Source organism: Zootoca vivipara, chromosome Z, assembly GCF_963506605.1.
Source record: "Zootoca vivipara chromosome Z, rZooViv1.1, whole genome shotgun sequence".
NCBI lineage: Eukaryota > Metazoa > Chordata > Lepidosauria > Squamata > Lacertidae > Zootoca > Zootoca vivipara.
This window is the reverse complement of record NC_083294.1, coordinates 26,759,515-26,831,603: the sequence shown is the minus strand read 5'-3', so window position 1 is coordinate 26,831,603 and position 72,089 is coordinate 26,759,515. Positions and strand designations below refer to the sequence as shown.

Below are 72,089 nucleotides of genomic sequence, written 5' to 3'. Positions count from 1 at the left end.
GGTTGAGGGGAGTGTTTGAAAAAGGGTTAGAGGCTGCCAGCTCTGCAGGCAAGGGGTGACATAACTGGGCTCCTGAGCCCCACAGGAGTGCCACAGAAAGAATGTCTTTGGTCAAGGGAGCCATTGTATAAGATCTGAATGAATGGGCGATGTTGTAGTTTTTGCAAATTTTTTCTATACATCCTTTAATATTCATTCATATCTTATACAATTTGTTTTTACTTCCATCAACCACGTCTAAAGATTTTCAGTCTTCCAAACTTATTATTGTACCACCTAATTCACTATTACTTTTAATAAACAATAACCAATTTTTATATTCCTAAAATTTCTCTATAATATTTCATATATTTCTCATTACAAAACTTCTTGCAAATCTACTAGCATAATTTGTTGTTTACAATTGTTTTCAAATAGTTCTCAAATTTAGTCCAGTCCTTCAAGAACCTCTGGTCCCACCGGTTTCAAATTTTCCCTGTCATCTTGCCCAATTCTGCGTAGTCCATTAACTTCGTCTGCCATTCTTCTATCGTCGGTAACATTCTGCAGCATCATTGTGGTGTATCCTGCAACAGAGTGCCCAGTGCAATTGCACCATTCACGCTACCCTAAAAAGCAGGCAGCAACAAAGGGACATGCAGTATGGCTGGTTCCTCTGTTTGAAACCTAATCCTGCTGCTCCTAAGAGAGGAGCAAAGACTTATATTGAGATGTTAAAGCTCTGAGCCCTCTCTCCACTGTAGACACAGGTTGTATATATTCGTAAACAAACCATACATCCCAAAGTCACCATATATCTGCCGTGCCCAGGAACATGAACTTTGGGTAAGCACCAAGACCCTGGAATCTCACACTACTCAGAGACTGAAGAGGCATTTTACAGTATCAATATAAGAGGCCTATGGGAACACTCAGTAATAAAGGGGGTATTGGGTCCCCACGAATTAACTTCATTGGAGACCCAAGATCCCAGCAAGGATTCCTGCCCTTGCTGCAAACAAAACTGAGCTGGAAGCATAAGGCAGGTTCTTATTATCGGTTGTTTTAACCAAGTGTTCCTCTGTGTCCTAGCTAGAAGCATTTAAAATGTATGAGTATCTGTACAGTGGTACGTCGGTTTATGAACACAATTGGTTCCAGAAGTCTGTTCATAAACTGAAGCGTTCATAAACTGAAGCGAACTTTCCCATTGAAAGTAATGGAAAGTGGATTAATCCGTTCCAGACAGTCCGCGGAGTAACCGTTCATAAACTCCAGCGAACTTTTCCATTGAAAGTAATGGAAAGTGGATTAATCCGTTCCAGACGGGTCCGCGAAGTACTTAAACTGAAGCGTTCATAAACTGAAACATGGGTGTAATTGGTTCCGGAAGTCTGTTCATAAACTGAAGCGTTCATAAACTGAAGCGACCTTTCCCATTAAAAGTAATGGAAAGTGAATTAATCCGTTCCAGATGGGTCCACGGCGTTCATAAACCGAAAATTCATAAACCGAGGTGTTCATAAACCGAGGTTCCACTGTATCAGAATGTGAGTGCTCCCTCGTATTTTGCACTTCTTTTCCAGTAAAAAATGAGCAGCCTCAATTAGTTTCATTTCTGCCCCTGTACATTGCAATTACTGGTGTTATTTCCCACACAACAGATTCAAGGAACCTGTTTTTTCTCAACTATTTTCTGCAATGTGGGGAGGTTAACAAAGTTCATTGTTGGACACATGGTTGATGCTTTCAGCTAACCTACACAGGGATTCCAGAATTGTTTTAAGGGAGGGTGATGCAGGCCAATATTAAATTACGCAGGGTGGGGGCTTTGTCCTCTGCTCACTCCACATGTCCACTCCCCCACGTCCCCACACTAACTCCCTAGAGCAGTGTTTCTCAACCAGTGTGCCTCCAGATGTTTTGGGACTACAACTCCCATCATCCCTAGCTAGCAAGACCAGTGGTCAGGAATGATGGGAGTTGTAGTCCCAAAACATCTGGAGGCACACTGGTTGAGAAACACTGCCCTAGAGGTCCTCCTTCCTATCCCTCACAACTACTAACCTCACTTTTCACCCCTCTAACTCTATTTTTAAGCCGCTTGCTTCTTCTTATTTATTCTGCAGCCCTGTTTTGCACCCATTTTCACCTTCATCCCCATGTCCATGCTTTCCCCTCCCTTTTTTGAACTGCACTTGCACACAAACCACCTTTCATTGTAACCTGCTGTATCTTTCTCTTCTTGCCCATTGCAGCTATGCAACCATTTCACTTTCCATCCAATTATAGTCACCCTACCCTCCCATTTTGCAGTGCCATTTTTACCTCCACTTTCACCTTCAACCCATTTCCACAAGTACCCTTCTCCCCTTATTTTGGTAATCCACTTTTGCAACTCTCATTTTCACTTTCACCCCTTCCCCCCACCTTTCTCCTGCTTTCATTTTTTGCACACATCACCTCATTTCTATGCCACTTGCTCTCGTATTCTGCAGCCCACCTTTGAACACACACTATGTTATCACCCTTTCCCCTCCCTCTCCCCTCCTTTTTTCAACTTTCTTTGTGCACAGACCACCTCCATGCTGTCTCCTATTTTGCAGTCCCCTGTGTGTGTGTGTGTGTGTGTGCGCGCACACACACACACACACACACACACTACGATGATGTATGTTGTTGCATTTTTAGGATGAATATAATCTTAAGAGCAGAGCTGTCAATTGGCTTGTTCAGTTAGAAAAGGTTAATTTCAGTTAATGGATGCTGTACATATAAGGGTCTTTGCTTGTTAATTAAATATTTGTTCTAAATTACTACATTCAGTGTGGAACTTCATATTGAAGAGACCACATGGTACCAGGAGTGAAATGCATAATGTGAAATATAATGTGGAAGCTGTGCTATTTTTCTAGAAAAAGAGGTGCCAGAACTCACCATGAACACCACCCTTGTTCTCTGAGAATGGCAATGGCCCCCAACTGAGAGGTGTCGGAACTGAGTTCCAGCAAGTTCCAGCTGAAAAAAGCCCTATGTGGATGGCACCATGAAATATTTGAGGACTCCACATCCTTTACTACTCTCACATGAGGCAGCTGAGGAACAGAAGAGGGAGAGGTTCTGTGTTGTACCCATCCATCTCTGCTATTTCCCCTTGTTAAACCTTTTAAAAAACAACAACAAACCTGAGTGTCTCTCAATCCCTCCTTTATTCAAACATCTACCATTGTTTAAATTAAAACAACCACTTTTGCCCTCTCAGTGGGGAAGCTGTCACACCCAGAGGGAGATCCTCCCCGCCCCCCCCCGGGCCCCTTCAAGGCCTTTCCTACCCCCTCAAGTTATTTCCTACAGACATGAGTTCCCTCCTTTTTGTTCCTGTCCCACACACTTTAGTACCTTGGGAAACAACCAATGAAAGAAGCACAATGACAGACTAGTGTAAGCATTGCACAAAGAGAGAAAAATCTAGTGTATTTCCGTAAGAGATAGTTCATGACTAGTACAGAATAGTAGGGAAAAGAACTAGAATCTCACTGTTCAGGGCTCAACTTCAGCTGCACCCTCACCCATGTCTCCCTCTTTTCATATCCCTCCATACATTATTTCTCAACTCACCTTGGCTTTCCCATGTACAGATAAGATATGCTCCATGTTTGCTGAATTGTATCTTTTCCTCAATTAGCTTTGACTACAGCAGTAGGGCTGTTGTTTGATCTTCTCAGGAGGGTGCTTAGTTCTCCCTATGTTCTCTCCAAATGGGGGCTGTAGCTACCTCTGCCCTCCCATTCCAGGGTCTCTTAGCTTATGTGTTGCATGTGAACCAAATTAGACATGAGGATGGTTGACATGTGTTTCTTGTTATGTGCCTTCCCTGGTGAGTACTTGACTAGCAAAAGCAATCAGGGCTAACACCAAACCCCCTCAGTTCCATGTGCAGTTGTTTTATGTGGTGGATCACGGGAACTACAGTTTGCACCATGTTACAGTGTAGTGAAGTAGTCTTACTGTGGACTGGAATCACCCACCTAGGCCATGCCCTGTCCATCCATGGTCTATCTAGACAGCAATGCCATAAAGAGCTTCCTGTTTGACCAAATCAACATTGGTCTTTCTGGCCCTGGAGGGTTTCTTGGCTTTCATTCATTGGCTCACATTGGATCATCTCTGGCAACCTTGTGTGGTTCAAGACCAACAATGGAAGAGATGTACTGGTCCATCTCGCCCCCCTCCCCCGTACCTTACCTGTTCTCACTTGATTTCTCCATCCATGTTACTCCATTCCCAGCTTGCTTCTGGTGTGTAGAAGGGAGCCAGCTTTGGGGAAGGAAAGCCATCCACACCTGTCCCCTTAAAGGCAAGCTTACCTAATTCACACTTTCTGAAACAATATGTAAACTGAAACAGAGCCTTCCCTCAAAATTCACACTTCTCCAAATTTTGCCATCTGGTTCTCCATTCAAGTGATATGTAACAAAAGGCCTTTATTGTGCCAAAGTGTACATAAACATGGATATGTGGGGGAGGGAATAAAAATTCAAAAAGTTATTGCATTGGGTGAAAATGCTTTGCAAAATTATACATATTAGGCAAAGTTGCATACATAGGAAATTCACACTAAAATACTGATGAATATTCATGAATACTCTTTGGGGGGGGGTGCAATCTGATGAAGGAATATGGAGAACTGAACTCAAACTGAGAGAAACCCAAACCAACAGATTCAATTTTCTCTTGCCTTCCCCCTTTGAATATTCCAACTTTTGGGTGTTTTGGCTCGGGAACACTACCAGCCCTACCTGGAGATGCCAGTGATTGAACCTTTCGCATGTGAAGCAGATGTTCTACCACTGAACTCAGTATGGCTCTTCCTTGTATCTGATAGAAAAACAGTTACACATATTAGCTTTTCTTTTGTTCAATCTGAATGTTGCATCTGTACAGTGGTACCTCGACTTACGAACGACTCGACAACTGAATTTTTCGACTTACGAATGGGGCAAATGGCCACACGCTTACAAATTTCTCGACATCTGAACGGAAACCGGCAGTTTTAGATAAAGTTTTTTCGACTTACAATTTTTTAGATGGGGTTGCTTCGACTTACAAATTTTTCCGTTTCCAATGCATTCCTATGGGAAATCGCGTTTCCAATGGCGCTTTTCGACTTATGACTTATGATTAAATCCGTAAGTCGAGGCACCACTGTATTATGTACTTAGGACATAATATATTGGCAACATATAAATGTGCAAATTTGCATGAGCACATTGCCCAGAACTGTGTACCACATACCACTAGATGGCAGTAGCTTTGTTAAGGCAGCAACAATATTATTGGTCTGTGCAGTAAACTATACCTCCTCCCAGACCTTGGGCCACATTTTGGAGAAGAGCAAACAGAGCAAACAGGGAAATTGACTGCATTTTATACACTGTATTACCATACCTGCCAAGTTGCCGTCAGAGAAATAAGGGACCAGGCCGGAAATAGCATGCTGGAAGTAGCGCTGCCGCCATTTTGGAACTGGGCGGAGCATGCTCAGAAGTGACTTTTGATGCTGCTTTGCCCAGTTCCAAAATGGCCACCGCGCCAGAAGTCGCACTGCAGCCATTTTGGAACTGGGCAGAGCAGCATCAAAAGTTGCTTCTGAGCATGCTCCGCCCAGGTCCAAAATGGCCGCCACGCCAGAATAAACCTGGGGAAAACAAAAAAAATCTGTTTTTTCAGCTAGGAACAGCTGGGAAAACGGGGATTTCCCGGGGAAAATGGGAGACGGCAGCTATGTGTATTACAAGAATGGGAAAGGCAATGTGCGGAATGCATTTTAGTGCTATCACAGACACACCCTGGATAGTTTATCTCTCCAGCACCACCTACTTCCCAAAAACTACACTGAGAGTGATGTTCTAGGACAGGAGTGAGGATCCTCAGGGCTGGAAGCCAAGTGTGGCCCCCCCCAAGCCTTTCAATCTGGCCTTTGGGAGTCTTCCCAGGCTCCCCCTTCAAATCCCCTTAATGACCCTGCTTTGCACTTTCCTTGAACATTTACCCTAGTTGGAATGAGTCCTTGAACTCTGATAATGCTTCTTCCTTGCTGCATTGGAAGGTACAGAGGAGTTTACAAGGATGTTTAGAAATTAGCTTTCTTACTGACAACCAGCCCAGGAGGTGGCACTACCTATAAGCTTCCACCTCCTTAGTCTTGGTGTGGCCCTACAACTCAGCAGGGAGGAGGAGGATGGGGAGAAAACTATTGCAAGTTGGCTCTGCTTATCTTTGACTCTGGCTTCAGCTACTATCGGGCTCCCTGTCTTCTGCCCTACCAGTCTCAATGGGCACCAGCCACCACTGCTAGTGTGCAAAGGTAAAATTCACATATTTGCTGTGCCCGCTTTTGCTCTGGCCCTGCCCAACCCTAGCATGTGGCTCTCAGATGGTTGCTCAGTAAAAAAATACAATCCCTTGGGCTGGGGGGGGGGAGTTCCCTTCCCCCTGCTCTAGGACTCCAGGATGCTGCTCTTGTGCATCTGGTTACACTGATTACAGGTAGGTAGCCGTGTTGGTCTGAGTCGAAGCAAAATAAAAAAATTCCTTCAGTAGCACCTTAAAGACCAACTAAGTTTTTATTTTGGTATGAGCTTTCATGTGCTCTGAAGAAAGTATCTGAAGAAGTGTGCATGCACACGAAAGCTCATACCAAAATAAAAACTTAGTTGGTCTTTAAGGTGCTACTGAAGGAATTTTTTTATTTTGGTTACACTGAGACAGCGATGAAATTAAATGCAGCCTAGAAAAGTTTCCATCCCCTTTTGTGAAGAGGATGGAAACTTTTCAAGACTGCACTGCATTTAAAAGGGGGTGCTTTTTATGCCTCATTCTCTGGATATTTTATTATTTCTTTAGAATCACAGTGGCTGTGTGGTTGAGCTTGCCTGAGCTGTGAGTGGGGTAGGTTTTTTTCTCATTTCATTAATCTCCGCAGTCTGCTGCCTCCCCAGCTGCCCACACTTCCTGATCCCGAAAAGGTCCCATTAAGGAAAAGATTGCTTCATGGCATAATTCTTTGGGTTTCAGTTGAAAAGTGGCAAATGGAATGACTGGCTACCTGAGATTGGTGCGCTGATTTTCTTTTAAGAGAGAGGTGATTAAAAAAACAAAACAAAAACAATATTTTTAAAAGACCAAGCTTCTTTGGGGGAAGCCATGTGCTTTAAATACACTTTAAGTGTGTGGTGTGGATGTGACCTCTGTCATTTTATGAGTCTTGATCTTCTGAAATATCATTTATCCCTAAAGGCATATGTAGTAACCATGGTTTGTAAAACATTCCTTAAATCAAGAGTTTTCACAATCCCTTCTCCTTGGTCAATATTAGCAGTCTTGTTGGGAGACTGACTATTGTACAAACCTCTGGCACTGTTCAAAAAAACCATTGTTCTGGTTAGAGTATGTAATGTAGATAATCAGACTTTTTAAAAAAAGTGTGTAGGCGGAAAAACAACTGTACCCTGTCAACCATCAACCGTTAAAAATAACTGACAGGATGCACCTGAATGTAAAAGGAGTATGCCCACGCCTTCTGAGAGGAAAGAAAGAAAAGTAACAGAAGGGGAAGGGGAAGCCCTGTGCAACGCATTATGGATTCATAATGCATGTGGACTTCCTCACATATTGTTTGTATGTGGGTGGGGAGGTGGGTGGACAGATGGACAGAAAGATACAAGACAGCCTAACTGACAGTCAGATAGATAGATAGATAGATAGATAGATAGACAGACAGACAGACAGACGGAGGCATGATAGAGGTAATTAATTTTACATTGTGTGGAGAAAGGGGATAGAGAAAAGTATCTCTCTCTTAACACTGGAACTTAGGGACATCCAGTGAAGATGAATCTTGGAAGCCTGAGGACAGACAAAAGGAAGTACTTCTTCACACAGTGCATAGCTAAGCTATGGAATTTGTTCCCACAAGAGGCAGTGATTGCTACCAACTTGGACGGCTACCAACAAATTCATGGCACATGAGGCTACCAGCAGCTACTAATCACAACTACTGTACTAAGTACTTCCTCCACTGTCAGAGGCAGTACGCCTCTGAATACCAGTTGCTGAGAATCACAAGCTGGAAGGTTCTGCTTGCAAGTTTGCCATAGGCATCTGGTTGGCCAGTATGAGAACAGGATGCTGGACCAGAGGCACCATTAGCCTGATCCAGCACATTTTCCTTATGATTGGACTTCTTCAGGTGCCCTCATAGAATAAAAAAGTGATGAGGGAGGTGGAATCAAAATGTTTTGCTATATCATACCCTCCAACATATCCCAGAGGTAAACGGGGACTCATGTCTTTCAGGGCCACGATCTCATGTGAGATCTGTGTGACTTTCACAGTTGTTACTTGGTCTCAATTTATTATAAAAAGGTATTTATTGTATACGCTGTCCTCAAGGCAGCATACCAAGTTATTCAAAATCAAAACACAATCAAATTAGGGAAGGCAGGGCTCTCACACGTCTCCCAGTTGTGTTGAGTTTCAGCAAGTGAAGCCTCTGTTTCAGCAAGTGAAGGATATATTGGCTGTTGTGGGCATAGGTGCCAACTATAGGGGGCCCTGGGGACCCAGGCACCTAATTTTTTTTTGTGGGTGCTCAGCACCCACAGTGCGGGCTCTGATGTGACTACCAGGCAAAAACGTTCCTTTTTAACCAGGCCTTTGGTTGATTTGACTGACATCCTTTGTCCTTTTAAAATGTGGAGGATTTTGGGGGGAGAGGGGTGTTACTGGGTTGTTGTTTTTATTTTGATTATATATATTGTAGTTTTTATGTTTATATTTTCTGTGAACAACCCTGAGACCTCCGGGTATAGGGCAGTACAGTGGTACCTCTGGTTGCGAACGGGATCCATTCTGGAGGCCCATTCACAGCGTGAAAAGCCCACAACCTGAAGTGCTGTATGTGCGCAGGTGCTTTTGCGCTTTTGTGCATGTGCGAAGTGTGATTTAGCGCTACTGGGCATGCACCCTTTCCGGTACTTCCAGGTCACCGCGGGACGCAACCTGAAAAAACGTATCATGACGCAAACGTAACATGAGGTGTGACTGTATATAAATTCAACAACCAAACAAACAAAAACATAAAAGGGATATGACATGGGCAGGGAATGAGGCAGAAATAGCAATCCATGTCCTTCCTCCCCATCATAGCAATCCTTGGGGTGTTGAGAGGATGGCGAAATAAGGCTTATGTTTTTGTTGAATGGTGAGAGAACACAGTGCTCTTGCCTTTTTTCTTTAAAACTATTGTTTTATTCATGTACGTACATATTTATGTACACATTTATGCAGATATAATAAAAGAATCTACAAATAAAATGCATATAGTTCAAAGGGAACATTCCCAATGGAAATCAGTAGGATTTGCTTCTGAGGAAAGGGGCATATCCTTGGCTGGCATACTTTTTTTAACTAGGTGTCTACCTTATTTCTTTGTTTATATTCCAAATGTCACAGTATTATAGGATCATAGAATTGGATATTTTGCCCAATGTGGGGCTCAAACCCACAACCCTGAAATTAAGAGTCTCATGCTTTGCTTTATTAGCTGAGCTAGTCTCACACACAGAACTGCAGAAGCTGCTGTATAGGGGTTAGCAGGTGATGGGCTGCAGCCCAGTGGTGGAGCCTCAGCTTTGCATACAGAAAACCCCATGATAAATCCCTGAGCTCTCCGGGTAGGAATAAGAGAGAACTCTGCCTGTTATCCTGGAAAGCTGCTGCGAGTCATCGTTGATGATACTGAGCTAGTGTTCTATCTTGCTTTATCAGAGAAAGCATCATAGCTGAGTAGCAGAACGTATGTTCAGTCACTGGCATCTCCAGGTTTGAGTGTGAATACAGATTCCTGCTTGAGACAGCGGGCTGAATGAACCTGCGGTTTGAGTCACTATAAAGACAGCTTTGTCTTTAGACAGTTCTTGTGTTCTTTGATTGACAAAAACCCTACTTGGCTGTTTTTCCTTATACCATCTACATATATAAAAATGGAAAAAGGACGTGTGGGTGTGTTTCCACTTTTCACCAAAACCGCTTGACCGATTGAGGTGAAATTTTGACACAACATCACATGTGAATGTCCGAAGGATATAGGAAAGTTTGCTAAGACAGATGTCACACCTTCGCCACGTAAAACCCCCAAAAAACCCTGTTCCAGGATGCACCACTCAGCCCAAAGTGCATGCTGGGAAAAGAACCAGGTTACAAACCAGCGCCCTCTAGCGGCGGCTACACTGGTGTTACACCTATAAAAACCTTCCCTCTCAACTGCACCTTGGCTCCCGTTTACATACTAGGCTGAAGCCTTTACAGACTAGGCCAAATGGAGGTACTGACTCACCTGGTTGGGGTTGGGGGGATGGGATGGGATAGGTCAGGATATGATGGGACCAGGCACAGGGGTGAGCCAGGGGTGGGGGGAGAAGGGGGTGTGATACGTCATGGGTTGGGACAGAGAGGGGGGAATCACAGGGATAAGCTGGGGGTGGGGGAGGAGGGGGCAGGATACGTCATGGTTCGTCACAGGGTGGGGGAAATCACAGGGATGAGCCACAGCAACATGTGGCAGGGCCATCTAGTTAACAATAAGTTAAGTGAGGCAGAGTGTCCCCATCATCATAGCCCCACTCACGCTTTTCACATACTGGGGACATGCCTGTAGAAATTATGCTGTCAAGTTTTGTAAGATGTAAGCTTCAAATTCTATTGTGTGAGCTGGAAAATCCCTCCCCTTACCTGGCCAGTCCCCTGGCGATACCTCCCCAGGCAGGATTGGACGCTTGGCTGGGGTAGGCGGAGACCCCAGGTATCCTGCCTGGGAAGGTAGTGCCAGCTCCAAACTACCATGGAGTCACCTTATGGGATCAGGGGGCTGCACACGACCACGCAAAGGTCGCCCCCCCATTTGATGTGGTGAGTGGTCATTGAGGCACCACCGGGTGTTGAAATTGTGCACTCCTAAGAATTTTGAGCCCAGGGCAACCATCCCTCTGTCCTCCCCATGCTATGTCACTGCATGGTGTGGAATCCTGACTGCACAAGATGATACTAAGCGAGATGGACGAGTCATATACAGCTGTATACAGCTTCTGACTATGACTCCTTGAATGATTAGAAGTCCAACTTATTTCATTCCTTAACAGAAGAAGCACTTTCTCTGCTCATCAGACGACTCCTGATGGCCAAGCTGCTGTGTCTTGACACCTGACCCTTGAATTCTGATGTTGTGAAGAAATAGAGGACTGGATCTAAGCAACAGTTAAGACTTGCAAGGCTTAAGCAGAAAGGGTGCAGGTGCAGGATAAACCAGCGTGTGGCACAGTCTCTGATAACGTCCTCTTTCACCATCATAAAGAAGAAAAACACAATGTGATATGGTGTGAAACACACGAAGAAGACAATGGCACACATAGCAACCATCCGTAGTGCCTTCTGCTTCTCGATAGTGTTTTGCAGAGGGATATGGCATTCTTGGAGGGAGGCTTTTGTCTTCCAAGTGCAGTAGACAATGGTGACGAGAGGGGTCAAAAACCCAACAATTTCAGCCACCAGCATCAACAAGACTGAGCTGGCCTGGCTGCCTATTTTCTTGACACCAAGGTCGGTAAAGCAAGTATCATTGCTGTTCGAACTTCTCATCAATGGAAACGGCAAGCAAGCAGCTCCAACAAAGATCCACACAGCAACACATATGGCCATGTCGTACCTCCGTTTCCACCCTTTGGCCCTGAATGGATGGAGAAGGAAGAGGTACCTTTGAACGCTGATGCACGTAAGGAAGCAAATGCTGGCATACATGTTAAGATACTTCAGATAGAAGCAGAGCTGGCAGAGGAAGGTTCCAAATGGCCACTTGTAGTTGATGTAATAATATATCCGCAGAGGCAAGGAAAGGACTTGAATGAGGTCAGCAGTGGCCAAATTAACCATGAAGATGATGTTTTTGTTTTCCTTGCTGATGAAGCGGCATAAAATCCACAGGGCCATGCTGTTGGTCAGGAGGCCTGGGATGAAGACGATGGTGTATGTCACTGCATAAAGGGAATGCTGGAACTCTTTTCTGGGTTCTGTGCAATTGTCTGTTGCACTAATGCTCTGCAGCAGCAGCACAGCTGCACTCCCATTAGAGGCAAAGTGAGATGAAAGGGGTACTTCTTTGGAAATATTTACCCTGTTTAAAAACAAAACAAAACAAGAAGCAAAAACAAGTAGTGTAAGATTTCCTGTTTTCATTATTGCGAAAAGACATGGTTATTGTCTTTGCTTTACTTTACAATGCTTTAAAAAGCATTGGCCCCAGACTTGGTCATACTGACCAGGGAAAGTTTGACCACAGTAGACCATGCATTGGTTTATTTAAGATTGAATTACTGCAATGAACTTTATGTGGGGATTCCCTTGTACTTGACTCAGAAGCTGCAGTTAGTGCAGAATTCTGCAGCAAAATGGCTGGCAGTACATGTGCCCCCTCCCTTGCAGATTCACACAGAAAGGACCAATGAAAGTCTGTTTTTAATGGTGGGGTAACCTGAGAATATATTGGTAAAATGGGAGGGGCGTCCCTAGATATTGCTGCAATTTTACTCACCCCTATATATTGCTGCAAATCCTATCTGCACTGTAAACAAAAACACAGCTGATTCCTGATCTGTTTCCAAAATAACTCTTGCACATAACCAATTCTCAGCTATTGTCTCCTACAATTGCTCAACTCATTCCCTCTTAGTCACTTTCATCACTTTTCCTTTGAATCCTCACCTAGTGGTGTGTTCACATGTTTTCATTAAGTCACTCAGAAATTCAGTAAAACACACACAACAACAACTGATTTCCAGCTTCAATTTTACATGAAAATGTCTCTGGAGAAAATAAAGCTTAATGAAGTTTACAAAAGGACTCTGGGTTTTCTCCATCCTTAGAGAATTAAATCAGTGCTTCTAATGTAATTTGGGTTGGCGCAGAAGATCAATAGCCCATGTAGGTTGCTGGCAAAGTAGTTGTGTCAGTGGCTGACACAGGATTGGCCCTACCATTTAGGCAGAATGAAGAAGCTGCCTCGGGTGGCAGGTGCAGGTGGCAGGTGCAGGGGTGGGGATGGAGCTGTGTGTGCCTTGTGGCAGGCACTGCACCCCCAAAGTTAGCCTCATGTCCCCAGGTGTGGTGTGGAGGGTGCTGTCTAAGTGCCAGTGCTGAAGGAAGATTCACTTGCCGGTCTGGTCAGCTTCAGCACATGGAATTGTGTACATTTGGCAGCATGTCTTGGGCTGACGCTGCTGACCCTTGTTTCTTTCTGGGCATTCAGCCTGTTCACCTATGAAATGAAGTGAGGTAGGAGGGGCTTTCTTTAGCACAGATATGAACTGTAGCTGGCCTGTGGGCCAGATCCTTACCTTCACTAGCCTGCACAGGCCAAGTTCAACAGATGGGCCGGTTCGCCCTCCTGTCTATCACCTGATGTCATAATAGCATGCATCAGCTGCCTACAGGTGGGCAATCAGCTGGTTGTTAGGGCTTGGGAAAGAGTCACATATGACACTGTGCCAACCTTAATGGTCAACTGCTTGCTGCTTGCAAAGAGCATTGCACATAGCTTTTGCAACCACTAACAACCAGCTGGTCGTTATTAGGACTTGCAAAATGCTCTGTGTAGGGCTTTGCACAGAATTATGCAGGTGCTGATGTTTGGCTGATTGCAAAACATCTGCAGCCCAACCACATCTTCACTTGCTTCATATCTGATTCCATATATGATGTCAGGTATAGGGAAGTTTGGTGTGGCTTTTAAAAAATGACCAGCCAAGCCAAACAAGGAGCCCTAGAGGGGCTAATTAAGGCTGCAGGTTCCCTACTGTTGTTTTAACTGAAAAGGAGCAGATGGAAGAAGTACATTGATCCCCATGCTCACTAACAACTCATCTCCACACAGTTCATTGTTCTAGGACCTAGAATTTAGGTACTTTCCCCCCAGTCCTCATTCAATTCCAGTAGGTTGAGAAGGGAGTTGAGAAGGGAGAGGAGTGCTTGGAGCAACGCTCTATAGTAGGATGTGTTGAGGGGCAGAGGAGGATTTCCCACTTCCTACCTATGCATTCCTTTTTCTATTATCCATACCCCTTCCCTCCACTTTAAATGTCAGAAGGATGGGCATATCAACGATGACTTTAGCACAGGTGTTGTTGGGGACCACAAATTCCACCATCTCTGACCATGGGTCATGCTTGTCTAAGCTGATGGGAGTTGAAGTCCAACAATATCTGCAGGAGCACAGGGTGGTTGCTCCTGCCTTATCACATGCCTTCAGATAAGTATGCATGTTTAAACTGAGTGCCCACAGAGTGGAGAAAATGTATAGGTTTAGGAACATTAACAAGTGGCCACAGCACCTGTTTTTCTCTGCGCCTCTCTCTGCTAAGAAAACCATAAGCTGTTCCATGGTTTTTGGATTTATTAGGCAGCCTTCCTGTAAATTGTCAAACAGACTCTCTGCACTGTGGACCAACTTTGTTTGTACAGGTTGTTTTTTAAGAGCTTCCTCAGTCTGTGGCTTCCTTTCTCCAGTAAGTGGGTGTAGGTCTTAAAACAGTAAACACAGCACTTGTAGTTACAGGTAGGTAGCCGTGTTGATCTGCAGTAGTCGAAACAAAATTTTAAAAAATCCTTCCAGTAGCACCTTAGGGACCAACTAAGTTTGTCATTGCCTACGAAAGCTCATACCAATGACAAACAGCACTAGTAGCTTTTTCTGTACACTGGCAGAAATAGGTCATATCTGGACCATGTGCCTTGAAGAATAGGGTCTCCTGCCTGTCTCTTCCGCTTTGGGTTTTCCACAAGAATTAGGCTTTAACTGGATTCCAACAATGACAGCACTTATTTCTAAGTGTTCTTAGAAATAAGACCTTTTAGCTCAGTTGAATTTACTCTCTAGTAGTAGCTAAAACACATTTATGAAACCTAATTTTTTGGGGGGGGGAGTTTTTTGGGGTGGGAGAGAGAGAGATTGTGGTGCACATGTGGTTGCGGTGTGCATACTGTTGTGGCATCTGCATGGTGCCCACAATAGTTCCCCCTGGTGGCAAAAATGCCAGTGGGCCAGAAAAATGTATGTCAGTTTGTGTGGAGGTGTTGTTTTGTTGTTGTGTGGTGGTACAGTGGTACCTTGGGTTAAGAACGTAATTCGTTCTGGAGCTTCGTTTTTAACCTGAAACTGTTCTTAACCTGAGGTACCACTTTAGCTAATGGGGCCTCCTGCTGCTGCCGTCCCGCCGGAGCACAATTTCTGTTCTCATCCTGAAGCAAAGTTCTTAACCCGAGGTACTATTTCTGGGTTAGCAGGGTCTGTAACCTGAAGTGTCTGTAACCTGAAGCATCTGTAACCCAAGGTACCACTGTATTGTTGTTTTGTTTTTTTAAAAATCCACTTCCTTTCCATTGACCCCAGTTTATTGAAAATTCTGCAGATCTTATGCATGCTTACTTGGAAGTAATTTCATTGAAATCTGGGGACTTTACTTCAGCGTAGGCACAGGAGAGAATTTCCATTCAGTTTGCATATTTGAATTTATCAAATTATCACGTTATGAAACAACATGAGAACTGAAACACAACCATCCTTTGAAAATTACACTTATATACACTTCACAATGCAGTTCTCTAACCAACAAAAGCTATTGTTTTTCAAATGCTTGTGTCAAGAGAAAGTGGGCATTCAAATGCATATGTTAGTGAAAATAATATACAAAAATGTATTCTGTAAGGGAGCACTGCTTGCAAAAATATGTTCATTAGTCAAAGCTGCAGACAAATATGAATTTATTAGGAAAAATTCACACTAAATTGCTGCTGAATTTTCATGAGATTTTAAATGAAAATTCATAACCTGATACAGAAATATGGAGAATGGTATTTAAGAAAACAAGAAATGGGAAGAATTGAAATAATAATAATAATAATAATAATAATAATAATAATAATAATTCCAGCATCACAGCGTCACCCAGAGACACCCACAAATATGAGTTATCCCTCTCTCTATTTCTTCCTTCCCTCCCTCTTCCATCCTTAATAAAATACGGGGGGCAGATAAGCCCCACATAGAAAGCCCATCAACATGGGGGGATGACTTTCAAATACGGTATTTACCAGTAATTTTTTTTGGGGGGGAGGCACCTAGGCCTCTAGGAGTTGGCTGCTATACCTAGGAGTAGGACAATTCAAGAAAGCAGAATGATGCATATGCTATGGTAATATATCAATAGAATCATAGAATTGTTGTCGGAAGGGACCACAAGGGTCATCTAGTCCAACCCCCTGCAATGCAGGAATTTTTTCCTAAGGTGGGGCTTGAACCCACCACATGGTTGAAATATTATGCTGATATGCAGCAACGCCTCGGAGCCGTCATGGCTGCGGCTGTGCCTTGCCTTGCCCTTGCCCCCCCTGTCACCCCCTCTCGCCTGCCCGACCCTCCCGTCCTCTCCAGCCAAGCAGGGTAGCCACCAACGCTGCCAGCCCCAGAAGCACAAGGTGGCCGCTGCCACTGCCGCCGCCACGATATCATCAGGCCCGCTGGCCCTGTAGCCCCGCCCACATTCCCACTTCGTGGCCCCGTCCCTCCCGTGCCTTGGCCCCGCCCCTGAACGACCATGGCTCCCCCCCCTAGTTTTGATGCTGGCTACACCCCTGGCCCTTCTGATGTTGAACTCTAACACCTATCAGCCTCAGCAAACTTGGCCAATGATTGGGGGAGTTCGAGGACAGCAACATCTGGAGAGCCACAGTTTCCACACCCCTATTCTAAAGGCTGAAAAGCCATTGCTTCTGCTCACAACAAACTTGCCTCATCTTTCAGCTTGTGCAGCTTTTAACCCTGCTTTGTTACCTGATGTCCTCCATAAGTTTCAAACAACAACTTCCACCAGTTCAGTCCAGCATGTGCTTGCTGGGGCAGATAGGAATAATCAAGGGCAGTCCCTCCCAAGGGCAGTCCCCCCTCGCTACCTGAGGTGAAATGGGAATTGGTGCCTCCTGGGCTTTCATGTGCATCGCCCCATTTCTGCTGCTGCTGCATCCAACTCTCGCCAAACTCAGTGGGAGTCAGTGCATTCTGCAAAGGGGGGTCCAAGTAGCAGCTGGCACATAGAAACACCACAGATCTTGCCAAATTTGACGGGAGCTGGGACACTCTTCAAAGTATTGCTGCTCACTCAGCTTCTCCACTCAGGGGTGGGGTAGACAAGAAGCAATGTCGCGTGCCAGAACACCTCCCACTCAGCAGCAGATGCAGCATGGAAGGGAGGTGGAGCAATGCCTCTTGCACTTTTGCCAGTTGAGGTTGGTGCCTGGGACCAGGATAGGGGACCAGCTAGGGGTGGAAGGATCTGCCCATTTCAGTTCCCTAAGCTCTCCCTTTCCCCAGTCTTCCAATCATAAACCCTACTGTTCCAATTTATGCGGCCATTTGCAATTAAAAAAGAATACCCATCAGCACTTTTGTGCATATTTCTCCTAATATCCATATTTGTGCATGCTGTTTTGACTAATGTAAACTTTTTGAAAGTCATATAATGCAGTTTTGTTTGTTGCTTTCATGAATATATTTTATGCACACTGTCACCTAAAATGCATTTTTGTAAATATTGTTTGGTTGGAGAATTGCATTGCAAACCTAGGAGAAGTGTGAATTTTGAAGGATGTCTGTGTTTTAGTTCTGATAATGTTTCAAAGAGTGCAAATTCAGATGATTCACCTTGAAATGCGAGCTGAAGCAAATCTCTCCTCCATACCTAGTGAAGGCTGCTTTAAGCAGCTGCACATAATGTTCATTTAGGTAGTTACTCACTCTTTCCCAAGGTTTGGCATGGATTGCAACGTCTTCTCCCTCCCTCCTTTCCAAAACCACACTCTTTAAGAAGTTTTATAAGCCAAGAAGGCAACTCCCTACATTCACCAACTTTTATAATTGAAATTTGGACTGTGGTGTAGCCAGCTGAGGGCGGGGAGAGGGGGTAATAAGGGATGGATATGAGATGAATTGGACAACAAATCTATGCCATAAAAGCATGGGGAGGTGCCCTCAGTCATTTTCACATTGAGAATAGTTCCTGGTTAAGTTCAATTCTCCACATTTCCGCATCAGCTAGCAAAGAGAAACACCCAAAACTTCCTCATGAAAATTCACCAGCATTTTATCTGGTGTAAATTTATCCTAATATAATTTTTAAGGTCTGGTCTGAAAATGTTTATATTAGGATAAATTTGCACCAGATAAAATGCTGGTGAATTTTCATGGGGAAGTTTTGGGTGTTTTTCTTTGCAAGCTAATACGGAAATGTGGAGAATTGAACTTAACCAGAAACTGTTCTCAATGTGAAAATTGATCCACAAACTGCAGGACCCAGACCTCTTAGATTTAGAGGGTTATGATAATTGATGGTTTACCTGTGAATCTTCCCTGCAGTAAAGCAGATGGCAATACATTAAATCTAACAAGGGTAAATGCCCATCTGTATTTGGGTATTTGTAATTTTGACAAATACTTTGCTGGGGAAAATCCTCTCCTATTATCTTTTATGGCTGGGTATTTATTCATCTCGCTCACATGGCATTGCAGTCCCACATCCCAAACTCGTTGGCGGATTATTTCTCTTGCTTTCTCGTAGCCTGCAGCTATCAAGGCCTGTGGGGCGAATCCCAAGTCTCCTAGCTTTTCGTACAGTGTGGCTTTCCATTTGGATTGGTAGGGATCCAGAAGGGTTAAGGGTGCCAACCCCCAACAGGTTTTAACCAATAATGGATCTTTAGAATCCATATCCGGGCGCTGACCGAGATTTGCTCGACCTCCAGGTGGACCGCTATGTTGGACACACAGGAGGGGATCACCAACAGGCTACGATAGAACTTTGTTTGAAACGATTCTAAGGAATCAAGATTTAGAGAGCTGTAAATCTGTGAGCCATATGTCAGTTGTGCTAATATTTTTGCAGCAAAAACCTGGGAGGCTGCCGGAATATATTGGCCTCCTTTCCCATAGAAAAATCTTGTGGTAGCTTTGGTAGATCTTTGGACATGCAATGGTGTTTTTGACCTGGTACTGCCACGAACCTCTTTCCTGGAAGATTATACCCAGATATTTAAATAATTTATAATTGATGGAGATGGCATGTGTACTCAGTGTAAAGGTAAAGGTAAAGGGACCCCTGACCATTAGGTCCAGTCGTGACCGACTCTGGGGTTGCGCGCTCATCTCGCAAAATGTGAGATAGCTGATAAAAGTGAAGACAAAATAGAATCATTTGCTAATATTTCCCACCCACAAAAACCTTCAACCTAGCCATGAATATCACAGCATGAACTGTGCTGTTCTATGCTGTTTCTGAAAGACTCTTAGCATTGTAAATTGGCATATCTCTAATGGAAGGAACCCAGGTGGAAGGGACCCAGGTGGCGCTGTGGGACCCAGGTGGCGCTGTGGTTAAATCACTGAGCCTAGGGCTTGCTGATCAGAAGGTCGGCGGTTCGAATCCCTGTGACGGGGTGAGCTCCCGTTGCTTGGTCCCAGCTCCTGCCAACCTAGCAGTTCAAAAGCACGTCAAAATGCAAGTAGATAAATAGGAACCGCTACAGCGGGAAGGTAAACGGCGTTCCATGTGCTGCTCTGGTTTGCCAGAAGCGGCTTTGTCATGCTGGCCACATGACCTGGAAGCTATACGCCGGCTCCCTCGGCCAATAATGCGAGATGAGCGCGCAACCCCAGAGTCGGTCACAACTGGACCTAATGGTCAGGGGTCCCTTTACCTTTTAATTGAAGGAAAGCCCACTGTTGTAAGCCAACCATACTCAATCAGCTGTGGGAAATCCATGAAAAGGATGTGGGAGATCTAGACTGGATCTAACATTCTTTTTAGGACTAAAATGAGTGGTGTGGGAGAGTGGGGAGAGGCAATTTGGATTAGGAATGTGAAGCTACTCTAGGTGATGAAAATGGACTCTTCCATCCTATTTTCCTGATTCAAATCAAAACAGTCCAGTCTCAGTTTGGGAGTCCAAGGGTTATATGTTCAGCCAGCCATGTAGCACACATGGTAATGGACCAGATAGGCATCAACAATTATTTCCTGTTGTTAAAAAAAGAGGTTTTCTGCAGATCTTGCAGATTCATCATCTAAAGCAGGAATGGGTAACCTGTGCTCCCTCTAGGTCAGGCATCCCCAAATTCGGCCCTCCAGATGTTTTGGGACTACAATTCCCATCATCCCTGACCACTGATCCTCTTAGCTAGGAATGATGGGAGATGTAGTCCCAAAACATCTGGAGGGCCGAGTTTGGGGGTGCCTGCTTTAGGTGTTGCCACTTCACCTAACCCTCTCTGACCATTGGTCCTGCAGGCTGGGTCTGAAGGAGTCCAACAACATCTGGAGGGCCAAAGGTTCCCAGTCCCTGATCTGAAGTTTAAACCAGATGGAGGGACCACTTTGGATTCTCTTTTGCTCTGTTACATTGTCGTAGAAGGGTTTTCCAAACACAGAGTGGCATCTTTGTTTTATTAAGACCTAAGAGAAGTTTACACTGTCACCAGCATGGTCATTTCTCAGGCTGTCACCTATGTTAAAGTTGCATTCAATTCAAGCTTATGCAGCTAATTGGTGGTTTAAAAGGCAGATGATTAAACAACTAATCAATTAACAGCAGGGATGGAGGAGAAATTCAGTTCAGTACACATTTGGAGCCAAATCTATCAACTTTGCACTTTCCAAAACAAGACGTGAACTGAAGCACAGCTATCCATTGAAATATGCAATTACCCAGATTTTGTGATGCAATTTGCCAAGCAAGCAATGCTTACAAAAATGCATATTTTATGGGGAAATGTGCATAAACATGTCAATATTAGTAAGAATAGCATACGAAAATGCATTGCATTGGGGAATAGAGTTGGAGGTCACCTCAAATATAAGATAATCTACCCCTGCCCCAGGGTAAAGGAAACCCACAGCTACAGCATCCCTGACAGGTATATATCTAGTCTCTGATGAAAAACCTTCAGCGAATGTTAATCACCTTCTGAAGAAATTTTAACACTGCCGATGAGCCTAAACACTAAACAAGAGATATGTTTAGTGAAAACTAGAGACTGGAGAGAAATTTTATTCTGTTACATTTAAAGATGAATCTACTTATTTTGCACTTTCTGAAACAATCTGAGAACCAAAACATATCCACCCTTCAAAATTCAAATTTTGTAATGCCATTCTCCAGACAAGCTGCAAATATAAAATGTATATACCAGGGTAAAGTGTGCACAGAAGTGCATATATTAGTGCAAATAACACAAAAAATGCATTACATCTGGGGAACTTGCTCTGCCAAAATGTGCACATTAGGTAAAATTGGATGCAAGAAAAATGTGAATTTTAGAAATTTGCAATAAAATGAATTTTCATGAGGCGGTATTTTTTTAAAAAAAAAATCACATACTTCAATGTCGACAACTGAACTTCACATCAGAAAAATGAGAAACTTGGAGAAACCAAAATTGAAAGATTTTCCCACCCTGTAATTTGAACTCATTGGTTTGGATCCTATCTTCTCGAGTCTGGCTTCAAAAAATGTCCTTTTAGCAATCTTTTGCTGGGCAGAAGCAATTCTCCTGAAACTCACAGTGGGTGGTGTGGTGAGATCTTTCCTACAGCATGATTCCAAAGCCTTACCTCATTGGAACGTCCCAGTATTAGCAAAAGTAAGCCCTCTGGGAAACTCAGCGTTCTGGTTGCAGTGTTGCACCTTGTTGCTTTCATGTATGATTAAAACGGAGAAAGGAAGACAGTAGGTAGAACTTGCTATCTACTCTACAGCCAGGTTAATGCAACAGGAAGTAAAAGGCTGTACTACTTCTACCACGGAAGTCTTATTTACATGCAAGAGCATCCGTCTGAATCATAGTGTTGCTATGCTGGTTTTCTGTAACCAAACAAAGACTGGGACGGATTCTCACAGCAACAGACCCACCCGCCCACATTTATTGTTTGCAACCAATGAGTAGGGGTGGGTGAATTTATCAATCTTGGTTTCTCTCAGTTTCCCAATCTTAAACCCAGTTCTTCACATTTATGCATCAGCTTATCCCCCCAAAAAAAACCATTGCACCCTTGCTTGCTCCACTCACCCCCCACCATTTCCCCACATTAACCACCAGAGCTTCCCTTCCCACCCCATGCAGCTACTAATCTTGCTTTCCACCTTCCCAACCCCATTTCCGAAGCCACTTCTCTCTTCTGTTCTGCAGCCCCACTCTGAACCTGAACCCACTCTCACCGCCATGTCCTTGCCTCCCCTCTCCTTGTGTGCAGCTCCCTTGCACACAGCCACCCCATGGTTACCTCCTGCACCTTCTTCCCCCCATTGCATCACAACTATTAAGTTGCACAATCATGAAGCCCCCACCCTTCCTATTCCTCAGGGCCTTTCATGGACCAGCTTTCATCTTCGACACCATTCACAAGGCTCTTAATCTCCCCTCCCTCTTTTTGCAATCCCTGTTGAAACCACATTTTCACCTTCACACATTTTCATCCTCCATTCCCTCCTTACTTTTCTCAGCTACTTTTCCCTTAAACACAGATCACCCCTTATTTCCATGCCTTATATTCTCTTCTATTGCACAGCCCCATTTGTGCATGCACACACCATGATATTGATGATATCTAGGCTGGATTGCTATAATGTACTCTGTGTGGGGCTTGATCCAGAAACTGTAGTTAGTGCAGAATGCTGCAGCAAGGTTGTTGGCAGGAATAAGTGTAAGCATGTTACCTATGCTCAGAGATCTGCGCTTGCTTGCTTGCTTATTGCCAGGCCATTCGTTTTCAAGCCATGTTCAATGTGCTATTAGTGTGGGAAAGTAATTTCTAGGAATCAATGTATATCCTTATTCTGATTAAATTATTTAACTGCTGTTGCTGTAGCCAAAATAGCAACACGCAAGAGGAAGGCATGAGCAGACTTGACGTATCACGGAGATGTGCACAAGTACCAAAAATATATATTGGGAAGTAAAACCTTAGTGGGCAGAGGGAAGTGGAATCCAAAATAGTCCAAAGAGGTTTAAGCTTAGTGCTCACAAAACTTTGTATGGCTGTGTTGAGGAAGAAAGAATCCTGCATGGGGGGAGGAATGGAAGGGGAGGGTAGAGAAAGGGACTCTGGTACACAAAGGTGCCCACCTGGGCATTCACCCTTTCCCCAGCTGTCACTTATTAGCTCACTCACTCTGCGCAGCCAGGGAGATATTTTGAAGTTCTGCCACCTCCCCATCCAGATCCAAACATGTTTTGTTGCTCCCTCTATTGCTGGTGCACAGGGAGTGAGTTCTGACTCCACCCACAATCTGCCCCCAACCCAACCCAACCTCCTTGAGCGGCTCCAGAATCATGCAATGGTCAATGGTATCAAAAGTTGCCAGAATGTCAAGTAAAACAGCAGGGTCATACTGCCCCCTATCTCCCTCCCATCAAATGTAATCAGCCAGGAGAACCAAGGTAGGTTGTGTCATGTCTGGGTCTGAAGTGAGGCTGAAACAGATCCAAGTATCCAGTCTCTGCCAAGGATGCCTGAAGCTAGACCGCCACCACCCTCTCAAGCACCTTGTCTCAAGAGGATATTAGCTTGTTTTCATACCTGGGGTGGGGGGCATCCCGTTTTTTTATTGCAAGAAAACACTGACCATTTTGGTTGCCTTGGTCTCACGTGATTTCACAGTGCGATTTTGCATTTGGGTCGTGGGGAACCGCAGCATAAAATTGCACAAGATCATGGCAACCAAAATGACTGTTGTGCTCTCAATTAAAAAAAATATGGGAAGATGGCATCCAGGAAGATGGTGTCCCAGATTTTGGCTTCAAAGTGTCAGAGGGTATGTGTTTCTTTTTTTTTTTTTTTTTTTCTTTATTTTTTTTTTTTTTCTTTTTTTTTTTTTTTTTTTTTTTTAATAAAATAAAGTTTATTAGTAATTTGTGCATATACAACACTTTAAAAAGAACGAAAACCAACAAGGCAAAAACAAGGCGTAACAACAAAATACCGATTACAAACAAAACCCCCTTCCCCTCCCCCCACCCCTGATCCTACCCCTACCCCTGTTCCTTCACAACCTAAATTAGACTTATCCATATTATAGTTGTTATCAATCGCACACACAGTTTTATACAATTTTATACAATTTTATACCGGAGGTACTTGCTTCTTTTTTTTTTTAAAAAAAAAAAAAATAACTTTCACTTAACCAAAATAATATTGATAATAATAATAATAATAATAATAATAATAATAATAATGTTACAGTAACAATGATATCTATATATGTATATATATCTATATAATACTACATTTATATAGTTAATTTACTTTCTTCATATTCCTAGAGCTCTGTTGCATCAGAGAGGAGAGACAGTTTGTCTACATATATACTGAAATAAACGGTAAGTGATTCCCATTTCCTTGCATTGTCCTCCAAGTTTGTTTCTTTCAACATTTCGTGTTTTCTTGCTACATTATAGTAGGATATTAATTTTTGTAGCCAATCCTCCTTTTTTGGGATTTCTTGGGATTTCCATGCTCTTGCCACTAAGAGTCTTGCTGAAGTCACCGCGTAACTCACTACACATCTGTCTATAGGTTTTATGTCCTCTCCTAACATTCCTAGCAGGAAGATTTCTGGTTGTTTTTTAAAAGAGTATTTCAAAATTTTCTTTAGTTCTTTATAAATTAACTCCCAGAATCCCTTGATAAGATCACAACTCCACCATACGTGCACATATGTCCCTATTTCTTTACGGCATCTCCAGCAGATATTATTTACACTTGGGTACATTTTAGCTAGTTTGGCCGGCGTTAAGTGCCATTGATTTTGCATTTTATATAAGTTCTCTATCAGATCGTAATTAGGAGTAAATCTCGAATCTCTTTTCCATAACTGTTCCCATTTTTGCATGCTGATTGTCTTCCCCAGGTCCTGGCTCCATTTAATCATATAATTTTTTGTTAGTTCCTCTTCTGTTTCCCATTTTAATAATATCTGGTATAGTTTTGATATATAATTTCCTTTATTTTCAATTAAAATTTCTTCCAAATTTGACTTACTTTTTTCGAATCCCACTTTCTTATCCACTTCTAACCTCTGGTTAATTTGAAAATAATCCAGCCACGTATTTAAATAATGCTTTACTTCTATGTATTCTTTTAATTTCACTGTTCCTTCTTTCTCCTCCAAGAGCATACGGTATGTAGGCCAGGTACCGTCCATGTTGCGTCTCCTTACTGCCAATAACTCAGCCGGGGAAAGCCACCAGGGCGTTTTTGGTTCGAAAAATCTCCTATATTTTATCCAAACTTTCAATAGAGACTTTCTAATAATATGGAACATAAAAATGTTCCTCTTATCTATTCTATCTTTCATCATATAATAATGCCAGCCGTGTCCTAGCCCGTCACCTTCTAAATCTAATACATCAAAATTCTTTAACTCTACCCATTCTTTGATCCAAGCTAATGCCGCTGAGTTGTGATAAATTTCCAAATCCGGAAGGCCATATCCTCCTCTATCCTTATGATCTATTAAAATTTTATATTTTATTCGGGGTTTTTTCCCGTTCCAGATGAATTCCGCGATGTCTCTTTTCCAATCCCTAAAGTACTTCTCAGTTCCCAGCAAAGGTAGGTTTTGGAAAAGGAAATTCATTTTGGGTACTACACACATCTTAATAACTGAAATTCTGCCCATAAATGATAGTTTTAATTTCCTCCATACGTCGAATTTCTTTCTAATTTGTTTCCAAGTTTCCTTGTAATTATCCTGTATCAAATCAATTGCTTTAGTTGTCATCTCAATTCCTAAATATCTCATTTTTTTGCTAATTTCAAGTTTTGTAACCTCTTGTAACAGTTTCTCTTCTTTTTCCTCCAGGTTTTTAACTAACAATTTTGTCTTGTTGTAATTTATTTTCAAGCCCGCCAATTCCCCGTATTCTTCTATCAATTGAATGGCGCTAGGGATGCTAATAATTGGTTCTTCTGAGGTTATTATGATATCGTCGGCAAAGGCCTTTACTTTATATCTTTTATTTCCCACCACAATTCCTTTTATATCCTCCTTTTTCCTAATTGTGTTTAATAGTATTTCCAATGTAATAATAAATAAAATGGGTGACAGGGGGCAACCTTGTCTTGTCCCCCTCTTAATGTTGATTTTATTAGTAAATTTTCCATTTATAATTAATCTAGCATTTTGAGATTTATAAATAGCCTTTATTGCCTTCTCTAATCTTTCCCCCAGTTTTAGATCTTCTATCAATTTTAGCATGAAATCCCAGGCTACCCTGTCAAAGGCCTTTTCCGCATCCACGGACAAGATTGCCGCTTGTTTATCTCTTCTATTTTCTAAGTGTTCGATGATGTTAATGATATTCCTTATATTATCTTTGGCAAATCTGCCCTTCACAAAACCAACCTGATCTTTTTGGATTATATCTTCTAATATGGAAGATAATCTGCTCGCTAACACTTTTGCGAATATCTTGTAATCACTATTCAAAAGCGAGATTGGTCTAAAATCATTTGGTGTTGGAGCTTCTGCCTTGGTTTTTGGAATTAATATGATTTGCGCTTCTTCCCATGATTGCGGTATAATGCCCTTTTCCATTATTGTGTTAAATAAATCTTTCAGGGGAATTAACATTATATCTTCCAGAGTCTTATATAATTCCGTTGGTAGGCCATCTGGGCCTGGGGCCTTACCATTTTTCATCATTTTCAGGGATTCCTTTATCTCTTCTACTGTTATTTCTTTATTTAATGCTGTTAACTTACCCGGTGGTATTGGTGGCATTTTATGTTTTTTAATAAACTCTTCTATTCTCTGCAGATTCGTGTCTTCTTTCTGGTAGACTGATTCGTAATGATTTTGAAAGGCTTTCATAATCTCACTTGATTTCTCGAGGATTCTATCTCTAAATTCAATCTTGTTAATAATTTTCTCTTTTTGTCTCTTCTTTATTTGCCATGTTAATAATTTGCTTGGTTTATTTGCCCAATTAAAATTTTTATACTTCCAAAATTGTAAATTTTGTTCCAATTCATGGTCAATCAATTTCTCATATTCCAATTTTAAAATTTTTAATTCATATTTTGTGGCTTCATTTCCCTTTTTAGTTAATTTTTTTTCTTTCTTTCTAATTTCTTGCAACAGATTTTCCTTTTTCTCCTCTCTGATTCTCCTCAACTTTGTATTTTGTTGGATGAAAGCCCCACGCAATACCGCTTTCCCTGCATCCCAGACTATGGTGGGATCCACTTCTCCCCCACTGTTTATATCTATATAATCTTTAAACTGTTTTGACACTTCTTGTATTGCTTTTGAATTCTTTAGTAAAAACACATTTAGCCTCCATCTTCTGTCCTTTACCTCTGGAGCTAGCGTTAATGTTACCGGGTTGTGGTCCGATAACGTACGTGGGCTTATCTCGACTTGTGTAGTTCTCAGCGCAATTTCCCTGGGGATCCAAATGGCGTCTATTCTCGACGCTACTTGGTGCCTGTACGAGAAATAAGTGAAGTCTTTTTGGGCGGGATGTTTATGTCTCCATGCATCCACCATGCTTAAGTTTTCCATCAGCTCATCAAAATTTTTTGGCAATTTATTTTGTTTTTTCCTTTGAAAGGGGCCTGATTTATCTAAAATTGGATTATTAATACCATTCAAATCTCCTAATAATATAATTTTATCTCCGTAATAATTCATCAATTGGTTTTCTAGTTCTTTAAAAAAAGCCACTTTACTATCATTCGGGGCGTATACTCCCACCCAGATCCAATTTTCTCCTTCAATCCGTGTTTTTACTATGACAATCCTGCCCTCGTCGTCTTTCCATAACAATTCTGGGTTCCATTTGTTTTTTATGTATATCACTACTCCTCTTTTCTTTTTCATATCTGATGTTACGAAATCTACGCCCAATTTTTCATTTTTTAAGACCCTTTCATGTTTTTTGTTTACGTGTGTCTCCTGGAGACATATCACATCCCACTTTCCTTTGTTCAATATATGACTTGACCTATTCCTCTTCTTTTTATTATTTAATCCATTAATGTTCCAAGAAATTACTTTAATACTCATATTTATTCAATGTATCAAATTAGAAATTAAGAAAAAGGAAGGATGGAGGAAAAAAAAAAAAAAAAAGGAAGGGAAGATAGAGGGACGAAAGAAGTAGAAGGGGAGAAACAAAAAGCAGAATGTCTATAGTCTGTAGAGGTGTCTTTGCTGTTCAAGTCCAGCCAAAGACTACGTTAAAAACTTATTCTTCAACCGCTCCTCCTTCACCATCTATGTCACTTGCCCCCGTTTCCCCTTCTTCATATTCCGCTTCGCCATCAATTTCTTCCTCTCTCAGTCCCTGTTTCTCCTTGATCTCTCTGTTCCTGTCTCCCCCTAATTGTTGTGAGTAAGTCCTGTAAAATTTATCAGCAGTGTCCGGCGACTCAAATTTTCTCCATCTTCCCTTGTAAAACAGGGAAAGACCCTCTGGGTATTCCCATTTAAAGAAAATCTTTTTTGCTTGTAGATGTTTGGTCAGAAATTGGTATTTTTTCCTTTTCTGCAGCAGATGTGGTGGAATCTCCTTCATGACCACTATCTCGGCACCGTCCATCATTAGTTTCCTTTTCCCTTTAGTCCGTAAAATTTTGTTTCTGAGCCATAAGGTCGTGAATGTCACCAAACAGTCTCCTGGCCAGTTGTTCATTCTTGCTTTCCTGGAGTTAATCCTAAAGGCCTCTTCAATTCTTGATTCTATCTCCGATTCTTCTATTTGGAGCCAGTTCGCCAAGGCTGTAATCACTCTGTTCTCGATGTTTTCTTGTGGTAGTTCTGGAATATTTCGAAATCTCAGAGTTTTCTCCCTTAATTTCATTTGCATAAGGGCTAGGGCATCTTGTTGGGCTTCAAATGCCGCCTTTTGCTTATCAAGATCTTTTCTTATATCTTCCATTTCTCTCTTTCCACCTCTTTTTTCCTTGGAGATCTTTTCCACTATATTTTCTATAGCCTGGTTTTTAGATTGCAGCTCTTGAATGGTCTCTGCCGATTTATTTGCCGTCTCTTCCAATTTTCCCAGGTGGTTTTTAGTTTCCTGGGTATCCTTTGCAATAGTTTCATATTTCTCCTCGATCTTTTCCACCTTATCCTCCAGGGTTCTCACTCTTTCATTCATCTCAGTCTTAATTTCTGCCAGGTCATGTTTTATTTCACTTATGTCACTCCTTAAACTCAAAATCAGTTCTTTAAGTTCCATTTCTTGCTCATTTAGTGATATTCTTCTTTGTGATGTAGTCTCAGCATTCAATTTCTTCACTTTCTCTAGTTTCTTATTTTCCTGTGGCATGACTCTGCTTGTCCACACGGTGCCACACAGTGTCTTGTTTGCTTTCTACCAAGGGGAACTCGCTGATAAAATTGGATAAGTTTAAGCCGCTGGCTATATATGTTGTCTCTCTTAAATTGTATTGCGCCCCTTTAAATATCCGTTACTTCTGGCGATGCACGCCTCGTCACTTCCCGGTTCTCTAAGACTTTGTCTGCTTAGTCATACAATTTGTAACTTTATCGCCATTTTGTCTCAAAAGTATCCCCTCCTCCCTTTTTTTGCCACTTTGTTTCGTGACTCAAGGCTTGTGTGTGTGCGCTTCTATCAATTCAAAGTCCACCAGGTTCCTACACATTGATCCATATATACTCCCCTCTGAATAAACGTTAAGTTTCCCCCGATAGCGTCTCTTTAAAAAATAAACTTTCCACTTGTTCCTTCCCTTCTCCCCCGCCTCACTTTGTTGTATCGTTTTATCTCACCGTCTCCGACGCGCGCGGGGGGGGACGCTCTCAGCGCTTTTGTTGCCCCTTCTTGTCACAATCAGTTTACGCTCGGGGGTATATTGGTGGGGTTAAAATATGAGGAATTTTGCCGGCGCGATCGCTCGGGCGCGGTTCGGCTTCTTTGCTGGTCTCGATGAACTGCGTCGCAGCGCCCTGGTCTCTCCTCTCCTCCGCCGTGCTTGCGGGAAGCTGAGAGTACGTTCAGGCGCGACCGACCATTCGGTCGAGGATCGCCTCCCCGACCTTTCCTGGGGTCCGCTAGCCACGCGGAACACCCCTATTGCCCAGCAAAGTTTGGAGGTACTACAGCGCTCCTTTTCCTGCCCGCTAAACGATCCGCGGCAAAACCGGAAGTCAGAGGGTATGTGTTTCAATACACACACACACTCCTCTATTCTTTTCCGCCATTCAGGCAAGCAAAAAATCTTTATTGGAATTCAAGGGCACATTCCAGCCTGTACTCAAAGAATTGTGAAGTAAGGCTGGTGACAGGGACTGCCTGGGGATAGGAGGTGTGGCTGGGTAGGGGTGCAATGTGGGGAAAGTCCTAAGGGCCAGATTGAGAAACTTGGAGGATTGCATTTGGCCCCTGGGCCTGAGGCTTCCCTACCCTAGGGTAGACAATTGAGGTAGATAGACCAATGGTCTAATTCAGTAGGTGGCAGCTTGCTAGGTCTGGTAGAGTTCCCTTAGATGATGCCAGTTTTTCTTCTTCTTAAGTATTCTTAACTGAATGAATGTTCTCTAGCATATGATGAGTCATCTAGCTTTCCACATTGTCGTCTGTTAAACCTCTGTGGCATTCATTTTCAGGCTTTTTTTTTTTTTTTTGGCAATGTCTCATGGGGACCAAATGTGCACAGTTGACTGGGTGATGGTTTGACGGTTTATATGCAGAACGAAATCTTTCATATACATGAGCTCTTCCTCCTCGGTTCCCATCAAGTTTCCCCCTCTAAATGCAAATATCAGAATCTATAGAAACATAGGTGGCTGCCTAGAGAAGCACCATCCATCCATCTGGTTCAGTATTGTCCACACTGAGTGGGAGCAGCTCTTCAGGATTTCAGGTAGATGTCTTTTCCCAGCCCTACCTAAAGATGCTTGGAATTGAACCTGAGACCTTCTGCATGCAAAGCAGATGCTCTAGAACCTAGCTGTGGCCCTTCCTCCTACATTACAGCAAGGGAAGTGTGGACACAGCACACAGCTGGTCTCCCTCTTCCTTTTTGGAATGGAACTACAGTGGAACCTCGGTTTATGAACACCTCGGTTTACGAATTTTCGGTTTACAAACGCTGCAGACCCATCTGGAACGGATTAATTCACTTTCCATTACTTTCAATGGGATCGTTCGCCTCAGTTTATGAACGCTTCAGTTTATGAACAGACTTCCGGAACTAATTGTGTTCATAAACCGAGGTACCACTGTAGTGTTTAAAATGCAGTAGTATTGGGAGAGGAAATTAATAAGGGATGGAAGACCTCAGTAGCATTTCTCTGCTCCTACTTCTGCCTTGCAGAGTTTTGGATGAGTAATTCTACCACTTTTGGTTTCTGTTCCTCCCTTAGGCAGGCACCTTAAATAATTAGTTTTGTTTTTGCAAAGTGGATAGTTTCAACAAGCACCAACACTTTGGTTTATTAGTTGTTATCCTATGTAAAAGGCTGGTGCATTGTCATGTTTTAACCTGTAGGGAACTGCCTTGCCCTGATCAATTTTACAGCTGTTTCATTTATTTATTAGAGTCAGGGGCTCAACTATTGCTCATTGTCTAAGGTTACACTCCTAAGCACCCTTAGCTGGGAGTAAGCCCCCTTAGACACAGCATCAGATTCTGTGTTTCACAAGTGTTCCTTGTGAAACTCAGTCACTGCTGATACGTTTCGCAAATTTTTAACAATTCCTTCACACTTTGGATTTACCCAATATATGTGACTTAACTAATTGTCTATCTAAATGAAAATAATATAAAAAGAGCTTTGCCCTGCTGAATCGGGCCAAAGGTCTATCTAGTCCAGCAACTTGTTCTCATAGTGGCCCACCAAATTCCCCAATGGGAAGCCAACGATAAGGACATGAGCATGAGTTCTCTCCCTCTCAGGTTCTCCTGCTAGAGATGGAGGAGCAGTTCGATTCAGATTGCACTTAAAGACCAACCTACCTATTTCTCATTTTTGAAACAATGTGTGAACCGAAACACAGCCATCCTTTGAAATTTACACTTCTCTGAACATTGCAATGCAGTTCTCCAGTCAAGCAATACACCCCAAATAAATATACCAGGATAACATGTGCATAAAAATGCATATATCAGTGATGCAACCTACAAAACTGCATTGTATTGGGGAAAGTCATTTGCAAAAATGTGCATAACAGGCAAGATTGCACACAAAAATGTGTATATTGGGGGGGGGATTCATGAGGATAAAAAACAAAACAAAACCACCAAGCTGACGTGAAAGAAACTGAAACTGGCTGATTCTCACATCCCTGTCTCCAGCAAGGGCTAATCAGAGTAAGACTGATCCTTGAGGTAACCATCATGATTTACAGTCATTAAGGTGCTCAGAGATGCCTTCTTCCACTTCTACTTGCTGAGCAATCCAGCCTTTTCACTTTCATAACTTATAGCAACAGAGAAAATATTGCAAAAACACTCTTTCATCATAGTTCCATTGAGTGGTTAGGATGTAGCATGAAGTAATCAGTAGATAAAACCCATGTTTTAGGAAACCACAGAAGTGTGGTCAGCGAGCATACACCCAAGTATGGATGGATATGATGAAAAGACAACAGTTGCACGAGAGCTTTGTGTGGAACGCAGCTGCAGGCCATCTGCAATACAAGAAAGAAAGAAAGAAAGAAAGAAAGAAAGAAAGAAAGAAAGAAAGAAAGAAAGAAAGAAAGAAAGAAAGAAAGAAACCCCCAAAGCAACACAGGAGTATAGATTTGTATACTGCTCTGGATGACATTCTAATGCTTTTGAACCTTCTAAGATCATGAATCTTGCAGAGGGATCTTTCAGAAGGATAACTGGAGTTTTCCCACAAAGGCAGCAAGGCAACAGAATCTCTCACCCATTCCTTTGGACCTTGGTTCAGAAAAGTGTAGGGTTGACCTTTGAGATTGTTGAGGAGCAAAGAGGTGGTCCTGTTGGAGCTGTGAGCTAACTAACTATTGAAAACCTGGTGTTAAGATATACTTTGACGCTAACTTTTATAGAGAGGGGAGGGGGGTTCCTCAGTGAGTTGGATAACATGACACCAAATCCTTTGAACTGCTGTTTGCTGCTTCTAGTGTATTCTTGTGAGATATGTTTTAAGTGAAGAGGGCTTTAATTTTGGGAGGACCACAGATTTATTTTTACAGTCCATGAATCATAATTTTACCTTTAAAGGGATGTTCATTATGTGTGAGAGACATCTGCTTCCTGCTCAAGAGGCTGAAAACTATCTCTGGAAAACACAAAGATAACTGCTCTGATCTTTTCTGCAACTATTAGGCTCAGGATGTTAGCTGTTCTTTCCCAGTCACATCTGAGATAGGAGCTTGTTACAGGGTCACAGATAGTTCATGCGGGATATATTTTATATTAAACTTACTAGTTGGCCCTGTCATGCGTTGCGGTGGCACAGTTTGTTAAATGGAGCCTCAGAGTCCCACTTCAGACTCCCCTCACCTTCAGAGTCTCCCTGTTTTTCGTGTGTTATGTTTACATAGGCACATCCCTGTGTCTCCCCCCACCCTGTTCTGTCCCTCCCCCCATCCCCCAGTTCATCCCTGTGATTGGGCCCACCCTGTCCCAACCTATGACCTATTCGCCCCCCATCCCCCACCCAGGCAGGCCCCTACCTCCACTTGGCCTAGTCTGAAAAGCGGCCTACTGTAGTCTGCTGCGGCCTATTCAGCCTGCTGGGCAATGTTGGGCCTTGTTCCTGCAAAAGGCCTGTTTTCAGTTGGTTGCTGTGGAATTTTGTGATGTCATCTGGTGGCGCAGTTTTGGAGGCAGCAGCGTGCGATCTGCCTTTCTATTGGATGCTGCTGGAGTCTTCAGAGCTTCTGCTGGTGATGTCTAATTTGGGCACCACTTTTTGTGTTTAATCATTATTTTAGGTGTGAAAGGTGTGCTTTTGGGGGGGGGGGAATTATGCCAGATCCCTCCCTGATTGGCAAGGTACGCTCCCTGATGGGCAAGGTACGCTTTGCCCTTATTTGATGCAATTCGGTTCAGCGGTTACGGAGGAAGGGTGTTACATCTGCGCATGCAGTGGGAACATTTATATATATATATATATATATATATATATATATATATATATATATATAGATTCCAGTTGCATTGATGTCATGTAAACTATGTAAAAGTGCAGACTAGCCCTACAGACTAGTTACTACAGATTATTGATAAGTGGGTGGTTCCATTCATCTGTCAGTGTTGGCTCTCCAGGAGATCTGGCCCACCAGGCCCACCATAAAGATCTGGCCCACCAGGCCAAAAATGTTCCCTCAAAGGCCAAGAGGGGCCAAAAATGTTCCCCTCTTGGCCTTTGATCAGCAGTATACATTTCAGCTGAGCTTTAAATAGTGGTGTTAAACAACTCCTAAGCATATTGGGAGAAATTTCACTCTCTTGACTTCCCCCCCCAGCTGCTGCTGCTGCTGCTGCTGCTGCTTCTTCTTCTTCTTCTTCTTCTTCTTCTTCTTCTTCTTCTTCTTCTTCTTCTTCTTCTTCTTCCTCCTCCTCCTCCTCCTCCTCCTCCTCCTATTCATTTTTTGTTTTAAGCAGTGTTTTTTTCTTTAAAAATGTTTAGGGGTACTCTCATTTTGACACAAGAAAACCACCATTTTATAGTTCAAATCAGGGAAAATAAATACAGAAAATGGACAAAAGTACAAAGATTAACAAAAATGTTTAGGGGTATGCGTACCCCTGTGTAGCCCCAGAAAAAGTGCTGGTTTTAAGTATATGAAATAATAAATAAATAAATATTACAATAACTGAGTGCTTTTTTTAAAGGTTCACTTAATCTCATCTACTGTTTTGCAGGCAATTTGTATGAAAATTTGCACGGGCAAGAGAGGTTTCCTTAGGCTTTCAGAGGTATTGGGGTGAAACTCAGCTTGTATTGAAGACTGGTGGGTTTGCAAGGGAAGGAAATAAACTGGAAGACGTAACACTGTGTTTCCTGTGGGATAACCAGCCTCATATAACCAACATGCTAAAGTTTACTTAATGCATGAGGGCATTAATGTCATAGAGCAGGCATGTCAAACCTGCAGCCCTCCAGATGTTTTTGACTACAATTCCCATCTTCCCCAACCACTGGTCCTGCTAGCTAGGGATCATGGGAGTTGTAGGCCAAAACATCTGGTGGGTCGCAGGTTTGACATGCCTGTCATAGAGTAAGCTGTTCTGCCAGGCTTAGCTAGGTTACTTCCCCTCATCTTGGGAGGAAGTCCAGCCTATTGTTGCCTCATTCTACCATGTGAACCTCTATAAAGAGGTCTGAGATGGTTGCTCCAAGCTCAGACCATGTGACTTTTTCTACAAAGCCATCTTTATGGTCCTATGATTTGGGAATTTTCACCACTTTGGAACTAACCTAAGTTCTGCTCCCTGTGTTTTCTGACTGTTGTATGGAAACACATGATTCTGACTTTTGAAGAGTTTGTAAGTAAATCATTTTTAACTAACCAAATGTCTGAGGGTTTTTTCTATGCTAGGGGAAGAGGAGAACTTTGGAAGCAACTTAGAAGAGGATATTTTATAGGTCTACCAGCCTCTATTTTCATTCTTTAGTTTGCCATATATTTTGTGATTTTAAATCTCTGCTGTGGTTCTCTCACCAAAGAGAACCTGCTCCAAACCTGGGTCTTAATCATCCAGGGAATTCTCTTTTTATACCTAATATTTCTTTCCCAACCAACACTTCCTAGACTATCTGTCTGCAGAGGCGAAGCAATCTGCTCCAGTACCCAGAGTGGCATGCATCCCAGGCGGCATGGTGTGCGCCCTGGGGGGTGCCACCAATCAGGGGGTTGCCATTTTGTCATTCCCCCACCCCAACCTTGGAATGCCCCTGTCTTTCTGACCTAACCTGTGCTAACATTTTCTCAGGCGCTAGACTGATAGTCTCAGGGTTGCCAATCTTACTTCCTGCCAATATTCTTCTTTGCTCCTGCCCCCCACAAGAGACTTTTTCCTTTGCCTCTCTTCTGCAGATATGAAAGACCAAGCATGGTTGCATCTCCATCCTAGTTAGCTAGAACTAGGTTCTTTCCTATTAAACATGTTATTTCCTATAATACAACTTAGCTTTCTTAAGAAGTAACGGACAGAACTTCCCTCCCTCTGCTTCCTGCACCCTCCCCATAAGGCCCTTATATCTATTGTGGGTTTTATTCCCAGCCTTCCAGAGCAGATTTAGGGGACAACTGGGGAGAGGAAAGGGAGGGGAAGTTCCATTGCACAGCCAAAAGTGCGTGCATCACCAGATAGAAACACATGTGCACACACGCACACACAAATGTGCTTATTTTCAAACAAGGTATGCACTGCAAATTCTCCTAAGAAAATATGGACTGAGAAATCAACCTAAAACAGAAGCAATGCTACATGAACTAGAGGATGGTGACATGGTTGGTTACATTTGTAAATTATTATATGAAACTAGCACGCCAGGCACTCCTGTCTTCCACTGCCTCCCGCAGTTTGGTCAGGGAGGGGGAATTAAAATGTGGAAAATATTTTTGGGTTAACACCCTTTTTTCTCTCTTTTTTTTTCTGGAAGCGTATTGGAGACAAAACAGACAAAGCTTCATTCTTGATGAGTCAGAAAGAGATTTATTTTAAGACTCTGCATGGGTGGTAATTGTCACCTTACAAACAGAAACATATATAAAGGATGTCACAACTCCCATGCAGATCATTTGCATCAACCTTTGGGCCTCAGAACACTGAATAGCGGGTATTTTCCCCTCTAGTCTTGCAATATACATCTTTTTGCCATCATTGGGCTCATCTATTACCATTTTGTTGGCCATTTGTTAGCCCACACACCACAGGAATGTGATTTAAGCATTTGTGAACACCCACAAATATCAAGGATTTATCCAAAACAAAGTTTTAATGCAGACAATAATTTCTGACCAGAAAGAAGACATGACAGGACATGCGTACATCATATGCAGTGGGGAAACCTACATTTTTGGGGCCCTGAAGCTTGAACTGTTATGGGGACCCCTTTGCAGCAAGCACTGAGGTCTGAGTAATCACTGTTTTCTTCATTGATGGGATTGTTCCATGACAGATCACCACGCCTTTACAATGCTGTGCTACTGACTCTCAAACTTTGGGATTGTTGAAATATATGCAACAAAAAAATCAACCAATTTGAGTCTTGCAAATCAAACTAGTTCTACTACACCAAAAAAAAAATTAAGCAATGTGGACAAAAGCAACATGTATAGTCCAGCTGGTAGAGCATGAAGCTGCTGCTGCTATTTATATACAGCTAGGGACCATAGCTGCCAAGTTCTCCCCTTTTTAAAGGGAAATTCCCCTATGCTGAATAGGCTTCCTCGCGAGAAAAGGGAAAACTTGGCAGCTATGCTAGGGACCCAAGTTTGGGAAGCACTGATCTATCTGAACTAGGCAGATAGACAACTGGAAGATGGATGGTATTAATCTACTATAACAATTTTAAGAACTAGAAAGAAAATGACGTACATCATAGTGGTTCTCCTAGGCAAGTAACCTGCCAAATCACAGGTAAATAGATCCAGGGGTCTTTGTGCTAGGCATTTTTAAATGTGGTTTATTTGGGAAGGGGAGTGCATTAAGCCAATGACCCATCCAGTCCAGCAACCTGCGGTCAGCCAGATGCCTATGGCAAGCCCCAAAGGAAGACCTGAATGCAACAATGCTCTCCCTTCCATATATAGAGGTGACACCTGGAAGGTAACTTGCAAAGTATCAGAGGGATGGGTGAGGGCTAGAAAGTTAAGATGAAGGTGGGAGGGGAGGGGAACAGCTCCAGGCTAGGCACCACAAATCCCAGAAGCTAAGATCAAACTGATTTGGCAAGAGTGGAAGTGTGGGCATGTGCCAAAGAGGCAGAAGAACGTGGGCAGCTAGCTTTAGAATCAGCAATCAATATAGTACAGCATTGATGACACCAGGGGGGAAAGTCAGAGGGGTGGCAAAGAAGGGGCAAAGGATATTTCCGAGAAAAAGAACAGTATATGTTAATGACTGGAATTCAGAAAATGGGATGGGAGCAAGTGAGGAGGCAAATTCCTTGCTTTGGAGGGGTGAGGACTTGCATTCTGACACCCACTTTGGTGCTGCCTATATAGCACAGACAAGAAAAAGTCAATGAAGTACATCAACAATACACACATATTTTTTTTTTCAAGGGACATGCCCAAATATAATGCATTTCAAAGTTATTTTCGCTAATCCCGTATGTGCATTTTCTGCCCATTTTTCCTTATTGTGGGCACTTTTCTCCTTTTTTAAAAGAGAGAACGAGTGAGCTGCATTGCAAAATGCACACAGCAGAGACTTGCAGAGAATAGCTGCATTGATTTTTGTGCACATATTTGGGAAGTGCAAATGAGGAAGGTTTGCACTAAAATGGGAATCCTGAGAAATTCCTTCTCCATCGCTAGTTGTGAGGACAGAGCGTCGTTGCCTATTTTTGTCTCTCTCCACAATTAGTAATTGCAGAGTGCATGATGCAGACTAATCAGCAACCTGTGCTGGTCCAGACAATTAAAGGGAGGTAAAGAAATCGGGGTTTCTTCGTCCAGAATTTGGGTGCCTATTTTGGAGTGCGAACATGGTGCTTTAAAAAAAATAACCTCACCCACTAAATTATTCTTCTACTTTCCACCTAGTAGCCACAAGATGGCAGCATGCACCATAGCAATTGCCTGTAGCTAAATTCCTGTTTTTAAAAAGCGAAAAGCAGATTGAGGCAAAAGGACATGATACTAGTCGAGATGGGGTGGTTTTAGCGCCAGGGTGGGCAGGATGCCCTTCCCCCCATTTCTCTCTCTCTCTCTCTCTCTCTCTCTCTCTCTCTTTTTTTACTGGAAACCTGAGGTCCACAAACCACAGCCACCTGCAACCTAGGAGGCTCAGCTGCTAAGAAATAAGCAAGGAGGAACTCTGAGCATGTGCCCAGCCTAGGAACTGATCAGCACCAGAACAAAACATGCAAGTTCTGTCAGCCTACTCCTGGCAGTGGCGGCTGGTAACAAATGCAACTGCCAGGATGGAAAGCAGGGAAACCCAGCAGTAGGTGGCATCAGAGGCAATGACCTGCAGAGCCATCCCTGTACTGGTTTTTAGTAAGAAGACAGGCCAGTGGGGGCTGACTGAGAGCAGGCTGAGGCTGGTGAAACAGTGGCTTGTATTTGCTCTAATGGACCAGCCTCTGCTGGCTGCTGACTTCCCCCAAAGCATTATTTTTCAGAAACCTATTTTGGGTGTGTATGGACACCACAGAATCACAGAACTGTGGCATTAGAAGGGACCATGAGGGTCATCAAGTCCAACCACATCCAGTGCAGGAATCTTTCACCCAACATGAGGCTCGAACCCATGACCCTGAGACTGAGAGTCTCATGCACTACCACCTGAGCTATCCAGTGTTTCCTGTTGTTAGACAATTGGGGATCAGAAACCCACCCAAAGGTCTACCAGCAGATGCACATCTACTTTCTGCCCACCCTGTTTCAGAGGACATTCAACAAAATTATTTCACTGGTACCAAGGGCCTAAGCTCTAACAGAATCAAAATGCCATTAAAAGGACAGACTTCAGTGCAATTCATTTCCCATTCTGCATTTCCTATTTTTGGTGGGTGGGGTTCCTTCAGTAACAGGTCTTTCCATCCTAACATTTAAACCAGAACCAGCCCAACCCAAAGGGCTGAGCTGATTTCAAAAGGTCCTTGGCAAATTGGGAAAAGCCTCCGGGAATACAGATTCCCATTCTGAAATCTTGGGAATAAATACAAATAGACTGGGGAAGGGGATTTGTGCCTTCTCACCCAATAGGAGTTTTCCTGATTGCAGCACGGGGTGTGGTAGCTAATGCTGTAGAAGACAGAATCAGAATTCAAAATGACCTTAACAGATTGGAGAACTGGGCCTAAACTAACAAAATGAATTTCAATAGGGACAAATGTAAGGTTCTGCACTTAGGCAGGAAGAACCAGATACACAAATATAAGATGGGGGGGCACCTGGCTTACTAGCAGTACATGTGAAAAGGATTGAGGGGTCTTGGTGGAACATAAGCTTAACATGAATCAACAGTGCGATGCTGCAGCAAAGAAAGCTAATGCTAATCTATGCTGCATCAAGAGAAGTATAGTGTCCAGATCAAGGGAAATAATTGTACCACTCTATTCTGTGCTGGTCAGACCACACCTGGAATACTGTGTCTAATTCTGGGCACCACAATTTAAGAATTGTGGGCAACCAAAATGATCACGGGTCTGGAAACCAAGCCTTATGAGGAGCAGTTGAAGGAGCTGGGTATGTTTAGCCTGGAAAAGAAGACACTCAGAGGAGATATGATGGCCATCTTCAAATATCTTAAGGGCTTTCAAATGTAAGAAGCTTGTTTTCTCCTGCTCTGGAGGGTAGGACTCGAACCAATGGCTTCAAGTTACAAGAAAGGAGATTCCAATTAAACATACAGAAAAACTGTCTGATAATAATAATGATAATGATAATTTTTTATTTATACCCCGCCCTCCCCAGTGAGAGCCAGCCTCAGGGCGGCTGACATCAATAAAATTAGAATAAAACGTAAATGAAAGAAAAACACTTGATTAAAATGCAGATTAAAATACAATTTAGATTTAAAATTGTTTTAAAATGCAGCCTCATTTTAAAATGGCCCAAATCAAAACCCAAAGGCCAGGCGGAACAGCTCCGTCCTGCAGGCCCTGCGGAAAGATGTCAAATCCCTCAGGGCCCTGGTCTCCTGTGAAGAGAGCATTCCACCAGTCGGAGCCAATACTGAAAAGGCCCTGGCCCTAATTGAGGCTGTTGTGGACTCTCCTTCCTTGGAGGTTTTTAAGCAGAGGACTTGGATGGTCATTTGTCATGGATGCTTTAGCTGAGATTCCTGCATGGCAGGGTGTTGCACTAGAAAGATGACCCTTGGGTCCCTTCCAACTCTACGATTCTATGATTCCATCCAAGTGATTTGGCACTTTTTTCATTCACTTGTATGCTGCAGAAGACTGCAGTTCTTTCAGAGAGGAAAAGAAAACATTGCATGTAAGGATGGGATAATTATTTTGATTCAGTTCACATTTAGAAGCGAGACTACAGAATTTGCACTTTGCAAAGCAAATATGCAAACTGAAACACAGCAGTCCTTCGAAATTTATACTTCTCCAAATTTTGCAATGCTGTTGTCCAGCTAAGTAATGTGCCTATAGTAGGATAAAGTGTGCATAAAAGTGCACACAAATAACATACAAAACACATTATATGAGGAGAAATTGCTGTAGAAATATAGATACCGGTAACAGAATTTAAGAATGGAAAAAAAAGAGTAACAAAGAGAATTGAAATACATTTTTGTCCACCCCTCACTTTTTCTCTCTCAGACACATTCCTGCAACTTGCACCCCTCTCCATCTTAATACTATTGGTTTTCCTAATAGACCTTTGATGGATCAGTGAAAAGAGGGAGTGCAATCAGAAAAGTCTTAATTCCCCGCCCTCAGCTAGGTAGCAAAAGACCTTGAGTCAGCCTTGTTTTCAAAGCGAACACAGGCTGTCTGTCTGGGACTCCTACTCCTCTGCTTGTGGTCAGCCTTGAATGTCATGTGTGCAAAAGAGGGTATGCTTTCCTTATAAACTCACAAGGAAGGCAGCTGTTTTCCAAGCCTGAACTGTTGCTTAGGCTACCAGATACAGATTAGTGCAAACAAGTGCAACCTCTGTATCCAGTGGTCCAGGCCTTTTGTATCTTACCTCTCATTTCCTCAATCAGAACAATGTTTTCCAGATAATGAACTTGGGGCAGGGGATTCTTCCTTCCTTGCTTGCTTCCTTCCTTTCTTAAGTGGCTGTAAATAGAATTGCAATAAAAATGGAACTCAGCCCCAGGCAGGGGACTCTCCATAGTGAAGTTAGATGCACACACACACAAATCCAAGGATTTAATGCTCCAGGCTTGGAGAGATAAGACTGCAGAGGGAAATGTGGATGAGGTCTCAGGCTTGGGATCAGATATCCACACCTGAAGCCACATCTGCACCACATACTTAAGGAAGCATTATAACACTTTCAACAGTCTTGACTTCCCACAAGAATCCTAGGAACTGTAGTTTATTAAGGCAGCTGAGAGTTGTTAAGAGACACCCCCCCCATTCCCCTGACAGAGCCACTATTCCAAGAGCTGCTGGCACTAGCGCCAACTCCAGGGGCCCCAGGTGCCTGGGCACCCACAAAAATTTCACTGTGGGTGCCTGGCCTCTGACACCACCACCTGCTATCTTACCTCTGACTCTCTGGCGCTGGGCAGTGACGGGGCTGGGACCTCCACCTCTGCTGCAGGGCCTCTGTTGTGGCCTGCTGCGGTTGCAGACGAGCTTCCATGATGCGTTTGCAGATGTGACGGGCCCCAACAGAGGCCCTGTGGTAGAGGCAGAAGCCCTGGCCCTGCAGTGATGCCAGAGACTGGCGGTGGGAGGTGCAGAGGCTGAGCAGTAGGAGCATGCGCAATATGACAAGTCACACACTGCTTGGCACCCATAGCTTGGGGCCCAAGTTGGTGTCTCTGACAAGTGGGATTGTTAAGTCACTTAGGGAACTGTAGCTCTGTGATAGGGGTCTTCTAACTACTCTCAGCACCCTTATCAAACTACAGCTCCCAGAATTCTCTGGGAGAATCCACGACTGTTTAAAGTGGCATCATAGTGCTTTAAATGTATGGTCTGAATGTGGCCTTATTCACCCATGCACAGAGAGAATTTACTGGGACAGAACCATCCTGAAGAATGACCAAGTGAATCTTTGGGGCAGAGGCGCTTTGGTGAGTTCATCAAATGTGGATCATGTTCTCCCACTCTGGCTGTCTCTCCTCCCCCTCCTTACTTACCACCACCTCCTTCTGCTCCTCTTCCTTTTCTTTCCTCCCACATCACTGGGGACTGTTGACAGATGTTCCCTAATCTCTACTGCCATGTCCCGCTATGAAGCCCTGCAAACAAAACTACTCTGACGTGCCAACTGCTTCCAGAATATCCTAATGTTCTCCTGCCAATCATTTCTCTCTCATGCTGGTTTGGGAAGCCCATCTTTTCCTTTGCCTGATCAAACCCTGTATTTCTGACAATTGTTTCTTCATATAAATCGTGTTCTTCCAACGGAAAGGAAGCACAACACAGATGCAGGGGAGGGGCCACAGATCAAAGGTAGAGCATCTGCCAGGCTCCAGGTTGAACCCCCAGCATCTCCAGGTGGGGCTGGGAGTGTTCCATCCCTGGAACCCTGGAGAGCTGTGGCCATTCAGTGTAGACAATACTTACCCAGGTGGACCATGGTTTGACTCAGTATAAGGCAGCTTCCTATGTTCCTGTGCAGAGGAAGAAGGTGCTATTCATAACTCATTTATTTTGAGGCTGCCACACAAAGCTATAAAAATTATGCCCCTCCAATCTTGTTTTATGCCTGCTGCTTCCTCAAACAGGATTTTCTTGCTTTTTAAGATACTAATTAGATTCTGTGAGTTTTATGCAGGAAATATGACAAGAAATTAGAGTTGGACAGCTGTTGGAAATGCAAACATTTGGAATACATAGACTGCTGTATTCATCCCTATGTGCATGGAAAGAGAGGGGGGGATTGGTTTAGTGCTTGGCATATCTACACAGATGTCTAATGTTGGCAGATGGCTTTTGTTATACCTTGCTGAGCAATGCCAAGTTGACTCATAAACAGAGGACCCAGATGTCTTATGACTGTCACAGACAGTTTAGGAACAGGAGTTGTCTGTAAAGTATGAATACATCAATAGACAGCCAATGTTAGCATCCAGCATTCTCATGCCAGAATCAGGGTCCCGATAAGGCCTGTCCTGGTTCCTGGTTCTTTCCAGCTGCCTTCCTTCTTTTCTCTCACTTTTTTCTTTCAAACTTATTTAAATTTATTTATTCAGTTATTCAGTAGCAACAACCCAATAAAGCATGCAAGGTACAACCTAAAGCATAATCAGAGAGTGCAAGCGTGTAGTGCCTTATTAGCCTAATAAGTCCTTCTAAAGAGTGTTGTGAATCTGTGGTGTCAGGTCTGCCATGAACATTCAAACCTGCACACCTGCACTTGATACAGGAAGCAGGTGATGGGAGTTCATGAACCTGTATTGCTCTTAAAAAAAAAAAGAGCATCTCTTAATCTCTCCCAGTCAGCTCACTCTAAACACAAAAACAGACAAACCCACAAAAGTTATGCAAATCATGGTTTTATACAACCCCAAAATATAACCAGTACCTGCAATTAGTAACTTCATTGATTAAAAATGTAATATTTGATGTTTTTAATTTCTTTTTGCTTTTGTTTTAACTCTTTATGATTTTATTGTTTGATTTTAAGGTTTTATATGGGAAACGACAGAGGATGAGATGGTTGGACAGTGTTCTCGAAGCTATGAACATGAGTTTGACCAAGCTGTGGGAGGCAGTGGAAGACAGCAGTGCCTGGTGTGCTCTGGTCCATGGGGTCACAAAGAGTCAGACACGACTAAATGGCTAAACAACAACATACCACTGTGACATATCTTTATGATACAGTGGCAGATAAAGATGTAAACAAACAAAGAAAACCTAGGAAACTGGTTCCTACCAAGGCCACATCTGCACCATACATTTAAAACACTATGATTCCATGTTAAACAGTCATAGCTTCGTCCATAGTATTCTGGGAGTTGCAGAGAGTTGTTAGAAGACCCCTATTTCCTTCAAAGAAGTACAGTGCCCAGAGTTTCCCTGGAAGAAGAATGAATTGTTAAACCACTTTTAGAATTGTGGCTCTGTTAGAGGAATAGGGGTCTCCTAACAACATTCAGCACTTGCAACAAACTACAGCTCCCATAATTCTTTGAGGGAAGACACGATTGTTTAAAATGGTACCATATTGCTTTAAATATATGGTTCAGATATGACCAAACTCAGACCATTGGTCCATCTAGTTCAGTACTGTATTGTCAATGCTGACAGGCAGCAGCTATCCAGGATTTTAGACAGGGAGTCTTTCTGAACCCTACTTGAAGATGTCGGGTCCAGCCTACCCATGAGGAAAGGTGAGACGTAGTGTGCCTTGGGCTGCAAGATCCACATGGGCAGCAGATACGGTCTCCAATGAATGCATTGCCTGCCTGCCTGCCTGCCTGCCTGCCTGCCTTGCTGCTGCTGCTGCTGCTGCTATAGTGGCAGTGATAGCAGCAATGCACTCCTTGGAGATTGGATTTGCCATCTTCTCAGCATGACCATCAATAAGAGGCACTGCTGGTATCCTCCCACCTTCATTCCTGATGTAGATCTTCACCCATCCTTTCTTCCCTGGCAGGAGGTGGGGGCATCATTTTGTGATTTGCCATAGGTGCCAAAATGTCTTGAACCAGCCCTGGTTAAACTTGGGACCTTCTGCATTCAGAGCATTTGCTCTACACTGAGCTACAGTATGTGGCCCTTCCTTAGGCCCACTGTTGCCTTAAACCAAATCAGTCCATTGGTCCACCTAGCTGTTCTGACTGGCAGCTGCTCTTCAAGGTCTCAGACCATAGCTGCCAAGTCTCCCATTGAAAAATCCGGGATCACCAGTGGCACGGCACCGGAAGTTGCTTCTATGCATGTCTAGACATGCGTAGAAGCAACTTCCGGCGCCAGCGCTGCCCAATAGAAGTTGGAAGTTCTACCTCAGGGGTCCCCAGACTTACCTGCCTTTGGGCCGGAGGGCAGAGGAGTGCGCACGCAGTGGGCCGGAGGGTGAGGGAGTGCGTGCCAGTGCGCATGCGCAAACCCATTTACTGGCGCTGTGTCGCGCTTCCAGGCCGGAAAAATTGCCGAAAATTGTTTGTGCGCATGTGTATGGGCCTCCCCCGACCCGGAAGTGCACCTCCCCCGACCCAGAAGTGCACCGGAAATGACCTCTTCTGGGTCGGGAGAGGCCCATACGCATGCGCAGAAACGATTTTCGGTGATTTTTTTTCACATCTGGAAGCACGCCGTCGCACAGCGCGCTGCAAGAGCGGGCGGCAGCAGCGGGCGGCGGGGGTTGTCGCGGGCCGGATTGGGAGGCCAATTAGGCCACATCTGGCCTGCGGGCCGTAGTCTGGGGACCCTGTTCTACCTGAAGCATGACCAGACATGCGCAGAATGAGCCTCCCTGGCAGGTAGGAAATCGGGGGATTTACGGGATTTTTTCTATTCGGGATAACAGCGGGAAACGGATTAAAATCTGGGGGTTTCCTGCGAAAAACGGGAGACTTGGCAGCTATGTCTCAGACACACATCTTTCCCAGCCCCACCTGAAGATTCTCAGCTTCTTTTGTTTTTAGAAACCATCAGCTTCTTTACAGCAAAACTTGGAGTGTAAATTTAATGGGATGTCACATGAAAGGAGCAGGGGTGGTTATGAAAAGCAAGCAAATGTTCCTTATTTTCTCATAAAACAATGTACTAAATTATTGTACTATGTTTTGATCAGTAGCTTCCTCCCTGCATTATCACAACATTATGCCTCTTCCTTCCCCTTCCATTAATGCTTGGCATATTATATTAATGAATCCTGGAGTGGTTTCATTCTCTCCCAACCCCCTATTTACAGATAACCCTCGTGGTGGGTTGCTAGAGCTTGGAACTATAGTGTCTTCTTTTGCAAATATAATTATATAAGTACAGCGGTACCTTGGTTTAGGAATATAATCCGTTATGTCAGTCTGTTCTTAAACCAAAGCTGTTCTTAAACCGAGGCGTGCTTTCCCTAATGAGGCCTCCTGCCACCAGTGCCCTTCCACTGTTTGACTTCTGTTTGTAGACCAAGGTAAAGTTCACTAACCGGAACACTACTTCTGGTTTTGTGGAGTTCATATACTGAATAGTTCATAAACAGGTACCACTGTATTACAAACTGAAAATTAATCTATGAATCTGATGCAAAAATGAATCAGTCTGCTAAGATATCCATAACCATCTTGGGGGTCATTCAAGCACATATTCATGATAAACAAACCAGCTGTCTGGTTTTGGAGATATTTGCCTGCCAAATGGGATTTGCATATCTTTTGAAGTGGTAAAATGGTCCTCACAGCACAGCAGACTCTTGCACATATTTCCCCTGTAAAATATACTTTTTAAAAAAAGATGGGGAGGTAAATACATTCTCTCTTCAGCAGCAAGTCCTAATTAATTAAAGCACTGACTAGTTCATGCTCAGAATGGATTTTACAGTGTATTACAGCTGCATTTTCTGCTTTATCTTAGCTAGGAATAAAAAGTATATGCTGTTGTAATGAATCTGTCAGTCTTGCAACAGGGTGATCTGCTGTGACTTTCTCATGAACAAAGGCAAACCAAGAGCAAATCGAGTTACATGTGACCTTTGTTAATCCATTTTTTCCCCAAGGAAGGGTATGTTATTTTGGAGGAGAAGCATTCACAGTGCCTTAATCTAGAATGTTATCTGGGTCTGGATAGTAGTCCTGTGCTGTTTCTCTGCTGAAAAGCACCCCCTCCCTGGCTGCTATTTGCTTCTGCAGGTGCTGTTTGAAGTAAACAGGGCTTTGAAGGGCATAAATGTAAACTTTAAAATTAATAACTTCCCTTTGATACAGGGGTAAGGGATCTTATATGGGGGCCTATGGAGCTAATGTCCATCTGGGGAACCTTCTAGGGGCCACATGCCAGGAGTGGGTGGGGCCAGAAGCAAATGTTAGCAGGGAAATGATGCTAATTTTACCACTTGCTTTCACATACGCTCTGTCCTCCATCCAGGCACATTTCCCACCCCTGCGTCAGGAGACTTCAGAATCCCTGATTTATATCAACTAACTCCTGCACAGCTAAGGATGCAAAATTCATCCCCTTTACCAAATTGTGGGCCAGCATCTGACATCAGTGTGCAGCACCTGCCTCAAGAAATCAACTCTAAAGACATTAGTATTTAGCTCCTGACATACTACTCAAAATATATAAAGGTGTTTCAGGATTGATCCCTGTCATCTCCACGAAGGGCTGAGAAATACCCTTCCCTGAAACCCCAGAGGGCAGTGTTGACAGTTCTGAAGTAGATGGTAAGGTAAAGGTAAAGGACCACCAGGATGGTTAAGTCCAGTCAGACTTGACCAAGGGGTGTGGTGCTCATCTCATTTCAGGCTGAGGGAGCCAGGGTTTGTCCGCAGACAGCTTTCTCGGTCATGTGGCCAACATGACTAAACCACTTTGCCTTACCTACGGTATGTACCTTTGAAATCAATCTCGCTCGGAAGAAATTCTGTCTTCCTGCCCCTGTCAACAAGCAAACTGAGAGTGAAAGGAGACCCTGGTGGTGTGGAACATGTTCTCAGCCTCCTGACCAGGGTGAATATCAAAACAGTCATCTGACTGTGGTCTTATGATGCCTCAGACTGTCAGAAGTGGTCCACTGCATATGAACAACTTCAAAGGAAACTGTTATGTGATCCTGGAGACCTCTGGTGTGATGTTAATGAAGTGTTTTCAGAAAATGGAACAAGAAAAAAATTGCACCCATGCTTTCCAGGAAATGCTACTCACGCAAATGGAGGGAGGGGGGTTGCTTGTGTGTGGTGCGTCTTGCTTGCACTTGCATTGTTTATGCTACTGTTTTTGGAAACTATCAACAGAACAAGTTCAGGGCCAGCTATTCTGACTAACATCCTCCTTTTGATTCAATTTAAAATGAAGCTTCCAATTCATGTTGACATAGTTCTTTGTCTGGAGATTCTGTTCCAATTCTATAATATACATACAGTACATGTAACTTCTGAGTGGGGTGCTGGTGGCACTGTGGTCTAAACCACAGAGCCTAGGGCTTGCCGATCAGAAGGTCGACGGTTCGAATCCCTGTGACGGGGTGAGCTCCCATTGCTCGGTCCCAGCTCCTGCCAACCTAGCAATTCGAAAGCACATCAAAGTGCAAGTAGATGAGTAGGTACCACTCCAGTGGGAAGTTAATCAGCGTTTCCGTGCGCTGCTCTGGTTTTGCCAGAAGCAGCTCAGTCATGCTGGCCACATGACCCGGAAAAACTGTTTGTGGACAAACGTTGGCTCCCTTGGCCAGTAAAGCAAGTTGAGCACTGCAAACCAAGAGTCATTCGTTACTGGACTTAACTGTCAGGGGTCCTTTACCTTTACCTTTTTAAACTTCTGAATAACAGCTAAATGCCATACATGACTAAGACCCAGTTTGTATATTACAAGAGTGGTGACTTCCTCCACCACTGCATACCACCTGGAGAACCACCTTGGTTAGTTGAAGGATGTGGTCCTTTCAAGAACAGCACAAGGCTGGGCATGAAAGAACTTTGGTCTTTCAAAATTTCAGCAGTGCCCTGCACAGGCCAGAATCCGGGGAGGGGGATCTCCACCTCTCACCTTCTGTTCTGCTCAAATCAGGGCATTGCAGTCATAGTTGCAAAGCCCTGCAGTGTCGCCTAGGTTCAGTGCACAGTGCTGCAGAACTGGTTGCACAGCCCTAAATCTGCCTCTGGGCTGGGTCATGGAGAAGTGCCTTTCATATCCTTCAGCAAAACACGAATCTGGCCTTGTTTAGCCACCAAATTCCATGACTATGACCTGCAACAAAATGTTGCAGTGTAGAGTACTCCCGTCCAGGTTCCAGCCAGACATGTCCTTTTTCAGAATTCTTTATTGAACTTCATCCCTCCCACCCCCACCTTCTCAGCTTGTCAATCCCCTCCAGCCAGAGGTATAGTGTGGGTAGGGCTGGGGGGGGGCTCTGGTGCCCCAGAGGCTATTTTATGAGGGGGATCATTCCTCACAACGCCCTGCCAACCCTGCAAAGCTGGCAGGGTGCCACGACCTGTTGCGTCCTTCTCTGCCGCCCTCCAGCTGGAGGTCTTGCAAAGTGGTGCTGGGATCGCAGGGCGCCGTTAATGTACCCCTCAAAGCAGGGCAATGGTTTGCCAGGCTTCCCACTGCACGGTTGTACCCCTGTGAACCTTGAGATTTCCCTGAGCTTGCTGATATGCCTCTTTTGTGCACAAATGGTTCCATTTTGGATAGACAATAGTCTGATGTGTGTGTGTGTGTGTGTGTGTGTGTGTTGTTGTTGTTGTTGTTGTTGTTGTTGTTTTTTGTGTGTGTGTGTTCTGGATCCAGCTAAATCTCAGCTCCTGAGTCAAACTGGGCTGATTCTGGTCAACCAAGGAACACCACATCAGAACTTCTTTTTTCTTGATATCCTGCCTCTTTCAGGATTCAGCTACACAGAATCAGATTCATTAACTTGTATCTAGTCATCAGACCATCATAAAATGAAAGCTTGTAACTGTGTGAAAGCTACACAGGGTGGCATCAATAATTATCTCAGAAACAAACTTAAGATGTTAATTTTCTTGGCAGACATGTCCCTATAAAAAGAAAAAAAGGAAAGTTCCTATTTTAGCAAATATTAAAATAAAGTGAAATGGGGTGCAATAAAATGAATTCATGCAAATCTGAATAAAATTATGTAAAACCTTAATGAATAAAAGTGTAAAGCAAACAAAATGTTCCGAATCTCCCTGACAATAGGCAGCATTTTCTCTCAATTTTCTCTTCTCTGCAGTTACTGCAGAACTATATAAACACATCACTCTCACTGTGCACTTGTGCACTTAAACTAATGTTTCTGTTTTTGCCTATTTTGCTAACAATAGTTCTTTGTTAGAGAAAGTAAGGGGACTCAGTTGTCTGTAAGCTGCCCAAACTGTGAATCCATTTTCCTAAGCTTTCCCCCTCTTGCTATGAATGCATAATTGGTTATTTGTACACACACAAACACACAGAGAGCAAACATACATATGCATTCCTCTCAACACACACACAAAACACCCACACCCACACGTCTTGTCATTTGTTAATCTTCTTCTTAGCAAATGATCTCTAGATAAATCTATAGAGCAAAGGTGTTAAATGACCTTGTTAAAAAAAAAACAACCCACCCACCCCACCCCCAAATCTAGGTTTACAGCTTTTGGCAAACAATGACAGCCTTGCATTTTACATGAGAAAACTGACCACAGCTCTTGGCTTGCCAAACTGCAAACAGAAAGGTTGTAAGCTTTGGCAGTGAGTTGCCCCCCAAAAGAGGGAGAGGGAGAGAGAGGAAGCATTATGCTCAGGTTAGAGACAGCTTATGTATGGGCATCCTGGAGATGATCCAGTTGCAAACCAATTTTCCTTCCTTGCTTTCAACTTTCCATTAAGAAGACTAGACTGTGGTTTGTTCCAAGGGCATGAAAGAAACACACCCTTTAAAAAAAACACAAAACACCCCAAAACCTGTGAAGGTGTCTGCTAGGAGAACATGAAACTCTCTAGAATCATGTGCAATGCAGCCACCCCTCCCTCCCTCTTCTTTACTTTCAACTTTGGCCTACTAGGCGCTCTGCTTTTTCTGTACATTTAGAGCAGCTTTGCTACTTTCATTAACTCAGAACAGGGTTTTGGCACCGGAAGAGCTCAAGCTTTGGCATGTAACTCAAGAATCACATATGCATGAAAAGAAGAGAGGGGTGTGTGTGGAAAGGCTATTTAACAGTGGGATTTATACACAGAAAGTGGTGGTATCAGGGATGCATCCAACCAAGCCCTACTCAGAGTAGACCCACTGCAATTAAGTAGACCCACTGATTTAAATTGGTCTACCCTGAGAAGGACTTAGCTGGGTGAAACCGGCGGTCTTTTTGTTTCCTCCCATTCAGGGTTGAACTGCAGTTTCCATTTAGGTTTTGCCTGTGATAAAACTACCAGGGGTAATTATCAAACTATTCCTCCCTAGAGTAAATCTGTATAGGCTTTACTGCTGCCAAACACTTTCAAGGCAATTGAGAATGTGAGCAATTGATTCCTGTTTCCAGGCTGCTGAATGTGTTCAGTTCTAGGAATGTGAGTTTAAAATTCGCTGAGGTGACACACACAGCATACATTTAAAGCACTACAATACTGCTTTAAACAGGTATGGCTTCCCCCAAAGAATTCTGGCAGCTGTAGTTTGTTAAGGGTGCTGAGAGTTGCTAGGAACTCCCAGAATCCTTTGGGGGAAGCCATGATTTTTTAAAGCAGGCACCCCCAAACTTCGGCCCTCCAGATGTTTTGGACTACAATTCCTATCTTCCCCGACCACTGGTCCTGTTAGCTAGGGATCATGGGAGTTGTAGGGCAAAACATCTGGAGGGCCGAAGTTAGGGGATGCCTAGTTTAAAGTGCCAGAAGAATGCTTTAAATGTATGGTGCAAATGTAGCCTGAGAGCCAGTAGGATTTGTCCTCCTCCTCCAACCTGACACCCTTCAGCTGTTTTAGGTTACAATTCCTTTTTTATTATTATTAAATATAATCTTTATTAGTTTTTTTGTACGTAAATGACATCAAACAATTCAAATACATTTTACTTTCCAGTTGTTAACTTATAACTCATTTGTTTACAAATGTCAAAACAAAGAAAGCACTGATGTTACATCTATACTTGTATTGTCTAATTTATACATCCTGAAAATAAGATATAACCCTTCGCCTTACCCTCTTATTCCCCCCCCCCCTAATCAACTTCCCTTCTTCTTTCTTCTGTTTTCTTTAGTCTTCCGTATGGTTGTGTTATTCATTTCCGCTTTCAAATAATTTTCTTATATTATCAAAATTTGGCCTTAATTATAGCTATAGTATTTCACTTAGATCTTTATATAAATAAAACCAATAAATTAGTGCTAAATAAAAATAATATAAACTCTCCTTCTTTTAGAATTTTGCTTTCCATTATGAGGTATTAGCCTAATCTACTTGTAAGTGCGTAAGCCACTCGTTTTATCAATATATTCCATAAATTTTCTCCATTCTTTCAGAAACGTTTCATCACTCTGATATCTGATTCTTGCTGTTAATCTGGCTATTTCCACATATTGCAGGCCTGTCAAACCTGCGGCCCTCCAGATGTTTTGGTCTACAATTCCCATCTTCCCCAACCACTGGTCCTGCTAGCTAGGGATCATGGGAGTTGTAGGCCAAAACATCTGGAGGGCCGCATGTTTGACATGCCTGTGAGGTTACAATTCTAATCAGCTGCATGGGGTGGGGAAAGTTGCATTACTACTACTACTACTAGTAGTAGTAGTAGTACAGTCATTATTAATGAATGCACTTGTCCATCACTTGTGACACAAAAGCTCTCCAAGTGACTTAGAACCTATTTAAAGCATAAGCATGCATTATCATATGAACACATTCACATAACATGCACAGCTTTTCCAGCTGGGGGAAAAGCAGCAGGGCAAACAGTGGTGTGGATAAAATGAAATGCATGCTATTTAAATAAAATAAAATCCTGTAGTAGTAAGCTTTATATGTTGTTCATTTACATATTTTAATTAAACGTATTACCATGCTGCCCTATAAAAATTTTCAGTTTGGTTTGCAATGAAGTAAACACAATATTTAACAACAACTGCATTATTATACTGCTTACTAAACCAGCTGTGCTGGCAAGGCAGGGTAGTACACTTCAGTGTGAACACAGAGGTCTTTGCTCCTGGCAAGGATTCCTTTGTAACTTCAAAGACAGGTATCATATGTGCACCCAGAGTCCTAGCTCCCTGCCTTTGAGGTGATAGGCATGCAGTGAGGGGGGGGGGAAAGTATTTGATCCCCTGCTAAATTTGCCTGCTTGCCTTCTGACGAAGAAATGACCAGTCCATAATTTTAATGGTAGGTTTATTGTAGCTGTGAGAGACAGAATAACAACAGGAAAAACCCCAGAAACCCAGAAGACAAAAGTCAGAGATGGATGTGCATTATAATCAGTGAAATAAACATTTGATCCCTTTGCAAAAGATGACTTAGTACTTGGTGGCAAAATCCTTGTTGGCAATTAGAGGTCAGACGTTTTTTGTAGGTGGCCACACATCTCAGGAGGTACTGTACTTAGTCATGGATATTTTTTGATACAATATTTTTGGTCTGGTTTGGAGAGAGCACATCAGAAAGGGTGTTTAAAGCCTATTTAGAGGGTCCTCCCCATTTTATGCAATTTCACGTACACATGCAGGGCCCCGGAACATAGCTCCTATGTAAGTTGCCTGTATCCTTTAAGATAGGAATGGGGAAACTGCTGCCACCCCGGTCATTGGACTAGGAATTCACATCATCCCTAACTATTGGCCATACGGGTGGGGCTGATGGGAGCTGGAGTCCAAGAACATTTGGAAAGCCACAGGTTCCCCAACCCCACTGCTCTCAGCCTGGGCTCTGGAGAACCATTGGCTTTCTAGAAGGGGCAGCACCAAAGACAAATGGGTCCTTGGCCTAGCTTCATGCAAAGCATCTTCTTGGGCCTTTCCTCTTGTAAACTAGGCAGTTGTAACATATCGCTTGTTATCACCCGCCTGTTCTGCTGTTGAGGACTTCTTGGATCATTCTTTGTCTCTAGCTCCATCCCTTTGACCTTACCGCCTTAGAGAAGAAGAAACCAGGCACAATTCAGCCAAAATTTAGTACTGTTATTCAGGGCTTTCTTTCCAGCCAGAACTCACCAGACCTCGGCTCCGGCACCTCTCAGGTGGGTGCCATTGCCATTCTAAGAGAACGAGGGAGGTGTTCATGGTGAGTTCTGGTACCTCTTTTTCTAGAAAAAACAGAAAAGTATATTAAATTGTAAATTATTTCACAATAATTTACTTCTGGGATTTAAAACTTTATGACCAGTATGTCCCCAACCAAACTCAGTCAGAGAGAGTGAGAGGGGCAAGGCTTCAAAAATCACAGGGATACGTCCTCACATTCCTCCCAAGCACCCTCAGATTTAACCTCTGTAGGTTGAATGTGAAATGTTCAGGTTTGAGTAAAACAAACAGAGAGATAATTGTAAGAATTTGAGTAATGTGAGCAGAGGGAAGAATTGCTGTTGGGACATGCCCATCCTGAGGATATCTGTATATTCTTGCACCTGCAGTGCAAGAAGACCCCGATTCAAAGGCACCATGAGCTCACTTATCCTGCTATAATTATTTTTTGAGTAGCAGATACTGTTGCTTCTGCTTATGGTATGTTATTTGATTATCTGGTTTAATTATGTCTTTTACTGGTATATGGTTGTCTTTTATTGTTGCTCTTCATGAAATTGTGCTCCAGATTGAAAAAAAGGGTGGGATAGTAGCATATTAATTAATATGGAGGTAATAATATACAGGTGTACATTTAATTTTAATGCTTGTGTACTTAGTGTTTAATACTTGCAAACCACCAAGAAACCTATTTGGGTCCTTTCCTAATCCATTCCGATGCTGAGTAATGACCAGTTCCTCCAACCAACTGGCATTGCTAGGAGAACCTGAAAGAACACCTTCCCCCATATATTTTACGCTGCCCTTTGATGTCACCAGAGGATGCTTCAGAGCCCTTTCATTAGAGGCAAAATTGGTGGAGATTCAAAGCAAGACTCCTTGGAAGGCAAGAAATACATAGAAAAATAACTTACTAGAATGCCAAATTTTGGAAATTGTGCATGAACCCCAAATAACAATAAACAATCAGCTGTAGTTTAAAAAAAAACCCCAAGGCAAAGTGAAATATTTTATTATTTCATAGCTTCAAAAGCAAAACATACAAAAGGACAGTGTTATTTGAGTTAAGATATGATGAGAAGGTTTCCGAAGGCAGGATGAGCACCCAACTGGCTGCATACATATGTATACACACATATATAAAACACTTCCCTGTGGTTCTCATCTCTCATCCCCATTCCCTTCTCCCAGACAGTGAGTTATGTAGTTTTCTCTGAAGTTCAATTCTCAGCCTCCTGTCAGTGCAAAAGCCTCAGAATCAGAAATTTGATTCTGATGTTAGCTCTCCCCCCTTTGTAATGGCTTGGTCGCTCATCTCATCCTGCATCACCGGTAGGGCAATCTTTGTTAAGGGAGTTTCAGTTTTGAAAAGAGAGTCAGTTTTGAGGTGGGGGGTTATGTAGAAAGATTTCTGGAAAGACTCTGACGTGAAGTAGTAGATGAAAGGGTCAAAGCAGCAGTTCAGAGTGGCGATGCACAGCGTGATTGGATAGAATGTCCTCGCAAATCTCTCCAAGAAACAATTTGCTATGGCCTGAGAACGCACAAGGGCATACAAGAAAAGGATGGAGTTGTAAGGTACAAAACACACCAGGAAGATGGCCAAATGTACAACAATCATCTTGAGCACTTTCTCTTTGTTCGTGCCAATCTGGGAAAGCGTGGCAGGTTTCCGGAGGGTCCTCAGGACCAGTGATGAACAAATGAGGTTGAGCAGCAAGGGAATAAGAAAGCCAACCACTTCAATAAATATTGTAATTTTGGACAAGTAGGTTTTCCATATGCTTTTGGAAAAGCCTTCAAAACACGTTGTACTACTGTTGTAAGTGTTGGTGGTGGAGAACAAGGATGCTGAGATCCCTCCGCTGAGGACGAGAATCCACACACCCATGCACACGATGACTGTATTCTTCCTTGTCCTAATGGTGCGGGATCGGAACGGGTATACAATGGCGAGGAAGCGGTCAACACTGATGCATGTGAGGAACAGCATACTCCCGTAGATGTTGGTCAGGAAGGCTGTCCCTGAGATCCTGCACAAAAGGTCTCCAAAGGGCCAGTGCCTGTTGAAGTTGTAGAAGATCTTGAATGGAAGAGTGAAGACGAAGAGTAAGTCAGAGACCACCAGGTTGGTCATGAAAATGGTGGTCTCAGATCGCATATTGATGCGGCAGCAGAATACGAACAAGGAAGCACAGTTGGTGATCAAGCCAAGGATGAACACCATGCTGTAGACAGCTCCATAGAGGTTGTACTTGAAGGAATCATCCGTCATGCATGTATGGTTGTTGCTGTGATTCCCCATTACAGCTCTGCACTTTGCAAAGCCAAATTAAGTGGAATCCATGCAATGAAAGTCAGGAAGCCCGGCTCACCTTAAGGAGCATATTCCAGTGATATTGACTGAATGCTTGTTGCCACACAGGTGTGATGGGTGCCATTCTCCTGGGGAAAACCAGAAAGGAAAAAGCAATCAGTTCTCAAATACTTAGTCTAAGTACCTCCCAATTCATATAAAACATCCCCCAAATAATCCTAGGAAGTTAGTTACAGGTGCTAAGGAGACTCTTCTTCCCTTCAAAGAGTTCCCTGGTAAGAGGGATTGAGTGTTAAACCACTCTGGGATCTGACTCTGTGAGGGGAATAGAGGTCTCCTCACAACTCACAGCACCCTTAGCAAACAACACCTCCCAGGATTTTTTGTGAGGAAGAAGACATGGTTGTTTAAAGTGGTATGATATTGTGCAGATGGGGGCCAGATTCTCTGCACTGAATCCAACTACTGTAAGTCATACTCAGAATCGACCCGCTGAAATCTATGGACTTCGTGTCTATTGATTTCAATGGGTTTTCTCTGTGTATGAGTTGGATTCAAGCATACATGCTGGCTGGGGCCAACAGGTGTTGTAGTCCAGCAATATCTGGAGAACAACAGTGTGAGGAATGATGCTGTATTCCAGGAGCAGGGAACCTTGGGCCAGGGAGCCAAATCAACATTTCTGGTCTCTCTCTCTCTTTCCCTCAGAAGTCTTCCAACACCACATCACCTCAACAAACCACTCCTAATCACTCAGCCCTTCAATGTTGATTTTCACATGCCCTTGGCTAGAATGTATCCTTGAACTCTGATAATGCCTTTTGTTTGCCTGCATAGAGGATGGAGGGGGGAATGTGAGTTAGCCTATTGTACAAAGATGAAATTTGCATTTGTTGCTCCAATCACTTTTCCCTTTGGCCTTGCCCACTGCTGACTTCTGGAAAGTTGTCCTGGAGGGAATATGGCCCTTGTGCTGTATAGTATGTGTGCATTTTAAAAAATCCAGTTATTTCCTGTTTCACCTGTGTGTTCTTTGCCTTCTAAAGCAGCTGTCATTTCAAAGAACGTTTCTAGGTTCTATTATACTTGGTGTCTGACATAGTATTTGGTTCTATTTGGGGAAGGACCACAGTGAGCCGGTTAAACCTCAAAGTCATCTCCATGTCATGCTGTCTGACAGTGGCTACTGCTAGTTAGTGCTGGGAATATTAAACTGAAAGGATCAATGGTCTGAGTCAGCTTAAAGAAAGCAGGGGAATCATGGAGACTTCAGTTTTGGCAAACAAAAGTACCCAAGGATGCAGAGCTTGATCTGGGATGGGCAGGTAAGTCACATGCAGATAAAGCAAGCAAAAGGCAACACTGGCAGAAGTGGTTTGGGGCCCCTGCAGAATGGCTACAGGAGGCAAACATCTGCAGCAGGAGAAACAGCAGACATTCCAGCGGTGTGTGTCCTGTTGTAATACATGATCTAACATCTGACTTGGGATGCTTTTGACAAAAGGAACCATTAGTCAGGAGCCTGGAACCACATCAAATGACAAATTCCTCTTTTTTTGTGGCTTCAGAAACAGCAAATCTTAGGCAATTCCAAGAGTTCTCTGGAAAAATTCAAACCATTTTGCTTCAGTTCTGAGTTAGGAGGCATATAAAAGGAAAGGCACACACTTGCATTGTCCTCTGACACCTTGCTGCTGTTCCCTGTCTTGCATCTCACTCTGCCCAATAGCTTATTTTGCCTCTGTAATTCAGATCCAACAAGTTTTCAAGGTATGATCTGTATTAAACTTATATGCGGAGCCAGGAAATAACAAATACAGTGAAACCTTGGCTTTCGAACCTAATCCGTTCGACTTCCAAAACATTTGAAAACTGAAGCAGGCATTTCCGGAAGCATTTATGTCTAGAAAACTCAATACGGAAGCCACAAGGCATGTTCAGCTTCCGAAAAGCATTCAAAAACCGAAGCAGTTACTTCCAAGTTTTCGACGTTCGAAAGCCGAAGCATTCGACTTTCGAGATGTCCGAAAATCAAGGTACCATTGTACTTACCTTGCACTTATGTTCTTTCCCCTCTTTAAAATTCAAGAACAAGCTAAATCTGATAGAATAACAGCATGCAGCTTGGTCCTCTATGTGTTTACTCAGAAGTAAGTCCCACCAAATCCAATTGAATTTATTTCCTAACCAGTTTGCTTAAGATTGCTACAATCTTAAGCATGCTGATTTGGAAGGAAATCTTAACTAAGTCCTACCCAGACTTCAATTAGCCATGCCTCTTAATTTCGATGGATTTACTCTAAATAGGGCTAGAATTGGATACAATCCAATGGACTCAGAGGGATATACCTCTGTGTAAAAACATGCAGCATCACACTGCATGAGTACAGGTTGTAAACTATGTAGCTGCTCCTCACTTCGGCCTCATTGCCATTAAGGGCTGGGGAACTGGAGACCTTTTGGAAAGTTCCAACAGCCCCAATGGTCAGAAACGTTGGTGAGACACAGGTTTCCCATCCCTGCATCAAGAACATCAGCCAACCGTACAGAGTGCACATTACTGTAATGGTATGTATGACATGCACAGTGCACATCTGCATCAGGCATAGGCAAACTCAGCCCTCCAGATGTTTTGGGACTACAACTCCCATCATCCCTAGCTAATAGGACCAGTGGTCAGGGATGGTGGGAGTTGTAGTCCCAAAACATCTGGAGGGCCGAGGTTTGCCTATGCCTGATCTGCATCCTCCAACTTTTGGCTACCAGATGTTTTAGATTACAACTCCCATCAGCCCTTGTCAGAACGGCCAGGTGTTATAGGTGTTGAGCTCCCCAGACCTGTCAGTGGAGGGGTGATAGCTCTATACAGGAATAATGATCTTAACAGCAATATGGTACAGTATTACAGTATTGGAGAAGACCAAGCTCAAGCCAGCCATGAAGCTTACTGAGTGACCTCAGGGAGTCATCTTAGCCAATAAGCTGAGTGAACAGATAATTCATGGGATCACACAATTGGAAGGGACCATAAGGATCATCTAGTCCCTCCCTACAATGCAGGAATCTTTCACCCAACATGGGGCGTGGACCCACAACCCTGAGATTAAGAGTCTCATGCTCTACCAACTAAGCTATCTTGCAACGTATCTCTCAATATAACCCAAGTTCCCTACTATCATAAGACCCCCCCCCCAATTGTTGACCGTGGTCCCATCTGCTGTATACATTTAAAGCACTATTATATCCCTTTAAACAGCCGTGGCTCCTCCGCACCCGACCAAATCCTGGGACCTTTATTTCTTAAGGGTGCTGAGAGTTGTTAGGAGATCTGTCTTCACCTCACAGAGTTGCAATTCACAGAAGTCCCTGGGAAGAGGGGTTGACTGTAAAACTTAGTGCTTTTTTCTGGGGGGACACAGGGGTACGCATACCCCTAAACATTTTGTGAATCTAAGTTTGGCCTCATTGAGGGGCATTATTTCCATATGAGTAGGAAAATGATAGTACCCATAAGCATTGGGGGGGGCAGTAAAACTACTCTGGAAACTGTAGCTCTGTGATGGGAACAGGGATCTCCTCTAACCACTTTCTTCACCCTAAAAAAACTGCAGTTCTTTGCACCTACCATTTAATGTAACTGTGTTATAATACATGCTGCATATGGGGCCTTTATTTCTGCAAAAATCCATAAAGCAACACTGCATCAGTGAGGAATATAGCTTATTGGGATAAAAAAAAACCTCCACATTTTTCAGATTTATCAAACTTGCATTCTGATGATCTCAAGATGCTCACTCATTTCCTTGTAATCTTTCAGTCAATCCTTTTAAAAGTACTGTTGTTTTTGTGTGTATGTACCAGTATATTCACCCAACCTAGCAGTTCCTGCCAACCTAGCAGTTCAAAAGCATGTCAAAATGCAAGTAGATAAATAGGTACCGCTCCAGCGGGAAGGTAAACGGCATCTCCATGCGCTGCTCTGGTTCACCAGAAGCGGCTTAGTCATGCTGGCCACATGACCCGGAAGCTGTACGCCGGCTCCCTTGGCCAGTAAAGTGAGATGAGCGGCACAATCCCAGAGTCATCTGCGACTGGACCTAACGGTCAGGGGGCCCTTTACCTTTCTATTCACCCAATGGATCAATGCAGGAACTTGCAATTTTTAATAAAAGAAAAACCTTTTTATGCATAAGCCTATTTCTTTCTTTTTAACAGCTTCATTTAAAAAGGGGGGGGAGAGATTCCCAATCTTGCTGGTTATGCATCTAAATTTGGGCTCAGCTTTATGAGTACTTGCATTTATGCAGACTCAAAACATAAATTTGCATATGCCCAGTTGAATAAATATGTGCATTAGTTATATAAAACAAACCCCAGCTGCCCTACAGCTCTTACCTTTTTGGTTTCTGCAAGCTGTGCATTCGAAAGGAAATAAATATTACATTCAAAAGCTGGCTCTCAAAATACTTGCTGACAAATCATCCTTAGATTTGCCACACACAACTCTCATCTGGATTCTCTTACCCGCAAGTGCACTGATGAAAAAGGCCCATTATTCCATTTGTACTACTTTTGTTAAGGAATTACCGGCACTTGTTTTTATTTCCTTGTTGTTCCTATGAGTGATTGGGAAACTTTTATTTCCTCTTTGTTCCTATGAGTGATTGGAAAAGTTTTGCCAAGGCAAATTTGCAAATTTGGTAAGCTGCAAATGCACAGTTTGTGACCTACCAAATCAAACATAATTCTCCTACCACACATCTCCCACCCCTAGTTTCAGGTAGGACAGAGACACAAACAGGAAGTTTCCAAATGTCCTATCACTACTTCAAATACCAAACTCAAGTAGTTGAGTGACACAGCAGAAGGGGAGTCAGAGGTCACATTTGCACTATACCATTTCTAACTGGCTGGCTCCTGTGAGAACATAATGCAGGAGTACTAGACAATTCTTTGGTCTGATCCAGCAGGGCATTTCTTATGTTTTTAAGGGATTTCTTTAAACTAAGGACTCTTTTCTTTGCTAAGGTAATTATGCCATTTGCATTGCTGCACGCGTAGAAAATGTGCACATTTTAAAAAATACGATTTAATATAGCTGGTAAACAAAATGCAATCCACTGTTGACATCAATGTACATGGTGCTTTACAGAATACAAGAACAGCAGACCTCTGCCCCAAGGAACTTACAGAGAGGCAAGTGGAGGCAGCAGTAATCAGGGAACAAGTATCTCTCTTCTTCCCAAAATTCTGATGCAGCTTGCTTCTATTACCCCACCCCCACCCACTCATTTCCAGATAGCTAGGGGAGAAAATAACTATGCAGCACCAGAATACAAGATAAAATTCATGTCTGGTCTGCCCATTACAGGCTGCATCATAGTTCTTAAAACCATTCATTAAGGCCAGCAATTCCAAAGCAAACAGTCCAATATTAATGCCACTCACAGCTATCCTATGAATTCAGTGTGTTGAAGATTAAGGTAATCTGGAATTGGTAACTATACAGATACTGTAGTCAATTCTATGTCCTTAAACCCTTCTGAATTAAAGACAGTTACAACAGCCAAGTAACCTTATCCATCTTCCACCATCTCCCCTTGCTTGACTACTACTGAATGTTCATAGAAATTCAATACAATATGCCCATTACAATGGTAATACCCCCCCCCCTTTTTCTTAAAGGAAAAGAAGAGAGAAAGCATTTGATTCCTCCACCTAAAAGGCAAGCAATTGAATTTGCCAAGTGACTTAAAGCTAGGAACACAGGAAAACTACCTTATACCAAGTCCATTTAGCACAGAGAGTAACAGCTGTTCTCCAAGGCTTCAGTCAAGGGACATACCCAGAACTACCTGGAGATGCCTGGGATTGAATTTGGGACCCTCTGCATGCAAACCAGGTGATCTACCACTGCACTATGGTTCTTCCCCTAGGAAAGACGTCTGGTTTAGAAGCAGAAGAGGAAACCAATATATTCTCTGGGTCTCTTGCCATAGCTGCCAAGTTTTCCCTTTTCTTGCGAGGAAGCCTATTCAGCATAAGGGAAAATTCCTTAAAATAAGGGATAACTTGGCAGCTATGGTCTCTTGCTCATTTTTGGCTATTTCTGCAAGCTCTGAAATCAATCCAGAGCAATCCAGTTAGTTTCCTGCTTTATTCCCTGCAGTTCACTGACTAAGGAGAAAGGCAATGGAGAATACCCAGACATGAGGATATCCTGAGCAGATTTTGAACTCTGAACTTCCCCATCCTTCTAGTTCCACCATCCATTGTATTTATATACAATGACAAATTATTTATATTAAACACAACATACTTTCAGCAGAAATAACCCTTCTGATGCTCAGTAGTTTGACAGCATTATAGATAACAAGCTGGTGTTGCTCAGGAATTCTAAGCCAAAAAATCAGTGCAGTTTTGAAAGGTTCAGTCTGCCATCTTAATTCTAATTCATCACCCAACAGCACCCAAAAACTGATAGAAACCTTTGTGCATGTTGTTGTGTTTTGGGATGGGAGCCTGACAATGAGGCTATCAATGACCACTAGTCACAATGATTAAATGTAGCCTTTAAGATCCACGCTTCCAAATACCAGGTACTGTGGGTCAACAGTGGGGAGAAAGCTATTGCTCTCATCATGACCTCCTTGTGGGTGTCTGATCAACATCTGGTTGGCTTCTGTGACCGTATGGCTTCTGGGCCTGATGAACCTTTGGTTTGATCTATCAAGGCTTTAAGCATGTGATGAGGTGCTTTGAGACTACACAGCATTTCAAGATGGGATACATCTCTGTTCCTTGTATCAGGCAGTCAGGGCAGATTTGGGATTCTGGGTTGCATTCTATGTTAGTCATAGAGTGGACAAATTGAAATAAGTAGACACAACTAGTTTAGGCCAGTTAATTTCAATAGGTCCATTCTGAGCAGAACTTAGTTGGATATAACCTGCTGCTAATATACTTGGCACCTCGTTGCTTAACAGTGAACCGATGAAGGCAGTCTTGCACTTGTGTTGAACCTACACCATACATTTAAAACACATGGTTTCCCCCAAAGAATCCCAGGAACTGTAGTTTGTTAACGGTGCTGAGAACCGTAGCCCTGTAAATTATAGTTTCAGGTTTCATACATAATTAGTATATACTACATTTACTCACAATCCAGCCATTCAGCCATTCATTTCTGGGATTTGTATCTATCAATATTTGTATTATCAGTGTAATACAATAAAATACTGTAATCCACTGAAACACTGAAATATACAAATCCCAGAAATGAATGAAGAAATGGGCAGAAATCTTGGTGGATCCTGAGTTTAGCAGTCCTAAACAACTTACTAGGGAATAAAGGAGCATTACATTTCAAAACATTTATTACATTTCTATTTCTCTTGTTTTTGCTTCAGTTGTGCTTTATGATACTCTGATTTTATCTTACCATTGGAATGACAACAACGCACTGGATAGTAGCTTTTATCATGCACCTAAGTGGAATCACACAGATGAAAGAAAAATCAAGTGTCAAGAACTATTGCCTGTTTAATCATACTTTACACAGAAATAAAGATATGATTTAAAACAATATACGTTTTACAATAACAGGAATGTCTTTGAGAGCTGAAATGTAAAATGTAAAAATGTACGCACTCCAAACTACTGTTTAGTGTTGACCCATGGAGCTAAAACTAAAATCTGTGCTTTTCTAAAAGGATTTAGCATTTTAGCTGCAGAGAAGATGGCCAAAGCACTATGTAAATGTATGTGTTTGTGCCAACTTACACTAAATATGCAGAAATTTAAAGCAGCCAACAAGAGGGGGGGCAATACCAAACTTCCATTTTTAAGAATATTTTAAAGAATATTAAGAATATTTAATGGGATTTAAAGAAAAGGAGGCTATGGGGGTGTGGTGTGATGACTGAAGCCCCATTCAATGATCACAATCAGAAAATGTGCACTGTGGTATCTTTTTATTACAAGCAAACACAGATTTGCAGAAACTTTGGAACTAAAAGCAGTTTTGTTTTGCTCCATCAAGGTGAGAAGATTCGTGGGCCTCCTATAAAAACTGTTGCTTAAAAGTCTCAGATATGAAAGCAGAAAGATTGCACCCACCACGACCCCTGCCGAAATAAATTAGTCGTCTTATCGGTTTCAGGAGCCTTAGATCAGAATCCTTGGCATGTCTACTCAGTAGTAAGTATCGCCGAGATCAGAGGAGCTTATCGCCAGAAAGGTGTGGCTGGAAATGATAGTCTGATGCCGCACTTACCTTGTTGCACACCCCATTGAACTCACTTCTGAGTAGATATGCCTAGGATCACGCTGTGTGACACACACCGGATCAGGCCTCACTAGGAAATGTTTGAAATCATAGGAAAAGAACAGTGGTGGTGAACAGAGATTTTATTCGTTTGTTATTTATAGGCGCTTCTTTACCTCTCTAGATATCTGGTCACATTTTTTAAAACGGCTAATTTAACAATGAATTCAAAGAAACAAACGGAAAAGCCAACTTACACAGCAAAAACCACCTTCCCAAGGTGGGATGATCAGCCCCACTGACTACTTCCAGATCCAGTCAGCCTGTAGGTCCGAGTTAGAAGCTCCCTGCCGCCGGGCATTGCAATCCACAGATCTGTTCCATGTTGTTTCGGTGACACTTTGGAGCTGGATCCCAAAAACAAACAAAACCAAAACTATCTGCAGCTTCCAAAAATGCACAGATTATCCTCAAAAACAGAGAAGCAGGCAGAGGCGCTCGCTGAGCAAACCCTCCAAGCCTTTGTTTAAAGGGCTGGCGGCGGACGGCGAAACCTCCTCTTTGGAGATGGGCTCTTGTGCCCCGCTTCCAATCCCTGAGCAGGAGTTGTGAGCGTCGTGCGCGCGGAGAACGGGGGGGCGGAGGGGGGGAGAGAATCTCCCAATAGAAGGAATTTCTGATTGGATGGCGAGCCGTTCTAAGCAGCCCAGGACTCCGCCCCGTCCTTTGGGTTCCCATGAGGTGGCCAATGGCTGCAAGGGGGTGGGAGCTCTCTCTTTTGGAAAGCCTTTTTGGTCAGAGAAAGGAGGGGGTTCTGCTTTCACAGGCAAAGGGCGAGCTGAGTTTCAAAAGGTCCGATTTTGACAATGGAGGAGGGGTCGCTTCCTGTGCGAAAGGGTGGTGGGCGATGTAGTCGGAGAGAGGGGCTGCTGGCAGGGGAGTCCTTGCTAGAGACTTGAATAACAAAAGATTCGCATCGGGTTTGATTCTGCGAACGTGGAAGGACCGGGCTGTAGGAAACTTAATGAAGAGCAGAATGATAGAGCCATGCAGTTAGATATTGTAATTCTGCGTTCAGAAGAGGATTAGACGGATTCAGCAGATTTGGGCAAATTAATGGAGGTTAAGCCTATCAGTGGCAAGTAACCATGGTCTGTCTAAATACCAGTCGCTGCGAGTGGGGAAGAGTGCTGTGGTGCTCAGGTCCTGCTTTCGGATTTCTCTTGACCACTGCAAGATAACATGATAGCGGGACTAGATAGGCCTTTGGTCTGGTTCAGGAAAGCTCTTCTAATATTCTGAAGTCACTGCATCTTGTGGCAGCAAGTTACATAGCTTAACTATGTGCTGGGGGTGGGGTGGGGATACTTCCTTTTGTCTGTCCTGAATCTTCCCACTCTATAGGAGATTCATTGGATAACACCAGGTTCTAGTATTATGAAAGGTAAAGAAAACCTACTTTCTTTCTGGCTACTGTGCACTTGTAGTACACCTCTGTCGTTTCCAACCCTTTGAAAATGGGTCAAACTACAGACTACAGAGAATGGATGAAAAAACGAGGCTGTGTGCTATAATCAGCTGAATCTGTGGTTTAATCAACTGAAACATCCATTATCCAGAAGGGGTGAATTTTAGCCAATGGGGTCAAATTTTAATAGGAAAAGGAACGCTTTTCTTCTCCCTACAGCTGTCACCCCTCACCCCAGAATGTAAACAACCCACTGAAGATTACTCAGTTCCTTCCACTGCGGGGGCAGGGGGGGAAGCAGGAGCACCACACAAGCAAACAAACAGCCCTTTCTGTTTCTCTTCTACAGGCTCTGTGTGCCCTTGCCATGCAGCGCCTGGCTACAGCCCAGTGGCTCCTATCCAGTGGACTCAAGCAGTTTCCTGAATCTAACAGCAGCATTAGCTCACTTGTAAAAAGAAAGAAAGGAAGAAAGGAAGGAAAAACACAACCCCCCATAGTTTGGTTTGTCTCCTGTGTCTCAATCCCTTAAAAGAACATCATTTTCTAAAAACTGTATTAATCATTCATTGATAGCAAGCAAAGAAATTCTCCTGAGCTTTCCAATTTGTAGTGGAGGTATGGTGAGACTTTGAATACATGGCTCAAGAACATAGCCTATTCACATGGCATCATGAGCATGGGGAGGCGTACGTTTTCTGGCAAGTTATGAATGGCGACTTTGCTGTGACTGCCACAGCTAGGGACAATAATTTGAGCTGCATGGCATTTAACCTCTCCAGACCCATTTCCCTTTTAGATGGCTGAATCCACCTATGCAGAGGTTTGGGGTATACCACTCCAGACTGCTTGACGGGAGTTGCATATCTCAAGCGTGCTCTGAAAATACCTAAAATGTGGCATGTTGGTGAGATCATTTCCAGCTTCTTCTTCTTCTTTTGCCTGTGAGTCAGTAGCGGCTTGTGCCTATTGGGTCTTGTAGGTCAGAAAGCAAGGAGACTGACAGTAGGTGGAGCCAGAGAGCCAGAGCCAATAACCAGCAGGGGAAATAATTATAGCAGGAGTCCCCAAACTCGAAGCGCTGGATCTCACGGTGGGCTGGAGGGCGGGGGAGCGCGCACACGCTATTTCCGGCGCACTTCTGGGTCTCAGGAGCACTGGAAATAGCTTATGTGCATGCGCATGGGCCTCCTCCAACCTGGAAGTGCACTGGAAATGATGTGCATGCGTGCAAGCTATTTCCGGTGCTCCTGCCACCCAGAAGTGGGCAGCCGCGCCATGCTGCGCCTGTAAGTGTGGGCGGCGGCAGCAGGCGGTGGGGGTCACCGTGGGCCAGATAAATTGGTCCTTCAGGCCATATCCGGCCCGCAGGCCATAGTCTGGGGATGCCTGAATTATAGCTTTGTCCCCATCCTCCTCCCTGCTGAGCTCTGCTAGGGGACCACAGAGCCTAGAGCTTGCTGATCAGAAGGTCGGCGGTTCAAATCCCTAGGCTCAGTGGTTTAACCCACAGCGCCAACCGTGCCCCACTTCACACACAATACAGCAGCACAAATAGCACTTTTTTGTTTTACAGTCTTCTTTGGCGATCACTTGTAGCTGAGTAAGATTGTCTTCCATGAACACGGTCTTAACAGTGAGTCCGTAAGTGACTGTGGAGGCCAATTCTGGATCCACAAATCTTTCCACAGTGGGGACATTGGTTTCCGGGCGGGAACTGATCACGGTGAGGGCTTGCCAAACATGCCTTCCTCCAATTGGAGTACTCGCAGGCCAGTGTTTCCCAGTTATCAGTGCTTATACTACATTTTTTTTTAAAAAAAATTTTCCTTGAGAGCATCTTTAAACCTCTTTTGTTGTCCACCAGTATTTCATTTTCCATTCTTAGGTTGGGAATAGAGTAGTCGCTTTGGAAGATGATAATCAAGCATCAATCAGAAAACAATACATATATCTCCTTTGACTTCCCTACCCCCCCCTTTTGTGGTTCCTTATGTTATAATCCACCACCACCCCACATCTCCTTTGGAATTCCAATTTTTAATAAATCCTTAAATATTCCTTAGTTCATAATTTTAAATACAAGTTTTAAATCAATCCTGCTAATGAATTTAATTGTTTAGAATATTTTTTTTTAAATAAATTATATACATGTGGTCTCTTTCTATCCTAAAGGAAGACAGAAGTTGTGAAAACCACTAGGGCATATTTTAAAGGCCTAACATCCTATATTTCCACGCTTTACAGTGGTACCTCGGGTTAAGAACTTAATTCGTTCTGGTGGTCCATTCTTAACCTGAAACTGTTCTTAACCTGAGGTACCACTTTAGCTAATGGGGCCTCCCACCGCCACACCGCTGCACGATTTCTGTTCTCATCCTGAAGCAAAGTTCTTAACCTGAGGTACTATTTCTGGGTTAGCGGAGTCTGTTACCTGAAGTGTCTGTAACCCAAGGTACCACTGTACTTTGCTGCATAATTTGTGGTTTCAAATCTGCTGGGATTCTCTTAGCAAAGAGTACTTCCCCCAAATCTGGATCTTGGCATTCAGTAATTTTCCTATTCCTTGCCACCAGCAAAGGCACCACCTGGTCATTTATCTCAGGCAGAAAAATATCTTGGGTTGACCCTGAAGTTTAGATTGTAAGCACCTGGCTTAGGTCAGAACAACCTTGTAGTCTTGTACATTCAAGAGCCTGGGAAAGGAGAGTGAAGATTTTTGCTTCAAAGCTGGCATCCAATCTTTGTTCCAAGCTGTGTTGTGTGATGGTGCAGTGCAGATCAAGTAAACCAAAGATAAGAGCAAGCACATAGTTGCCTGGGAGAAACAGCCTGCAAAATAGCAATACAGAAAAAGTATTTAGACTAGGATCCCACTCACTTGGTTCAAGACAGCAATCTAAGCATCACTAAACAGGAGAAGTGCTTTGCCTTTCCCATGCTGATTATTAGGAATGAATAGAACTATTTATTTCCAATAAGTGCCACTTCTGCATGCTTTCACTCATAACCCATTTCCATGCTGATCAGTGATTATTATTATTTTTTAAAGAAATCTGCACAAAAATTCTCATGGAAATATGTATTTAGCAAGGTATTTTAACATCTGAATTTTTAAAAAGTATTTTATCTCAGAGAACACAGTTTTGAAAGTATTGTAATACTTTTTTAAAAGCCAAGAACTGCATTGCCACATTCGGAGAAGTGAAAAACCCCAATGGTTAGCAAGCAACTTCCTGAATCTCACATTAGTCTGGGAGGTATGTTATCAGGGCAGTTCATATTGGAATTGGCAAAGATGGTATCCTGCCCTGGAACCAGTGAGATGAAAGGATGGGTCATAACAAATACTGAACTAACCCCTATTTATTAGTTGATTTGGTACTTTTATATGTTACCCTTCATCATCCATCATGGAACTCAAGGTGCTTTACACCCAGGAACTGACCAAACCTGGACCTGCTTAGCTTCAGCAAGTTGACTCCATTAGGTGACCTCAAATCAGATACTGGTACTTGCCACTCTCCCCTGCGAATGCTACAATCTAGGTTGGGGTAGCTAACACACTGCCCTACAAGGGATGCCAACTTGAATAAAATATTGGGGAGACCCAGGTAAGCGCGGCCCTACAAAATAAGATGCTGTGCATGCACACCATTTGAATAGCAATGTCCATTAATTAGGTGGGGACCCGGCCCCAGGAGCCTGCCCCTACAGATATTGCTCAGCTGTTAACTACCATATGTTCCAGTCCAACAAAATCTGCAAGGCACCACGTTGCTTACCTCTGCCCTAAGTGTCAGAAGTGGACAGTGAAGAGGGGCACCTATTCACACCTTGCACCCTGGCAGCAGAATCACTGCAGCTTACAGACCCTCCAAATGTCCCTATTTTCCAGGGGTGTCCCTGATTTAGAGAAGCCATCCCAGTTTTGGATTTGGTCCGGGAAAGTCTCTAAACAATTTACATGAAAATCAAGAGCCAAGAAGGCATAATATAAAGCCTATAGAGCCACAGTGGTACCTCTACTTACGAATTTAATGCGTTCCGAACACCATGGGAATGCATTGGGAGAAAAAATTCGTAAGTCGAAGCAACACTATCTAAAAATTCGTAAGCAGAAAAAATCCTATCTAAACTGCATCCAAGATGGCGGACAGAGCTCCATTCGTAAGTAGAAACATTCGTAAGTAGAGTTATTCATAAGTAGAGGTACCACTGTATTTGTGGCTCAGGACCCCAATAACTCAAGGATCACCTTTCCTCACATGAACCAACCCAGACCCTGTGTTCATCATTGGTGATGTGCTTTGTGTGTTCACTCAAAGGGAGGAGCAGCAGGTGGCAACATAGGAACAGGTCTTTAATGGAATGCTCTCCCCAGGCCAAAGTTCAGAGTCCAGGATCACATACTTTCCAACATTTCTCCTATGAAAATAGTGTTGTCCTAAGGAAAAGGGGAACATTCCATGATCAAATAAGAAACTGGGACATCTTCTGCAATTCCGGGACTGTCCCTGGAAAATAGGGACCCTTGGAGGGTCTGGTATCAGGGACAAGACTGCACCAGAGCTGCAAAGTTCTAGCAAATTCCCTTGCACACTACCAAGCTTCACTCATGAGAATCCCAAGCCTTGTGGGAACATCTCACCTGAAAATTGTGAGGAAGGGGTGTCTCTTCCCTTTGTTGGAGGCATTGTCTTGTCTTGGGAGAGAGATATTTAACCCTAACCCTGTCTCTCCCTACAAATCCTGTTCAGCCACCCCAGGCAGCAGATCACCTCCCTTCCTAGACTCCAACAATGGTCTCCCATAGCAGGGGTGGGGACAACAACTGCACTGAAGCCTGCCAGGTTTTGGGGAGGACCTCCATCTGCCTTACTCTGCTTCAGTCTTCTGGCCTCCCCTTCTCATTCCTCCACAGGGGCAGCAGATCTCCATGTAGGTCTTCACTTTCCCCTTCAGGTAAGGAGGTCCCACTTTGTAGTTCACCTGCAGTGCCAAAATGTATTGGGGCAGCCCTAGAGACAGGGGGGGGAAATGGTAATAAGAGGAAAAGATTTGATTTGGAATTAAGTGACACATTACAGCTGCTAAGACAGTACATCATTAATAGAAATTATATTTACTGTATATAGGTTTTAGAAAAGGTTTTTCAATATTTATTCATTTAAAGTGATTTGTTGCAGATTTAGCATAAAATGTATGTGTATAAAACTGAAGGAATGTAAAGTACTGTATACTGT

At 43.2% G+C, this 72,089-nt stretch overlaps 2 protein-coding genes across 3 annotated transcripts; both read right to left on the bottom strand.

Moving 5' to 3' along the window:
- Positions 1–9,363: 9,363 nt before the first annotated feature.
- LOC118078274 (putative P2Y purinoceptor 10) lies at positions 9,364–21,841 on the bottom strand. Its single transcript, XM_035102070.2, has 2 exons — positions 21,747–21,841; positions 9,364–12,208 (listed from the first exon to the last, which is right to left on the bottom strand). Exons 1-2 carry the CDS (start codon positions 21,749–21,751, stop codon positions 11,167–11,169), a joined length of 1,047 nt encoding a protein of 348 aa, XP_034957961.1. The 5' UTR covers positions 21,752–21,841; the 3' UTR covers positions 9,364–11,166.
- A 33,941-nt stretch (positions 21,842–55,782) lies between these two features.
- LPAR4 (lysophosphatidic acid receptor 4) lies at positions 55,783–65,965 on the bottom strand. 2 transcript variants are annotated; one of them, XM_035102075.2, is made up of 3 exons: positions 65,633–65,965; positions 64,551–64,596; positions 55,783–57,237 (listed from the first exon to the last, which is right to left on the bottom strand). In XM_035102075.2, exon 3 carries the CDS (start codon positions 57,095–57,097, stop codon positions 56,051–56,053), a length of 1,047 nt encoding a protein of 348 aa, XP_034957966.1. In that variant the 5' UTR covers positions 57,098–57,237; positions 64,551–64,596; positions 65,633–65,965; the 3' UTR covers positions 55,783–56,050. The 2 variants fall into 2 exon arrangements, with proteins under 2 accessions (XP_034957966.1, XP_034957965.1); XM_035102074.2 differs by lacking the exon at positions 64,551–64,596.
- Between the last annotated feature and the right edge of the window lie 6,124 nt (positions 65,966–72,089).

Bases quoted from the DNA above. Each gene is read 5' to 3' on its own strand.
- LPAR4 (XM_035102075.2), bottom strand. From the start codon at position 57,097: ATGGGGAATCACAGCAACAACCATACATGCATGACGGATGATTCCTTC.